Consider the following 72,089-nt stretch of genomic DNA (forward strand, 5'->3'; position numbering starts at 1 on the left):
CACAAATTCATGTAAACATATTTTATAATTTGTTTCATCGACATAATATTTTAACCTTGGTTTTTTTCATGACAAAAATATACTTTTTAAACACCGACACATATCTATAGGTATCTGAGCCAGCATAGTGACAAAACACTGACGTCACATTGTTACTCTGCTTCCACAGACCATCTGACAAAATTTATAAATGCACTTGAATTTTGTGACATACAATTTTTTCAAATCTCGAAGAATGTTTGATCGACCAATTGAAGCCTGTTTTTTCTGCAGTCTACAACACCAATTTACAACACCCAGCACACTGTAATGACCATTAACAATATGTCTATATTGGACAAGTATATGATGCATGGTTGAAAATGATCCAAATATTTATGAGAAAAACATGAGAAACCAATTGTTAACGATAACTTAATATTTAGCTCATTCACCCCTGAAATTGCATAATGAACTATTCCAATCTCTGAATTGGAAGAGTTCAAATGCGTCTTCAGGGGTAAATGAGTTAACTATGCATTATATACACAACACAACCCCACCCCAGCCCGAAGTGTAGGGCAAGATCTCCCAACGATCACAAATTGTTAATAAGACAAAATTCCTGTAAGATCTGGAGTTGACAAGAAGACACAGCTCGATAGATTTAGATCTTATTACATTATACAGACAAGTGGACAATTAGTTATAAAAGGGCTACAATCATTTAAAATCTATGTCTGCCTAGACTTCTATCAACCCAGTGGTTCAGGTATACAACAAAGGACTCTGGGCATTAAGGAGCATTTCAGGCCTGATAAGGGATTTAGAATTAGTTCTTATATTTGTATTCTTGAAAAAATGACGTACACACAAAAACGAATTTTGAGGTATAAATCTGCATTTTTTATAGTGAAATGCATGAATATTGTTTGTTATGCACTATTTACGTTGAAAATTGGCCAAGATGAAAGCAAATTAATCACACCGAATAAATAAATATTAAAACATGCTTAAACATGATCATACCAGTGTTCATTAGTAGAAAGGAAATTCTGTTTGTAACATGCAGAGGCTTTCATTTCTGATAGCTAACTGCCAAAAAAAAAAGACTAATTTGTGTAGTTCTGCATAGCAACACAATTTTGTTGCTATGGAAGGGCATCTAGGCTTGCCATTGAAGAAAATCTGCACCAAAGAAACATAGCCCCAATTAATCAATATGATGTTTATAACAGAAACTTGTACATAAACTCAAAGTGATTATCTGTTTTTAATTTTATGAGGCCCAAAATTACCAATAATGCCCCAAAAGACCTTTGATGTAGCAAGGCTATTCAGTTGCACTAATTAATAGCTTAGCTTTTGCCCCTTACAGTAAAGTATCATGCTAGAAAATGTAGAACAGTATGTAGACATACAGAAGGGATTTCGCTGAATAATTCAACAGAGACATAGCCTGTTATGGAATAAATTAATTAGTCATGGACTAATTTACTAACGAGACAACTCCACAAAACTTATTGACTTTAAAATAGAAGCACGTAAGGTGTCTTGGATTTATAAACTCATTCTTACAATTCTAGAGCCAGAACAAATACACACTCTCACAACAACAATATATATATTTAACCCATTCACCCCTAAGGTCACATTTGAACCTTACCAAATCAAAGACTGGGTAAGTCCAGTTTATAAATGTAAGGGGGGGGGGGGGGGGGGGGGGATGAGTTAAATTAATGAAAGACTGGAACATTGATTAACCTTGATAACAATTCTGTATATGTTTTTTTCCTTTCCTGTCATTCTCAGCCTGCCTATATTTGTCTTCGCGTATTGCAGAGTTATCTTCTCTTGTGAGCAGGTATTGATTGTTACATCATTTGTTTGTGAGAGTAACGTCATCAATTTAAAAAAAAAAAAAATGTAATTTTCTCACACAAACCAATGACGTAACAATCAATACCTGCTCACAAGAGAAGATAACTCTGCAATACACAAAGTTGGAATACCAATCAACTGAACAAATGAACTTTGAGAAAAACTTGGACGAATTCTGGATACAGCGCCTTATATATAGGCTTATTTTATGTTTACCACAATGTATTTCAAACTATATTGATGTGGGCATCGAGGCAGCTATGCCTGCGTCCACTAATATCCAGTTAAATCCTATCAAATGAAAATTATACTTCAAATTTTAAAATTGGTACCCTTATGAAATTTGGATTGCGAGAGTAGGATGGATGTTATAATGGAATAGCCTTCATGGTTTGTTTTTTTACTTGGTATACATATGAGGAATACCAGTCATATAATGGTTACCTGAAACAACAGTTTTAGAGAAATGTTTTGGCAGCGTAAAAAACAATGAACACAATTAGTAGTAGTATTTTGATAGATCCTCTGCAGATATCTAAGCATAACAAAGCACCTGGTTCTTAGCCCTTTCACCCTTATGTAACTTTAGTAGACTCTACCATACATTGATCTGGGTGAGTCCATTATGGTCTACAGTGGTGAAATGGTTAATAAACTTCTTAGACAAAAAGTGTCAATGCTGAAACCAACAGCTAGACTAGAAATAACATTATGAGCACCTGGACTATATTTGATCAAGACATTACTCCAACAATCTAACTGAGCGTAGCAACAAGTAAATCAGTATATTTTCTTGTGGAGTACCAACAGGTAAATCAGTATATTTTGTTGTGAAGTGTTTTGGCATTAAAGTGAGACTATCCCTAATAGTATTTTTTGCGTGAATTACATTTTGATTTTAATATAAAAATTCCAGACTACAATGTACAATTAGTACTCAGTGTTCTTCCTTCAAATTATTCAATTTTTGTTTCAACAAATCAATTTCGAAAATGAATATCCATTAAATATAAGAAGCACTGTTCAAATCAAGCACCATAATATTTTTTGGCAAGATTGACTCAAGATGAAAGAAAAACATCTATACAAAGACCAGACAAATTAGATTATAAATAATGCTGAATAAAAAAAATAAAAAAAATATTAAACAAACACTATGAAGAAGGGACAATTAAAAATAGATTTACACTCTTTGTTTTAAAGAACAGTTATATTATAGGTGTATCCCGTCCCGGGACACTCCAAACTCTAGGTGGACAGTCTGAATGTATATACTCCCAGTCCAGTTTCGCTACAGAAGTAATTCTTAGACATCTTATAAGGTTTTGTCATGCAATTTCTCCCGAACAATAAATCTGAAGGTTCGCAGGCCTAGATTCTCATACAGAATGTCACACTTAAGGGAAACTGATTTTTGCACTTTTTTTTACTGCATTGAATTGGATAGTAAAATAACTCACCGAGTCAATCAAAACAAGATATAGAATGTGAGATTCTATTGAAAAATCACTGAGTATTCTGTTGAATATCCACGAAGAACAGGAGATACAACTTAGGCCTAAATCTACTACAATTGTAACGGGAACAAATTATATTATAAAATTTCTCAATGAAGTCTTCTACACTATTAATCTTACTGACATTTTTTAAACAAGCACCTTTATGTTAACAGTTTGAAAGCAGATAAATTATGTGATTTATCCCACACAATAATATGGCACCAAGCTGACTAGAACCATCTCATAAATATGTTATTTAAACTAGTACTGTAAACAATTCTCATCTCAATAGTAATATCAATTTAGTTCAATTCTACAATTTGTATAAAGCCACATTGTCCGACAGGCTGAATAAACACCGCCCCGATAATAACAGGACTGTGATCACGAGGGAGACCCCAGAAATAAACTACAGTCAATGGTGACATTGCGAACTTGTTGCTGATCGACTACCAACACCGCCACAGACACCAATCATGGGCAACCCTATGCTGATCAAGTCCAAACATTGGGAACCCGTTGATAATGCGATCCAAACACTCTGCCCACCCTGTGCTGACGACTCCTAACACCATCATGCACTTCCAAGCACCACCAACCCACTGTTGATGGTGTCGTCCAAACACGGCCAACCCACTGTTGATGGTGTCGTCCAAACACGGCCAACCAAATGTTGATGGTGTCATCCAAACACCACCAACCCACTGTTGATGGTGTCGTCCAAACACGGCCAACCAAATCTTCATTGGTTCCAAACACAGCCAACCTGTTAATTGTTTCCAAACATCTCCAACCTATTAATTGGTTCCAAACATAGCCAACCCAATGTTGATAGGTTCCAAACATTGTCTACATCTGTGAATTACAGGAACCCAGCTATGTCGAAACATGGAAGAGGACCTATGAACAACCCTCACACGTGTAACATCACTAGAATTTATCTTCAAACGATAACCAACATGTTATTTGTCTTATAAGTAAATACGTTAGTGACGATGCCAAAGAATATACTGTGAAATCAAATATATTTTTGGGTCCCAAATTTTGTTGGTTTCCCTAAAAATCACCACTTCGTTGGTACGTGAATTTGTGGGTTACGAGTACCCACTCAAACGGGGAATATCTGCCAGTCAACCTTGTAATTACTTCGTGGACCTATGAATTCCTGAATGAAGAGTTCCAATGAAATCAACGAAATTGAAAAAAAAAAACCCACAAAATTGAGTGATTTCACAGTAAATAATAAACGAAATTTCCTATATTTTCTTTGTAAATTTTACATTAGAAACAAAGATAATGGAAGATGCTTATAATATAACCAAAGAACATCCGATAAATTACGAACAATTCAAAATGTGATTGTACTGTAACATGAGAGGGTTTAACAGATTTAAACAGCAGTAATTATTAGCGTTAACAATTTACCTGTGAATAGATCAGTTTTGGCAAGATAATATCAGAATGTAAACTGCTACTCAATTCTACAAAACTCTAAAAACATCAGCGTAGTTAGTCTAGTGATATGACTTGGGTTGATAGTCTTGTATAAATACACATTCATTGCTCAGATCGTAAACTTGATATATTTTGATAATATTTAAATGTATCATAAATCAACAAATCAATAAATATTTTAATTTTAAACTTGATATGCAGACATAAGTTAGGGGAAAAACTCATTCACCCCTGAAGACACATTTGAACTATTTCAATTCAAAGGTTGGAATAGTTCATAATACAATTTCAGGGGGAATGAGTTAAAATTTGTTTTCATCTTATTAATATTTTGTTGTAAATCTCAGCAAAACTAAATAGAATATCGCCATCATTTCCTTTTTCATAAAATAATGATGTGCTGACACCTCCCTTCTAACGGCATGTTACATGCCAAAGGTACGAATGATTAGACAACATCTCAAATGAAGATCTCAATATGACAATTTCAGCTTTTTATGTAAAGAATGAGGCAGAAAGTGCTGCAAAATATTCCAATTAACTCATTCTTCCCCGAAGACAAATTTGAACTTTTCCAACTCAAAGGCTGGAATAGTTCATTATGACATTTCAGGGTTGAATGAGTTCAATCAGATTTGCCAGAAAACAATCAATGATTTGATATCCCAATGAAAAGTCACATGCAAAAATTATTATATCTGTTTCACGACTGTAAGTAATCATCCGTACATAGAACAAATCGCATATGAAACATTAATCATTTATATATATATACATCATCTCAATTCAAATAAACTCAAATATCACAATTTGTTTTCCTGTTAAGTACGATCATGTTATAAACTGACTTATATAGCTCAATATCGGTGTGGCAATATTATTGAACACATTGTATAGGTTCACATGCACAAAATTTCTCATGTGGCAAAAACACCATATAAATTAACATATTTACACACGCTAATTCTCCCACATGCAAGACGATGCCATATTTATAAACTTATACTTATATACACAACACTTGCAACAAAAAAACATCCAATTTCCACAACAAATATTTACATATATTTTTAAGAGCACAGTTAGTGTAGATACACTTCACTCTGGACACGTCACTCAACAAAACACACTCTGCAGGAAACTTTCCATCAATTACAATCATACAGTTGACTCAAATGGCCTGGTTAATGTGAAGCTTGACTCTGGCGCATCCGAGTCACTGTCGCTATAGTGATTGTGGTCGTGTGTGTAGACATTGCTACAGTGGTCCACTGTGACCTGTGTGTGTGTAGGCAGGCCGTTCTCACAGCGACTGGACGTTTGACTATGAGTACGGCGGTGCCCACCCCGATGGATGTTGTCATGACTACTCCTCTTCAGGCTGGAAGTCCGACGGTGGTCGTTGTCATTACTACTTTGACTGGACGTTCGGCGGTGTTTTGATCTCTGGTCGTAATCCATATCCATCTTGTTTATGGAGTTTACAGAACTCATCATTTCACCAACCTGAAAAATAGATTAAAATTGTCATTTTTTTTTTTTGCACTGTAACTTAATATAAAACAGCTGCTACCCAGGCCAAATGCTTGAGGACGACAGTAAACATTGAAATACATTTCCTAGTTTGTGTGAAAAATAACAAAATGATAATCTAAATGAGTAACATCGATATAAGACATCGATAAAGGATCTTGGGTGCCCACCAATGTCAGACCTTCATTAGTTCTATGCAAGTTTGATATTTTCTTTTTTCTTGATAAGTCTTGTTAAAAGTAAATGAATTGTGTGGTAACTTTTGATTAACACTTCATATAGATTGCTGATACTGTCCTTTCAAAGGTAGGCTGTCATTTACTTCTTCAGAAATATTGTATCAAAATTAAACTATCAAAATCCAAGACGGCTGCCAGACAATCACAATTTTTTTTCATTTTTTTTTCAATCAGTCTCAAAACAAGAGGTCTATGAGCCTTAACAGTCACCTGAGTTAAAAAATAATTGTTACTTGTTTTTGCAATGTTACATAGAATAAAAGTACATATAATAAAAAATGTTTTTATGCCTGTACATGTGGCTTTTACAAAATGATATTAGGAAGAAAAATGATAAAATAATACTGCAATGAAGTAAAATTTATCCCCTAATGGGAGAAAAGATAAACTGCAATTATATGATAGGAATTCCATATAATCAAGTTTGAATAATTTCCCACTGAAACAACAAATACACCAAAAAATGTGAAATTCCTTTATAGTTAACATTACCCCCTACCAAGGGCTGGGACTGGGATAACTCCAAAGTATAGGAAAGAGAGAGCAATCTGCTCAAGCGGCAGATAAAGGAAGCCATCTGGATACGCTACAGTGGGCCAGTTCTAAATCGAGATGAGGGGGCTCAAAGACTCTCGCACATCTATGACCAAGTATTAAAGAAAGCGTAGCTGAATCAATTCACTTCGGTACATATATAACAACTATTGTACATAGGCTTACAGCATAGCCAAATCGACATCGACTTTATGAACAACTCGTTTACACATTTTACACCTTTGTTTGCATACTCATCACTAGTCATTTGTCGGACGAAAGTGACAGTGTACATACCGTACTAGTCATCGAAACGTCGCATAAGAAATATCATTGGTTGTGTAAAAAGAACTTTTCATTACCCCTTACCAAGGCAGAAATAGTGGGGAATAGGTGATCAAGCAACTATTAAATGATAGTATTTAGTAGCAATGTATTGATATTATAAAAACAACTTGTACTTACCGAGAGAGTATTTTGCAAATCCTGTTCATTTCGCTTCTTTATCAAAAACCACACAATTAAAAACAAGGTAGCACCCAGCAGTTTCAGCCCAGCTGATATGCCTGTAATGAAAAACAAATATGACAAGGAAACCGGTAACATAATAGAATCTCCTCACTCCCTTGGAAGTTAAATAGCGGAATCTTATCCCGAGGGGGAAGATTCTTAAGTTGTCAAACAGGAGGCTTTGCCGAGAAATCTCATCCCGAGGGTTGAGATTCCCAATTTCACCTTAAGGGTAAATTATTCTTTTTCTCTTTTACACCCATTGTGTATCATATACCGGGTTGACGCGACGTTGATGGATTGTTGACATGATGTCATTGTATTGTTGATGTGATGTCATACTATTGTTATTAAAAGGGGAATCCCTTGTCTCAATCATATATGCTGAATTTAAAACAACCAATACTGAATATAACTGGCCATCCGTAATTTTAGCCGTCCCTCCTGAATTTAACTTAACAACAGACAATATAAAGTAAATTACAATAAAAATATTACCATAATACAAGGAAATTCAGAATTTTGTAGTCACCAGTGCTAGGGTGAAGTGTGGATACACCTGTCCTGGGTGAGAGAATGTTATTTCTGGACCAATTCTTGATTATCTCTTGTATGTCCTTAGCATATCCTTTCCATAAGCATGGATGAAACAATTTGATCATCATTCTGTACTTTAATTACTCATACACTTAGGTATAGCATAGCAGAATCAAGTTGTAGATTTTAACCTTAAATTCACCACTGTAGACCATAATAGACTCATCAAGGTCAATGCATGGTAGAGTCTACTAAAGTTACATAGAGGTGAAAGGGTCAATTGCCATCTTGTAATTAACACCTCAGTTCACATACACTTAACTAAACTCATTATTTGTCTGATTAAGAAAGTGACAGAGAACATTTTGTACTAGTCATCTAAACATCAGACATAAACACTTCACTGGTTGTGCTATATGATCCTGTATGTAATACGTCTTTTAATGTCAATTCACCTTGAGTACTGTATACCAGGAAATTTTTGCTACAGTTTATTTCCTTTTTTTTTTTTTCAGGGCAGATTTATCTACTGGCGTAGGATAAAGTTCATCAGTTTTGGGATGAGACAATTTTTACTTTATTTTTAAATCAAAATCGTGACCTTGCTGTTGGAGATATATAACACTTACCGACATATTTGTATCTAAACTGGACGATGTCGTAAACGAGACAGGAGCCATGGTGCCCGCACCTTTCCTTCCACAGCAAGCACGCTGTGTCTATTGTATTACCAAACATGATGGGCGAGGGGATATAGGCTGTAACATAAGTAAAACATGACTGGAAATGTATAGATAGTAAATTAAAATACCCACGAATGTTTCTTGTTATAGAGTATTAATATCTAAACATAATTCTCTGAGCCAGTTACATGAAATCCTCTACACCCCATGAGTTACGCTCACTAACACTCTCAGCATCCCTGCCAGTTACTTAACATCCTGGATACCCCATGGGTTAAGCTCACTAACACTCTCTGCACCCCTGCCAGTTACTTAACATCCTGGATACCCCATGGGTTAAGCTCACTAACACTCTCTGCACCCCTGCCAGTTACTTAACATCCTGGATACCCCATGGGTTAAGCTCACTAACACTCTCTGCACCCCTGCCAGTTACTTAACATCCTGGATACCCCATGGGTTAAGCTCACTAACACTCTCTGCACCCCTGCCAGTTACATAACATCCTGGATACCCCATGGGTTACGCTCACTAACACTCTCATATACAGCTGAGTAGACTGGAACAAGCAGGGTAAGTATCTCGCGCAATGATACAACACAGTGCTGTGCTGTGTCTCAAACCCGCAACCCTTCGGTCATGAGCCCGGTGTCCTACCACTAGACTACTGTGCCTCCATCAAAAATGGCAAAGTGTGATTATAAATAAAAACTTATTTTATTTTACAACAATTATGAAACAAGTTATTACAACTTATATTAATCACTCTTTGTTGACCTGGATGTTAGCGTGTGGGGGGTCTTAGTGTGGGAGGAAATTGGAGAAAACCCAGAAAGTGTGATATTTGACCCTCTTATCATCTACTATACTGTGGTGTAAATACAAACTATATGTGTTCAGAAGTTCGTGAGATATTGTGCATGCAATCTTTTCAAGACGGATACATACAAGGACGGACACAATGTGATTACTATATTATATAACCCCTTCAATAGGTGGATTTTGTTTTTTTGGGGCGAGGGGTTATAAATGCACATATGTTGAGAATCTGGAACCTAGTTTAGGATGTATCAATAAGCCTTGTAGCTCCAAATATGCAACATATAACAATTATACACTAGATACGAACAGTGCTTACCAAACAATCTCAAGATTACAAACTGCATGCCCAGTGCAAAACATCTCTCCTCTTCGTGGACCGACCTGAGAGTAACCATGAGGAGAGGCATCTGTGTACCAGCCACTGTGAAGGTGACGCCTACCAGGAGGATGAGGAAGGGGAAGAGGTTCTGGCAGGTAGATTTACAGGGGCCCTTAGTGGCGACAGGCGACATGATCACCTCTGGAGATATGCTGATGTTATCCATTATACAGGAACAGCCACTAAAATTCTGAAAAACAAAAATAACAGTATTAAAGACACATCATATTTGCACTCATCTGACCCAAATTTCAAAAACTTCATAAATTCAAGAAGTCCTCATTTTCAATTCAGTGCAATTTCAGATATAAATGTACAATATCTTCAATAAGATTCATCAGTTTGGAAACATGTTATATCAAAGTTTTACTTTACACAAACAATGTATGTATTAAATGTGTAGCAATGTACATTGTTTGTGTGTAAAGCAAAACTCTGATATTATATTATATAGATTTAATAATGTAAAGAATCAAGGTTTGGCTACATACAAAGAATAAATTGTAGAAACAATTACACTAACTAACTCTTTCACCCCTATGTAACTCTAGATGAGTCCATTATGGTCTACAGTGGCTGAAGGGTTTAAACACTAGAGAGAAATACTGAAACTTCATCACGTTCAGGTTTAGCACACTGCTGAAGTTAACCCTTTCACCACTGTAGACCATAATGGACTCATCCAGATCAATGCATGGTAGAGTCTACTAAAGGTTAATAAACTTTCTTATTCTTAACCTGATCTAATGAAAACATATTTCAGAAATTAATTTCAGAATAAGACACAAACACATCTTGTGAGATTCTGTAAAAAGTAGAAGAAATGTTTGTAAAAACCGATGTACACTTCCACTCTCATTTCAAGGGAAATGAAGTTAAATGTGAAATCTAATCAAAGTCAAGCCCAGTGAAGCGGATATATATAGGTCACAGTGACCTACATGTTACACTATGGTGTAGTACTCCTCGAGAAGTAACAAACTGTATACAAAGACTGATGACTCTGGGATGAGCTTGTAGTACATTGTTTGGAAGAGAAATGCAGCTTATTGCAAAGTCTCACCAAATTGTCATATTCAAAAATAATAAGTGACCTTTCACACCTGAAAAAAACCCACCTAGGTCAAGGAGTCCTCACACTACAAATATAGTTTTAGTTTGGTTTGTTTGTGAATTACATCCTATTAACAGCTATGGTCATTTAAGGACGTGCCAGGTTTTGGAGGTGGAGGAAAGTCGGAGTTCCCAGAGAAAAACCACCTAACCTACAGCCAGTACCTGGCGATTGTCCCATGTAGGTCTCGAACCCGAGACACAGTGGTGGAGGGCTAGTGGTAGCAGAACACATTAACCCCTTGGCCACAGCGGCCCTTTATATAGGCCAAAATATAGGAAGTTCGAAGAAAATCTGTAAGAAAAATAAGTTCCACTGAAATGACAAAGACTGAATTTGTGCACAAAAAAAATCCCCTCATAAACCTCCTCTATGAGGGAAAATAAGTAAACAAACTGTGGCATTTGTAGAAATTTACAAGACAAGAAATGTCAGAGATTACAGAAGTGAATATGTGCGAGTTTGATTTTAATATTGTCAAAAATGTGGAGTTTGATGTTGTTATTGTCAGGAAAATTGTCAAAAATTTATCAACGCATGCACAGGATAACTCGAACTGGCAACAAAATAGCTTATGAATTAAAAGCCTGATGCTCTAAACTAAACTAAAAAAATGAAAGGTCTTGGTCGGTTTCAGAGTTTTTACTTCTGCATGAACCACAGCATATGATTGAGCCTATATCACTGTTGGAATGAAGTACTAACCATAAGTTTTTCCTCCGGAGTGATGTAGCTGTAAAATCGTGTACAGCCCGCGTGACACGGGGAGAAGTATGTGATGCCGTTGATCCCACAGATCGGCTCTAGGTCGTTATTAGAACAGGCACAGTCCATGTTACACGACGACGTCAGGTTAGTCTCTACGTTTATCTGCTCCATCTCCGAGCTACAACACACATGTATTTCATGTAACACATATATTTTCACGTAACACACATTTGTTTCACATAACACACATTTGCTTCACATAACATACATTTGTTTCACATAACATACATTTGCTTCACATAACATACATTTGTTTCACATAACATACATTTGTTTCACATAACATACATCTGCTTCACATAACATACATCTGCTTCACATAACATACATTTGGTTCACGTAACATACATTTGTTTCACGTAACACAGATCTATTAAGTGACATATATTTATTTCATGTAACACACATTTATTTCACGTAACACACATACGTAACATATATTTATTACAAATAACACACATATGTTACATATATTTATTACACGTCGTGTTAACACATTTATATATGTGTAAACTTCTTACAATATGATAGTTATTTTTTATGGAGTACATTGTACCATAATTATCGTCTCCTTAGAAAACAAACCTTGTAACATTGATATAGCTTTCATGGTCTACAATAAAGGCAGTTTCCAAAGAAGACATTCTCAACCTGACCGTTTTCTAACATCATTTTTTCTAAGGTATAAATGCTAATTTAACCCCCACAACATAAATCACTACAAGGAAACAAGTTAAAAGTTATCAAAGATATTTTTCTTTAAAGAAAATAGTTAAGGTTCAGAATCTTATATTGAAACACATTCATAGTAAGAGTTCTATGAAAATTATCTGAAGTGGGAAAGACTTCATTTAATAAGCTATTGCCATTTTATTTCAAGATTAATTTTTTTAACTACTAGTACTTCCTAGATAGTTAGAGCAAGGACAAACGTTTCTAGATTATACCAAACGAGGACACACTTTACCAGACAGAGTTTGGGAACTTACCTATTGTAGTAAGCACTGTAGGGATAGGTGGTGCTGGGAACTTACCTATTGTAGTAAGCACTGTAGGGATTGGTGGTGCTGGGAACTTACCTATTGTAGTAAGCACTGTAGAGATAGGTGGCACTGGGAACTTACCTATTGTAGTAAGTACTGTAGGGATAGGTGGCGCTGGGAACTTACCTATTGTAGTAAGCACTGTAGGGATAGGTGGCGCCAGCAATCTTCAGGTTTTCACAGCCAAGGACGAAGAATGATATGAACCCTATAAAGGCCAAGATATCCAACACAAGGGCAAGCTGGACTGCACCTGTAAAAATATCAGATATCAACAAGCCATTCGGATAATGATATGTCTCGCCTATGCCCCGCTTTGACCATCAATACACACATCAGAGACCAACTTAAACACAAAAACTTAATGCTGATGGAGATGATGACAAAGTCAACGGACCATGAAAGGTAGGCCGCATCCAGCATTTGATGCATGGGTTGAGATGTACTACCTACCATGCATCTATGGTCCAAGTTTGATTGGAGTAGCATTTACACTTTTAGAGAAACTAACTTCAACGCAAAAACTTAATGTTGATGGAGATGCTGCAGGCCGCATCCAGCATTTGATGCATGGATTGGGACATACTACCTAAGATGCATATATGGTCCAAGTTTGATTGGAGTAACATTTATACTTTCAGAGACACTAACTTAAACACAAAAACTTAATGTTGACGCCGTCGCCGGAAAAGCAAGTCTCACATTTCGTTGTGGCGAGACAAAAATTAACAAAATTTATATTTCATTCATGTTGAAGTGCTGTAGACTGCCCACCTACAATCACACCTCACGATGCGTGCGATCACCCAGGAACATTTTATATACCGATACAGAGTAAAATAATTTGTTGATTAAGAGTAAATTGACTTATATTAATCATTTCAATTTTAAAGCAAGAAGTCACAGTCGTACTAAATTCACATTGAGATATATTTTTTTTTTATATCTCAAAATTGATTTCTATGCTTAAACCACCTGTGGGCTACAGAGAAATCCTTCTTTCATGAGGTAAGACCTTCCTTGAAATTTGGTTGCAACTGAAAATGTTCGAGTATAAAGTCGTTTATTAACTTATACAATGCAGTTTGAGACCTACTGATAGGAAACATCTGAATACATAAATGTCCAGTTACATAACCAATCGGTCACTTACACTTGTACGAGTTGTGACCTATCTTTTGGTCGTAACTGGAAACGTTTGAGTATACTGTTCACTTTTCGTATTGCAGAGTTATCTGCTCTTGTGAGCAGGAATTGATTGTTACGTCATTTGCCCGTGAGAGTAACGTCATAACTTTTTGAGAAAACGACGTAATTTTCTCGCACAAACTAATGACGTAACAATCAATACCTGCTCGCAAGAGCAGATAACTCTGCAATACGAAAAGACGGAATTGTCTACTTACTTACACTGTTCGAGTTGTGACTTACCTTTTGGTCGTAACTGGAACCGTTTGAGTATACTATTGTCTACTTACACTGTTTGAGTTGTGACTTACCTTTTGGTCGTAACTGGAACCGTTTGAGTAAACTATTGTCTACTTACACTGTTTGAGTTGTGACTTACCTTTTGGTCGTAACTGGAACCGTTTGAGGATGAAGCCGCCTACTAGAATGCCTACCACGGCTCCAGGTATACCGATACCTCCTACAAAATAACAACATACTTAATTACCATTACAACACACTCAACAGTACAACATATATATACCATCACAATAAATAACTTGATTCATGGCAATAACTAATTCTGCATGGTATCATCATTAATTTGGTATGTCTGATCAGTTTTCTTAACCCTTTCACCCCTTTGTTACTTTAGTAGACTCTACCATGCAGTGATATGGATGAGTCCATAATGGTCTACGGTGGTGAAAGGGTTAAAATACCATTCATCAGAAAACAGTCTCAAACTGTGTCTCTGTTATGAATAGATTAATAAAAAATACATAGGAATTATATATATCATATAGAAAGAATGGGAGGCCTGCATCCCCCACCCCATTCTTTCTCATGGGAATAACACCACAAACCCATCAAAACGTCAAATTTAAGGTACCGTATGGTTCTTTCGAGATATTTTTGTTAAATTTAGGGGCTTATGGGGCCTTTTCCACAATTTTAGGTCTTTTTAAAACCCCATTTTTATTAGAACGCTTTTCAAGGCCTGTAGGAAACTTTTTACAAAAAAAAAATGAAAAAAAATGACTGCACTAACTTTATAAGCCAAAAATTTGGATGTTCCTTACTTGTTTACCGAGTTTTATGTATACTTACCTGTAAATAAATTAGCGACAGATTTAGATGTCCCGAACTGAGTCTCCAGGTATTTGGGAAGGAATACAACAAACCCGCTGACAATAGATATCTCACAGCAGATCCCCAGGCACGTTATAAGGTAGATCTTGTTGGTCAGTAGGTTAAGGATGGAGCGTGGAATGTCTGTCAAATAAAACAAAAATGTAACAATACATGGATTATCTCCCCTTATCAAAATGCTACTAAGATTTCCAATAGATATTAGCTAAAGAAAGTGTTATCAAGTCATAAAGGTAGATCTTGTTGGTCAGCAAGTTAAGGACAGAGCGTGGAATGTCTGCCAAACACAATAAATTACATAACGATACATAGACAGAATTTGGTGGATTATCTCCCCTTATCAAAATGCTACCCACAGATTTCCAATAGATAATGGTAAAGAAAGAAAGTGTTATCAAGTCAAAAAGTTTATTATATCAACTTATACTACTAAATACTAAATGTCTTTTCCTTAAAAAACATTTATTCAACATATTAAGTAGAATATTACATGATTTAAATATAAGCCCACAGGTGAATTGTGAGGGAGTGTGCCCTAGGCCTGTGCACCACAATCCAGCTGAGTGATTTCATTGGTTGAAAGCGTGCACAAATAATTATTTCCATGTACCTGCTTGCCAATTGCAAATACTTTCAACTTCCAGATTAGCATGTCGCTCATCAATTAAATCTATACGTAGTTTCGCAACTTTAAATATGAATATGACGTCATTAAGAAAAGATGTTTATTGGAAACATCACAACAGAAATGGTTTTAAGCATGGTATATCATGCATTGGGATCAATGTAGAGGTCACAAGGTCAATAATGAGGTCACTATGTCAATGCAGAGGTCACTAGGTCAATGTAGAGGTCACAATGTCAATGTGGAGGTCACAAGGTCAATGTGGAGGTCACCAGGTCAATGTTGAGGTCACTAGGTCAATGTAGATGTCACAAGGTCAATGCAGATGACATTGAATCTAACTGACTCAATATCAGAACAGGAAATGCTTATCAAAACTTCCTTCTGCAAGAAACATCTCTTAAATTTAGAAATATTGCATTATTCACAAACTTTACCAAATGGTGTATGATACATGATTACATACATGTATACATGAATTTAGTTCAATTAATAGCATGTATTGTTATTTGCTTGATTTAACTTTCCATCCACATATGCTACACCTCTCCCTATAATATCTACATACAAATTTCGTTATACATGGTGTACATTGGTATATGTCAAATGTATACATAGATAAAAAACAGTATAAGGTATTCATCAACGCTCACGATACTCCAGGGGTAAAGCTCACTTTCTCTTTAAATTTCTGCACCCCTTGAATATGTCATAGCAAAATTGAAGGCTCAGTGTGTGTCAACTTGTGCTTGAGACAAGAAGACTAGTTTGGTCTTTTCTTGTACATCTTTTGAACATCATGGTCGCATAATATTAAAATTTACTGGCTTTGAGGTCGGGTGTAGCTCCGTTGTAATCTTCAAAGGATAGGTATCCGCCTGCGATTTGTCCTGTTTTTTCACCAGAGACATATCAAATAGCTAGCTGTGTGCCTTCAATCTTGCTATGAGGTATTCCAGGAGTACAGAGAGCGGAAGTGAGTGTTACCCCTGGAGTACCGAGGATGAGCTCCCTTTTACAATACCAAATATATAGTGAGACATATAAGATTATATATATATAATGTACATGTATACAAATGTATCACCTCTCCACGCCATTACAGTACATGATATCAGTTTTTAGTACGTGATAAATATTTATATATAGATTATCAATATGTTAAGACCTGGTCCATGGGACGTCCCAAGGGGAGATAACTATTGTAAGCAAGCATCCCAATATACAATGTATACACCAGTAAAATGTCAATTATAGTATATTTGGTATTAAATGTATGACTAAAATGTCTTATGACCATTACCACTGCTGATATGCTGTGTGAATTTTACATGTGTGGGAAATTTACAAGGAAGGATATATATATGCCTAATGCTGTAATCATATACTTCCTGAGCACATATTGATTATCCTATTTTTAAACATTTTCTTCAGGTCGGTAAGTATATGGATTAGGAAAAGTTCTTTTTTTACACAACCAATACAATTTCATTTGTTATGTAAAAAAGAACTTTTCATAATATTGATTATCCAAATACCTTAATTACCCTCACACATACATGTTCTACTAACGATAACAAAATTATCTAAACAAATGAATGATTACATGTGTAAATTTCTGTATATGTAACCCACACATTTACACCGCTCTTTTATCTTTGGAATTTTATATCACGTCTTTTTTATCAGTCTTTTGATATGTATGTATACTAGAAAGTCTCGGGTTTAAATTAGAGCTTGGCTTCATGCTTATACCCACTGCCGTTTTGTTATCATTAAATATGAACTTGTATAATTGTGCATAGCACCATTTTTTTGGGGGGATATTGTTCGACTAACAATACCTACAGGACAACTTCATGAAATTATGAAACCGACAAAAAACACAAACCTAGAGTTTATTAAATCAAATAATAACACAGATTGTAATTAATAATTCGAGGTTCTTATATACCGCTTTATCTCAACCTAGTTGGTAGGTCGTCTCAAAGAAGTTCACAAATTATTATCCGTGGTTATAGGGCCTTTGCAACCAGCCAATATCTTTCTCAAATCCCTGGGGAGCATACAGCCAGTGCTGCAATTTCGGCGCTCACAGCTAGCACTCTACAATTCTAGCACTGCCCAATTCAACCACATACTCATTTACAGCTGAGTAGACTGGAACAAACAGAGTAAAGTATCTTGCTCAAAGATACAACACAGTGCCGTGCCGTGACTCGAACCCACAACCCTTCGGTCACGAGACCGGCGTATTACCACTAGACTACCGTGCCTCCTGCTGCAAGGTGGCAAGATAAATTATTTACATTATATTTTCAAATCCCTGAGACACCCTTATTGCAGCAGACAGCTTTGTAAGATGAGATATGGTAATTATTTTAACCTTATGTTACCAAGCTATGATTGTTGATTGCATAATCATTTGAGCTTGTATATGATTCACATCAATGTCCACATGTGAGTGCTCTTTGGTCGTTGTGTGACATATGCATGACTCTCAGCGTGCAGTGTTACAAGATTTGTCTCCCCTTGACCCAATGATAGCCAGCTGTGTACACTAAGGGCCTGTTCGTTTATGCGGAACAACCGGTTTGACCGTTTATAAATGTAACAATTTTGGATATAAAACCTGGCGGACCTGCAAATGTGTATGCAGGCCTTGTAAGGCTTTCTCAAGGCTCGCCTGAAAGCAGCATCAGATTACTAGGTCCGACCTTATTTAATAAACGAACAACAGTGGTCCGACCGGTTTGACCGTTTAAACGAAAACGGCCCATCTGTTTTGGGGAATGCACTTATGTTTTTCCATAGTAAGTAAGTGTGCATTTACACATATTGACTGTTTTGACTTATTCACCCCTGAAGACACAAATGAACTGTTCCAATTCAAAAGGTTGGTATAGTCCCTCATGAAATTTCAGGGGTAAACGAGTTAAAATAACAGTATAAATGGATCATGTTGCTACACACAATTTCTAGGTTCTAACAATGGAAGTTAAAACTTCCAAATATGTCAACTTATCAAATCTTCTATTTTGCATGATGATATTGACTACTCAATTTTTCACCCTGATTTTTTTATACTTTAGAAACTATTGAGATAATGAAGATGAACTACCCCACCAAAACGCGTGCACCAGACATTCAACCAGTGAGAAATGCATATTAGTGAAGAAATATCGTCCTTACGTTTTACCTCATACGCGGCCCCTTTACCAATATACTCATACTGGTGATTATTACTTTCTGAAAATCAAGACAATTTACAAAATGTTACCTTATCATTAGATGCAAGAGTTACTTCCCTTAGATTTGAAAAATTAGACAGTGCCATCATGGTAAGTAAGTCCCTTACTTGAAGAAATTATTATTTGTTTAAGTTAAAATCAACAATTTTCTTGCTATTTGTTAAAAGCATGTAAATTTAGAAAAACATCTAAAATATAGTAGAATTGTTCAGACATTAGCACTAAAACATAATGTCTGAGGTCTTTAAATATTTCATTTAATATTGATTTTTTTCTAATTAACATTAACATTTTCCACTATCAATGGATTTATCGACCCGAGAAAAGATATATTGGCAGAGGACGCAATAGGTGAGACTTTTTATTGCTACGCTTTTTTTTTATCTTTGATAAAATTCCATAGTGTAAAGATCAATTAAGAATTTCAATTTGAGTACTTGGCATTTCATTCAGTTATTTTTCCTCAAATGGTGTAAACTGAATGAATAAATAATGGTCCAATTATTTCTTACATAGTAACCTGAATAAACCTTCAATGATTTACTACCGTACAGCAGGTGTATATGTTTACCTTTGATGGTTTTGCCGTAGTCATCACTGTGTCGAGACTGCAGATCATCTTGGCTCAGCAGATCCTCTTTGGCTTTGAGTTCCAGTAATTTACGCTTCTCCTTCACCAGGACCTTGGGAAAGGCCATGAACGGAATTGACAAGGTAAAGAATATCCCCCCACAGATAATGAACCCTCCCCACCATGCGCCGATCCACTGCGGGTCGCCAGGCAAAATGTCAACCTCGTAGATAAACATGTCGACGTAGTACTGTAACAGCAGCGCCCCGAGGGCGTACCCTAGGACAGGCCCCAACACTCCTGACGCATAGATGAAGGCTGAAACAGGGAAAGACAAATCTTTCATCAAACTACTAGTTGCAATGTATTATATGTTTTTAGTTCCTAATATAAAACAATAAGTAACATAGTTAATGACTGGTATATATCCTTCACAGAATAAAAATTCCACGTTTTTTATTGTTTTTCACACACACAAATTAACACTTCACAAATGTCTCTAATTTAGAGTTGCAATGTATACATATCTAATTCCTTTATACAAACTACAAGTAAACAAGTTTAAGCCTAGTTCCTATATATAGACTCATAGTTACAATGTTACTATAGTTCCGGTTCACATGATAACTACAAGTAACAAAATTTAATACCTCTAGTTCCTCAAGAAACGATGTTACTTGGAGTTTGTTTGTATTATGCAACTTATAAAAAAAGAGATATATTTACGAGTTGTGACGTGTTAATTTGTAGTGTGACAAACAGAGACAATGGAACTTGTAGTCTGTGTAGCTTGTTGGCACATTATATTATCATATTATATTACCATGTTATATTATCATATTATATTACCATGTTATATTATCATATTATATTACCAACTTTTTATCAAAAAAGTTGCAGTTACAAAAAGAGTGACTTACAAATTCATTAACTTTTAATTAGTTTCTCAGACTAGTTTTTATGTTACAATATATCTCTAGTTCCTTATACAAAGACTACGATATAACATCCGATATTTAAACAGCATCTGTTTTTAATGAATTATATTCTTGTTTTTGCTATTCCTAAATTGATATTAACTCATTCACCCCTGAAATTTCATAATGAACTATTCCAACCTTTGAACTGGAAGAGTTCAAATGTGTCTTCAGGGGTGAATGAGCTAATCATATAGAAAATGTGTACTTATGTTCATCAAGCCCTTGGCGGATTCATGCAAACTGCAAACAGCTTTTTAGCATTTTCAGTATAACTCGCAAAATAATTTGGAATATTCTTCAATTATACTCGAAATAATTTGGAATATTCCTCAATCATACACGTACCTAAGTAGACAGGTGCTTTATCCTTTGATACGTGGTCGTCTACGTATGTTGTGCCGAGCGTGAGGATAGGCGTGCCACCAGTCCCGATCAGCACCTGTGCGAAGATGAGGATAAGTACACTGCCCACGTTACCGGATCCCTCACTGATACATTTGTCCCCGAACGCACCACTCTTGTCGTCCACTTTACAGATGTTCTCGTCCGTTTCGTTAGACATGATGCCTTGGTTGACGGTGTATTTCTCCGCCAGAATATGGGGCAACACGATCAACAATGCACCAAACCCCATGAATATAACCCCGTAACCGATCCACCGCGGAATATGACGACGTCCACCCAGATAGCTGATAAAGATGACCGTCACTAGAGACCCGAACTCGTAAGAGGCTGCTATAAGACCGGAGACAGAACTCCCGATTTCGAATCGTTTTTCTATTGTCGTGATGACGCTGTTGAAGTAACCCGTGGACATGGTGCCGGAGGTAGCCAATAGTAGGCTCATACACACTACAAACGACTTGATGTTGGTAAAGTACTGAAGACAGGACGGCCGACACCGTCCGAGTCCGCACTCCTGGTCTTCAGGGTCTCCGCGTTCTTTGTCCTCCCTCATGGTCTGTTCCTTTGCCTCTACATACGCGTCTTTCTCCGTCTTGCCCTTAAGGAACTGACAGCGACTGCTCACAGAGTACCCGCTCACAGACGACTGCTGCCCGATACTCTGACTTCCAGGCGTCTCAACATTCTCGCTGATCACATGTATATTGGACCAATCAGCAAGCTCCGTCAATTTAGGTCGTTCTGCAGCCATTTTGATCTCAAGTGATTTGGACGTTACAAGATGTTTACCAAATCACTGTCCTTGGCTATTATGATGAAGGGGAGTAATTATATATATAATTAGTCAATGTTTTGTTTGTACTCGTTAACCTTAGAGACATGGCTAGGGCCTCATTTCTTGACCTCCACAAGCTACTTCATTAGGACCCATTCAGACTGTTGCGGAGGAGTGTCCCAAGCGACGTTTCGTAACCTACAAAATGTAAACAAATTAATCCAGTTAATGTATATATGTCATTAACAAAAATCTATTCAAAGGCCATATCTATTAAATGTGACTTCATTATGATGCATTATCCGAAGTCAAGCCATGTCTATTGTAAACAAGAGGCCCATGGGCGTTAACGGTCACCTGAGTCCTACAGTATTTATTTTTGTTGTTGAAGTATGTACCAATTTGAGTAAAAAATAGTTAAGTATAACGTGAACGTTAACTTAAGTTTGTCAGGACTTTGAGCTGATTATTCCTAGATTGAGTTTCAGTTAAATCGGCCTATTAGAACTTGGTTTAAGTTTGAAATAGTTATTTTCAAAATGGCGGCCGTGGCAGTTAAATTGGATTTCTGATCGACCCGAAAAATAACAACTCTTCGTCAGGACCATGAGTCGATCATTCCAACAAAGTTTCAATTTAATCAGCCCATTATAACTTGACTTTAAGTTTGAAATTGCCTTTTTCAAAATGGCGGCTGTAGCTTTGTCAGGACCATGAGTCAATCATTCCTACCAAGTTTCAGTTTAATTGGCCAAGTAGAACTTCACTTTAAGTTTGAAATAGTTTTTCAAAACGGCGGCCTTGTCAGCCATATTGGAATTCTGATCGACCCAAAAAATAAGAACACTTTGTCAGGACCATGAGTCGATCATTCCAGTGAATAAAACCCCCTTTGTGTGTCTCCCATCACAAGTCTGTAAATAAACCCAGCAATTAAATGCCCCCTTTGTGTCCTTCCATCAGAAGTCTGTATATAAACAAAGCAGTTAAATGCCCCCTTTGTGTCCCTCCATCAGAAGTCTGTATATAAACAAAGCAGTTAAATGCCCCCTGCGTGTCCCTCCATCAGAAGTCTTTATATAAACAAAGCAGTTAAATGCTCCCTTTGTGTCCCTCCATCAGAAGTCTGTATATATAAACCTAGCAGTTAAATGCCCCCTTTGTGTCCCTCCATCAGAAGTCTCTATATATATATAAACCTAGCAGTTAAATGCCCCCTTTGTGTGTCTCCCATCACAAGTCTGTATATAAACCCAGCAGTTAAATGCCCCCCTTAGTGTCCCTTCATCAGAAGTCTGTATATTTATATATAAACCTAGCAGTTAAATACCCCCTTTGTGTCCCTCCATCAGAAGTCTGTATATTAACCAAGCAGTGAAATGTACCCTTTTAATGCCCCAATCTGTAGTCTGTATATATATATATATATATATATATAAAACCCAGCAGTTAAATACCCCCATTGTGTGCCCCCTTCAGAAGTTTGTAAATAAACCCATCAGTTAAATGCCCCCTGTGTGTGCCCCAATCAGAAGTCAGCAGCCTTGTATGTATATAAACCCAATGTACCTATGTAGATGGCAGAGGGCCAGTACAGCTTTAATACACTAGACCAGGTCTGGTTAGTTCAGCAACTTCAGCAAAACGACAGCTTCAACTAGGTTTATGTAAGCGAACTCAACCCCTTTGGAATACAATGATAAATGATGAAGATATTTGGTAAAAATGTGATGTTAATTATGAACAAAATGTTTCATTTTAAGTAGAACGTAACTTTGAGTTGTAGAAAAGCTAACCCCAGATATTGTGCTTGCATGAATTCAAAGAACCCGACATCCTATAGCTTAGCACTACAACAATGAAAACATCAATATGCTTGTATAAGCTCCTGTGGTACATGCCAGTTCCCCTCCCCCTCCCACTTAACCCCTATCACCCCTATGTAACTTTTGTAGACTCTACGAAGCATTGATATGGATGAGTCCATTATGGTCTACAGTGATGAAATAGTTAATTGGCCTGTCTCACTGGTCCTCCACAAATTTCAGTGAAGTTGTCTCCCTTATGTCTATGTGTTAATATGTTCTCCCTGGTGTCCTGGCTTTATCACAAGGTAACTCTGAGATGCTACATGTCATACATTGTTTAGTAGTTGGGTATATTATGGGAATTTATAGGCCATCTTTTGAGATATTTTTGGGGTTAAAAAAATTCTACAATATCAACATTTTGTGTGAATGATTCTACATCATAGAAAGATGGTATTCATTTAAGTCACAGGTAAAATGTGTTCTATAATTAGCATGGATTCTTAAGGGAGATAACTCTAGAAAGAATTGATTCTTTTAGGGAGATAACTCTAGTCAGACTACAAGTTCAGTATAGTGTCAAGTAGCATAAAATCCTTAAGTGAGATACATTTGGTAGAGACTACAGGTATAGTGTGTCAGGTAGCATGAACAATTAAGGGAGATAACTCTAGTGCAGACTATATAGGTATAGTGTGTCAGGTAGCATGTACACTTAAGAGAGATAACCCTGGTACAGACTACATGTATATGGTGTCAGGTAGCATGAACACTTCAGGGATATAACTCTTGTACAGACTATATAGGTATAGTGTGTCAGGTAGCATGAATACTTAAGGGAGATAACTCTGGTACAGACTACAGGTATAGTGTGTCATGTAGCATGAACCCTTAAGGGAGATAACTCTGGTACAGACTACAGGAATGGTGTGTCAGGTAGCATGAACAATAAAGGGAGATAACTCTGGTACAGACTACAGGTAAAGTGTGTCAAGAACCATGAATCCTGAAAGGAGATAACTCTGGTACAGACTACAGCTAAAGTGTGTCAAGTACCATGAATTCTGAAGGGAGATAACTCTAATACACTGCAGGTACAGTATGAAGGTATGTGTACCGAGGATCGTCATGGGAGACAACTGTCAATACCACCAGCTAGCATGGACCCTTAATAGTCAAACACATCAGCATTCATCATTGATTGTAAAATAGTTCCACCATGGATGATATAGTACAGGAATATATAAGCTATAATGAACGGGTTGGCAATAGAGCAAGAAGTTGAATGACTAATAGGTTACTCAAACAGTGTCCCAGAATCAGTTCAACACTATCACTGTTCACAGCCAAAGCTTTGTAACAAATCTTAATGATGCGCAATGGAGTCTCAATATAACCTATATAATATATATAACCAGAAGAAAATGTTTCCTGTGTGTAAAGTAGGAAGTTATTATTTTAGGAGATAAAATCTAGCATCAAATCAAGGCTTTGTTATTGGTAGTTTATTGTCAGGAAGTGTACAGAAATACAAAATCTCAATATTGCAAATTTTAAATAGGTGAGAATCACATGTACACAGCTACATTTGATGTCTTTTTTCAACTTGTCCTAAATTTTGAATATTATAACCTCCGACACAGGAAATCATCTGATGATCAGTGGTCTCATTCCTCAATAGTGAAGGAGGAGTGACGGTAGCCGAGACCGACAGGCTGCCTCTTCATCGTTATTATGACAAGTACGATAACCAAGCAATGCCTCCAGTTCAGAAAGGTTACAGCATCCTAACAACAACTGCTCTTTCACATACCGGTGGCGGGCCGACTACACGGATACAAATCCCTATTACACCTCAACATCGCCCACGCTCTTCACAAAAACAAACACAGTTATGAGTACAGTATAATAAGGTGCAGTGAATGGAATTTTGCAGATCAAACAGGAGATAATAATACAATGTATACAACATAAAGAACTTCAGTAGCCATGGACGGCTAGCTTTATATATAGCTAGCATATACAGTTTTAGCTACAATTCTGCTATGCCACAGACATTTAGCTATATATAGTTTAATATTTAGCATACAATGTATTAGCTACAGTACAGTGATACAGCTAAGCCATAGACGGCTAGCATATATACAAGGTATCAGCTACAATACAGTACTTCAGTAGCCATAGACGGCTAGCATATATACAATATATCAGCTACAATACAGTATTTCAGTAGCCATAGACGGCTAGCATATATACAATATATCAGCTACAATACAGTATTTCAGTAGCCATAGACGGCTAGCATATATACAATGCATCAGCTACAATACAGTACTTCAGTAGCCATTATAAGACGGCTAGCATATAAACAACGTATTAGCTACAATATAGTACTTCCCTAGCCAAAAACAGCCAGATGCATATATATACAATGTATTAGATATTATACAGTACTTCAGTAGCCATAGACGGCTAGCATACTATGTAAATTAGCTACAATAAAGTACTTTGATCTGGCCATAGACAGCTAGCTAGCATACAATGTAGTAAATTAGCCACAATAAAGTACTTCAATCTGGACATAGACAGCTAGCAAACAATGTAAATTAGCTACAATAAAGTACATCGATCTGGCCATTATAGACAGCTAGCATAATGTAAATTAGCTATAGCTACAATAAAGTACTTTGATCGCGATCTGGCCATAGACAGCTAGCACACAGGGGCATGGATCGCTTTACTTGTAATATAAAAAAATAGGGGTCTCCTATGCTAATATATATTAGTATAGGAGACCCCTATTTTTCCTATTTTTTTATATTACAAGTAAAGCGATCCATGCCCCTGTGTTAGTACCCTTTAATTTCTCAAACACATCATTTAATTACTGTATACTGGGACTTTTTCGCACCAGTTGAATTTTGCTTTTTTTACCCTCCGTAATGAGGTTGAACATTAGTAAACAACATAATATAAGTAGTAATTAAATGTGAGGGTGAAATTGATATTGGTCGAAAATGGATTTTACCGTCAACTTAGGGCAAAAATTTGACTTGGCAAAAAATGTCCTGGTGCATAACATTTGTATGTATAACAGTAGAAGTTCTCTATAACTCTTAAGTATACATGTATATAGTATAAATTGCTTTGCACAGTGACAGTGCAATAGTCAAAGAGGATTTTCCGAGATGTGGTTGCTAGTTGAAACAATATATATATATTTATGACCACTCACAGTACACCTATATATAGCCAGTTTGTTGAAACATGTCAACATCGCAATAAAAATTGCAGATTATCTTCAAGTGGCTGTTGTCCAGTCATCTCTACATTGAATTCTGATTACTTTTTTGTGCTGGTCTGCAGAATTCTATTAGAAGTCCATCCATCGAAGGCTACCAAGCCTTGGGAACTATAACAGAACACAGACGTTGGAGCTTATATATTTGCTTTGTATTATAGATAATATATACGGCCGATATCAATGATCTGTAATTCGGTTTCCGACATGCTAATGTCTATGTTGATTCAAACAGCTTCATACATATTCTTACATTCAGGAGGCGACGGAGATACAACTCCTTAGAATGTGTAGGTAGTCTTTTCCAAGTATTATCCTCATGAACAGTTCAGTACAAGACAATTACATTGTGCATCAACTCGTCAGAAAGCCTAACACTGTCCAATCCAACAAACCAATCTAAAAATTGTTAGTTCCGAGGAGAAATTCATTGCACATGTACAAAGTCTGTTAAAAAGTGTTGTAATTCCCTTCCATAAACCTGACAACGTTATTCTGTTGTTAAAGTTGTTTTAATTCCTGCCTATAAACATGTCGAGATTATTTGAAGACCTCAAAATTCACTGTCAAAATCATTTCTTCCAAGGCCATGCGTTACAGAGTGGAAATAAAACTGAAATAAGCCCAATTATAACCATGTACAGCTTGTACAGAGAGCATACCACCATAGTTTGTAAGGCCAAACAAAATTTGAGCATGTTTCCTGTTCACCTATAGCTATACTGACCCTAGATTTTTGTGTCTACCCTAAAAGTTTTTATTAGCATTTAGTGATATTAATTAGCACTGCTAAAGCCAGAACTCCTGCACTATATTTAAGGATTAACTTGAATATATTTTTCATGTTATGGAGATATAACACAAAAAAACCCGGAGTGTACTTTCATCATATTCGCGGTGTATTTAGAGTACACTCCGGTTTTTTGTGCTATAGCTCCATATTAACATGAAAAATATATTCAAGTTTATCCTTATAATTTAATCTACTATACGCAATCCATGTGGAAATCCACTTTTATTGATGGACTCTTTTCTCTTAGAAATTATTGTGCTGCTGTATCAGCCAATCAAAAGCGATGTTACAAACGGTGACGTCATTTTTTTTACGTTATCGGCTGATAACATAAATTTTTAAGCCAATGAAAATGCTTGTTACAAGCAAGATTAAATTATATAAGAATAACTTATTTGGAAAAAAAAAAAAGTTGCCTACATATGTATCTATAGCTATACCGACCTTAGTTTTTTTCAAGCAGAAATCTTAACAGGAATTCACACACATATTTTGTTGGCCTAATAGGACCAAGCTAGGGGCAAAGCAGTTTTTAGAATTCTTCCAAAATTTCACCCTTTTATGCAGTGAAAGTTCACTCTGGCATATATTGGTTGGGTGGCGCAGTTCAATAAGTTGATAACGCACTTGCCCTTTAATTAACCAACAGGGTTCAACTCCTAAATATTTATTAATGAAGTAAAAAGGTATAAGCATTGGGTCATCTGCCTGACCACATGTGTTTTCTCCAGGTTTTCTCGTTTCCTCCCACATGAAGACCCTCTTGGCTCTTCCTGATTCTTTCCAGGCCAAAAAGAATTATTTATATATTTTACATCTGTTTCATAATTGTTGTAAAATAGACAAAGTTTAACAATTATTTTAACAGTTCAATGCTTGCAATATTATTTTTTTCCATTAAACTTTTTAAAATTACAAATTGCTATCTGGACATATAAGTTTAACTTTTAATTTCACAAATGGATAGAAAGATGCTCAGCCTTTTATCATAATGCAATAAGGAGCGATACCCCTGAAGACACATTTGAACTCTTCCAATATAATTCAACCCGGCCATATAATTTCATTTCGGAGAGTATTTAAGAAAATAGCACATATCTATGTATATATCTAAAGACTCAATCCACATTCAAATCCCTTTAACACACTCACCCCTGAAATTTCATAATGAACTATTCCAACCTTTGAATTGGAAGTGTTCAAATGAGTTAACAAGAGGGTAGGCTTGTTGAGCATGCTTCTGTAACAGCCCAAGTAAACTAATGTTATCCCTTTCACCACTGTAGACGATAATGAATGCATCCAGATCAATGCATGGTAAAGTCTACTAAAGTTACATAGGGTTGAAAGGGTTAAGTCAGGAGGAGGACCAGCCTCTCTAGGAACAATTCCAGTCTTGACACTGATTACTACCAGTCACTCGGCAGTTCTATACATATAGTGGTTACAGAGACAACAACAACACAATAAAACTAGGCACATATATACAGTGTTAGCAACATTCTATATTCATAAACTAGACGACACCTCACTGTCATTGGATCAAACCGGGAAACCGCAATAAGATTTCATTACCATGGAAATCGTGTACATTTGTTTTACCTATATATTTCTTCTAGATTCTTGATGAAAGCCTTTTAAATAGTCTAAGTAACAACTAATATCTGGAAAGTTTTGCCCAGTCAAATTTTCCCCTTCGACTGTAAAATCCATTTTTATCCAATTTCAAATTCGCCCTTCGCTGTAATTATGAATTCGCCCATTACGAAGGGCAAAAAAGGCGGAAAATTAAACTGCAGCGAAAAAAATTCACAGTAACAGTTTATCTGTTAGTTATTTTAGTCTATTTATGTACGGAGGGACTCTTAACCTAAAATCCCCCGATATCTATAGCTGTGAACAGTTGGGAGAGTAACAAAGTGTATCATCAGATTTAATGCACTGCATCATCGACCGAGTTTGATTTCACAGTGACAATACTCATCAATTGCTGGATTACGACCAATAAAACAGTAGGGTTTCTCAAGATCTGTCCTCATGATCACCGCTCTGAAGTGAGATTAATCATTTATATGGACACTTGGTGATTGAAGGGAGAGAATTATGCCAAATAACAAACATATATATCCTGTGACGTACACTGTGTCAGTATGCACACATATATATACATATATATAGCCCTCTAATGGTGATACAGAAAACACCATGCTATATATATTAACTGCATTGTTCTCTATATATATGACAATCAGCTTTAATCTCCTGTACATTACCATTGTTTCAAACTTATCCACCAACTCCATCCCATCATCAGTTGGTTTGTGATTTTAAAACACATCCACCACTTTCTTCTCGAAATAGATCACCCACCTGTGATCCGACAGTCGGCCATTAAACACAGCTGGTCTAGATATTACTCACAAAAGATACTTGTCTGTGCAGATACGGAGTAATCTCCCCTGGAATTGTCCAAGGTTTAAAAGAATTGCCCAAGGTGTAATAGAATTGCCCAAAATTTAATATAATTGCCTAAGGTTTAATAGAATTGCCCAAGGTTTAATAAAATTGCCCAGGGTTTAATAGAATTGCCTAAGGTTTAATAGAATTGCCCAAGGTTTAATAGAATTGCCCAAGGTTTGAAAGAATTGCCAAAGGTTTAATAGAATTGCCCAGGGTTTAATAGAATTGCCCAAGGTTTGTCAAACTACTTTTGATAGAATATTATCCCTTCATCAAATCAGACAGTTCATAGCTCATAGCAAAGTATTGTACCAGTTGGATATTCATAGCATCGGCTCAGTCTGACAATATATGGTTAGCAGTGGAGTAATCTCCCTTGGATGGTCCCATATATCTGTCTGATGATATTGTGTTAGGTTGCAATGGAACATTCTCCCCTTGATGGCCGAGAAGTGGCATGGCGTAACCTGTGACAGAGTGCACATATTCTCTCTTGAATGGCCTCATTTTTGTGGGACAATTTTGTAGCAGAGTATTTATCCCTACTCAGTCTACCCCCACCAAGTCCGACAGATCATAGTTCTACATGTAGCAGCAGAGTACTCTCCCTTGAATGGCATAGGACTTGTCAGATGTCAGATATGGTGTAAATTTGCGAATGAGTATTCTCCCCTTCGTGGCAAAGATGTGGCGAAAAACCTGTAACGGATTGCTAGTGCATATATATAATCTCCCTTGAATGGCACCTAGTGTGTCAGATTGTTTGTATCAGAGTATTCTCCCTTCACTAAATGGATGGCCCCATTTGAAGAGTATTTGCCCTTGGATGGCCTTAGATTTGTAATGGAGTATTCCCTCATGGATGGCCCGATTTGAAGAGTATCTGTCCTTGGATGGCCCAAGATTTGTAATAGAGTATTTCCCAATGGATGGCCCCATTTGAAGAGTATTTGCCCTTGGAAGGCCCCAGATTTGTAATGAATTATTCCCTCATAGATGGCCCGATTTGAAGAGTATCTGTCCTTGGATGGCCTTAGATTTGTAATGGAGTATCCGTATTCATCCTTGGATGGCCCCAGATTTGTAATGAATTATTCCCTCATGGATGGCCCAAGATTTGTAATGGAGTATTCACCCTTGGATGGCCCCGTATTTGTAATGGAGTATTCACCCTTGGATGGCCCTGTATTTGTAATGGAGTATACACCCTTGGATTGCACTAGATTTGTAATGGAGTATTCCCCAATGGATGGCCCCAACTGAAGAGTATTTGCCCCTTGGATGGCCCCAGATTTAATTACAGCAGACTCATGACCCTGATCTCATTAGTGAATTATATTCTCTTCACAGGCTGCAAGATGTCAAAGGATTTTAGGTAAAATCAAGACCTGTAGAAATCGGGTCAGTGACATTCAGATGTACAAGCTTAAGTACACCAGACACATGGCGGGGTAAAGGTCACATGGTTACAGAGCTGGAGGTTTAAAACAATATGGTGTCGGAGTCATGTGTCTACAGACCTTGAGATTAAAAATAATATCGTGTAGGAATACAACACTTACACATATTCCCTTCCCCCAATATTTCATCGAGTCCTGTACAATTTAACTGAGAGAATACGTTTTCATATAGAACACAACAAAAATATGTTCAGGAAATTTATTAACTGTTTTGATACTTAAATATCACAGACATTAATGGAAATTGCGATGATCTTACCACAGAAAGATAGCATGTGTTTCATAATTTAACAGAAACGTACAAAATATTACCTGTTCCCACTACTGGTACATCGTTATCAGTAATCTCATGCCTACATTATTTTCAGATAATCAATGATTCAACCGATATATATTATTTGTTGTTGATAATAGTAAGTAAATACAAAGTCACATCAATTACAAATATCCACATGTTAAAATGTTAACATATTGGTATATTATCCATGATTTATAGATGTGTACATTATTTTTATGTAAAATTCGTACCTAATTATATATATTGGACACATCCCAGAAGTGTGTACTTGTATTTTTGTATTACTATTGTGTGTACATCTTTAGGTATATTTCTCTACCTGTTTATATAAGACATATAAATATAAAACACCTTCAGAAAATAGATTTATGTCAGTAATATACCAGGTGTTTATGTCACAGCTGCTTTATTTAAAATATAATCAATTATTAGCCCAGAACTGATCATACATGCTACATTTTACCTATTTATGTACAGGCCATAGGGTAATACCAGGTATGACATTTTTTGTACCTGCTATTTACATGAGAATTATATTACTGAAAATTGGTCCAGTTTTTCAAATCCATAAAATGATCCCTAGCTCCCATGGGCAGATTGGTTGAGTGTTTAACACTCCGGCCTTCCACGCAGGAGGCCGGGGTTCAATCCCCGATGTTGTCGTATGCATGGATATTCAGAGAAAGTGTTTTTCTCCTGCCCACTACTCTAACAACCCAGGTGCAGTATAAATTGGTCTTGGGTGGATGTTGCAGTATCTGTGCTGTAGCATTCAAGTGAGGTGGCACTATAAATGATACCGTTGGAAACATGGTCCCACTACAAACAGAACACATTACATCTCCAGCACACACACAGGCATACATACACACAAAGGGAGATATTAGCCAGGTGGCATAGGACTAGTAGCTAGTTAGCGCCTGATAAGGCAACTCCTGTGAATTCCTAAAAATTGTATTGATTAATGTATATGCTAAGTGTATTAATTGTTTATCTATGTACTGTAAAGTGCTTTAGAGTGGCTTATATGTTAGCTAGATATATAGGGCACTATATCAAATTGCTGTATATTATTATCCACTATTATCTCAATGGATTTTTCCCAGATCATTTTTCCATTGATGACGATATTGACATTTCTCTTCCTTTAATGTAATTTCATATATATATACAAAACGTACAGTTTCCTTCAGAATACATTCTTCAATAAAAACCTTGTTCCATAAGTTTCAAGGTGATTACTCTTATCTATTTTAGTATGGAGCTGACAAAGTCTGATATTTTTTTTATCTTTCCCTTTCATCATGATCAATTATAGATTTAACCTTTCACTGAAGTTTCATGTTGGAACGCTGCGTGTCAGGCTTACCCTTGCATTGGAACCTCCAGAAAAAGAAAACCCGACAGGTAGAAATGCAGTGCGTTAAGTATATTAAAATTCTCCGGTCATGAATCGAAATGGACATGACTTTGATCACTGCGACAAAGTCTGCAATAACAGAAAGTTGGGTTGCTTGCACTAACGTACCTGGACACCATCTAATCAGCTGTCAAGTCATGAATTTATAAAGCTACATCACGTTACTTTGAGGTAACTGTCTGACGTACACCAGGCGTTAAAGAGAAACTAGGGCCTCGATTATATAAATCATACATCATTACGTACCAGCTCAATACAAAAAACAAAACAAAAACGCTTATATTAGCATGCAGTAATCAAAATCGGCTGCCGATTGGGTGTATTAATTGTAGGATATCGGTATATATGTAGCAGAGCTGGACTAAGTTGATCGCGGCCAACCAGCTTGTAGCTTAGGGATCCCTATCCCACTGCACTGCGGTTTTTCTTAATGCAGTAACCACCCTTTAACTCATTCGCCCCTGAAATTTCAAAATGAACTATTCCATCGTTAGAATTGGAAGAGTTTAAATGTGTCTTCAGGGGTGAATGAGTTAACTTCCATTTGGATAATTCTGTGCACAGTATCAATTCGGCTAGAACACTTCCAATGGCCAGGTAGCTCAATAGAGCAAGAGTATGTGTAGGGCTTGAATCCCGATCTAGCCCAGCAGTTTTTTTTCTAGTCAGAACACTGTTGTTGATAATATTTTGTTTGTTTCATCTTTAATACTTCTTATCAAAGTCCGGCAAGGTATTGTTTTCTTTTTAGAGATGATTTATCAAAGATATCAATTTAGAAATATGTAAATCGCTAACACAGTCATAGCTTGACAAAGGGACCAGTCGGTCTGGAAAGGTTGCGACACGTTAAAAATGTTCATGTGTTTGTGCATAAGGGAAAACATTGATAACAAAAATGGAATGAGTAAACAGTGAGGTGGAAATAAACAATTAAGCCCTGCGGATTGATATGTCTCGCCCGTGCCCCGCTTTGACCATCAATGCACATATCAGAGACCAACTTAAACGCAAAAACTTAATGCTGATGGAGATGCTGACAAAGTCAATGGACCATGAAAGGTAGGCCGCATCCAGCATTTGATGCACGGGTTGAGATGTACTACCTAAGATGCATTTATGGTCCAAGTTTGGTTGGTCTAGCTTTTATACTTTCAGTGAAACTAACTTAAACGCAAACACTTAATGTTGATGCCGTCGTCGGTAAAGCAACACCTTAGTCTCGCTTTCACTTCGTGGCGGCATGACGAAAAGAAGGATGGAAGAGGACGAACAACATCAAACACTTAATTTTGTTCGTTGTGACTCATCATTATTTGATGATAAAATCATTAAATCACTGTATCTCAGATTTAGTGATGTGGATGGACAACACAGTGCTTCGCTCCGATCCTATCGGTTGTTATTTCATCATTTACACATATGATGCAGTAGAAACAGCCACACGTTTGATTATGATCGATACTCATTGCCGATAAAAGCCAGGTAAAGCTTGAATTGTTAATTAACAAAATATCCAAGGCATATATTGAAAAGGTTTCCCTGAGTTCCCTCACAAACAACTAGAGAAAACTCACTGAAAAAAGAACAAATATATTTCCTATTTATGGCTTATATTTTCAAATTTTGTTTTTTATTACTGATAGGTGAAAAGTGAAAAGTGACAAAATCAACTTAATTTCACTAAATATACTGTGAATATCGGGAAATTTTAGCTGCAGTTTAATTATAACATTTGTTGCCCTCCGTAAGAGGGTATTCATCGTAACAAGGGATATAATTAGTAAACAACATTATATATATTAATATGCATAGTAGTTAAATGTTAGGGGCGAAATGAACACTTAACAAAAAATTGATTTCATGGGCGAAGGGTGTAAGATGGATTGGGTGAAAATTTCACGGTATACACTGTACACAATATATATATATATACAATTGTATCTGCACAGGTATAACCGGTGTATGAGAAATACTGTATGTGATATTCTGTAGTGTATGTCTTTACTACCTGTATACACGTACCTCACACAGTACTGTACACCAGTATCCCAGTGTACAAAGGCCGCGAGTGTACAATGTTAATAAACCCCATACACAAAATATATCTCCTGCTGACACGGACAGGAATGCTGCATGTTTGCACCAAATTATATGTGTACTTTGATTAAAATCTTCCTCATCAAACACATAAAAGGATATCCCCGAAGATAAACACTGCCAGAGATTGTTGGTGAATGAGAATTATTTATCAACTAGAAAATGTCTGTAAGATAAATGCCCCTGCTCATGGATTGGACGGGACGGGACGGGACGGGACGGGACGGGACGGGATGGGACGGGATGGGCATGGGCAACACTATATGCCCCCCTCCCCCCATTTTATGGCGGGGGTATAATTAAATAGAGAATCTAAAAGAAAGTTGGTGACCCCCAGAATGCATCCTACACTTGATAATTCTGTGTATTGTGGTTCATGGTGTTTCTACCAATTGTTTTTGTCAGTGACCTGGGCATTAGGAGATTAAACTAATCCTCCTGTGTTTTATTTATTTATTGCAATCTCTTCCTGTTTTCATTATCAGTGACCCCAGGACTGTCTATTTACACATATAGGATTATTATTATAATCTTTCACTGTGCTTATTATTAACTCATGCACCCCTGAAATGTCATAATGGACTATTCCAACCTTTGAATTGGAAGTGTTCAAATGTGTCTTCAGGGGTGAATGAGTTGATAGTGCTGGGTATCTCTACCCATTCTCATCATAACACATGTACATATACAGTACCACCTAACTCCCTGTAGTTATATAGACAAACCAGAGATTGAGGCACAGAAATACTGTGGCCTTGACCTTCATATACAGAAATGTTGTGAAAGTCCTTTTGCTTGAGAAACAGAAATGATGTGATGTTGACCTTGAGAAGCAGAAATGATGTGATGTTGACCTTGAGATACAGAAAGGATGCAACTTTGACCTTGAGATACAGAAATACTGTGGCCTTGAGCATGACCTTGAGATACAGAAATAATAGAAATACTGTGGCCTTGACCTTGAGATACAGAAATGCTGTGAACCTGACTTTAAGATAAAGAAAACCTGTTACCTTGACCTAGAAATATTTATACATTTTATATGAGTGGTACCCAACTCACCATACAGCTATAATATATTCAACACACGGTCAGAGAAGTTTCTTTGAGAACAAATTCAACCTTTTGGAAGTTATGGACCAGAAAAGAACTGAAATGATGTGAACTTTGACCCCCTTGGTGACCTTGAACTTAGAGATCTTGACATGAGCCATGTATGCGACATATTATACCATCAATATCAGTGCAGTGTATATCTATCTACATATGTTCTGTATAACACGGAATGTTCGTGAATACTTTCCTTCGTGGTTTGAAGCCATTTAGATCTTTCTGTGGTACAAACTTTCGTGGTTATAATCCTTTATTAACAAACAGTAGACATGTATATCATTCAAATTCGTTGTATTTATTTTCATGGTTCAATAGCAACCATGAAAAGCTCTTATGTTTATACACAACGAACATTTCATGTTATACAGTATATGAAGATTTATTCCAATATACATGTACAAGCTTTTCAGAAGTTTCTGGTCAGAAGCCTTGACCTTTGACCTCTTATTGAGGACTGAATAACATTTTAGATATATATATACAAGCCTGAATATTAAGCTCAGTGAGACAATAATAGTATACATTAAAATCTAAAACAAAATTTACTCCCTCATAGGTCAAAAGTAACTACAAATTGATGGAGGGTGGCCTAATGGTGTTTACTTTGACAGCTATAATTATCATTTCTCCCTACCTCCCGTCTCCGGAAGTCTAGTTCCCAACATCTGACAGGATACGTGTGTTTTCTATAGACATCCTCATGATCATCAGTTGATAAGATAACCCACTTCTCCACACTAAACACCTATACACAACACCTATAGCTAGTATATATACCAGAATCATAACAACACACCCACAGGCCTATACTATATAGCGCAGATATTAACTTATCCACCCCTGAAGACACATTTGAACTCGTCCGATCAAAGGTTGGAATAGTTAATTATAAAATTTCAGGGGTAAATGAGTTAAGACTCTAGGTCTCAGTTTGCTGACTTAACTCATTCACCCCTGAAATTTCATAATGAACTATTCCAACCTTTGAACTGGAAGAGTTCAAATGTGTCTTATTGGGTGAATGAGTTAACTAGTTGTCCCAGTTTTGAAAACAGATCCGAGCTCTGTAATCTCAAAAGTGGGTTAAGGTCATTCAGGTCAACAAGATTGTGAGTATTTCAATCCGCAGAACAAATGTCATGATCTAAATGCCAGAATTTTATAAGTCTCTTGGTTGACTTAACAAGTTGTCAAGTGTTTTCCAAAAAAACATCTGACCACTGTGTTCTCAACCGTTTCATCCCTAAGTAACTTTAGTAGACTCTACCATGCATAGACATGGATGAGTTCATTATGGTCTACAGCAGTGAAAGGGATATATAAAGGTGGGTTAAGGTCATACACTTAATTCAATCCGCGCAAATTACAGAACAAATATCATGATCGAAACACTCAGTAGAAGATGAGCCGAGATTCTGCCAGAATGTTATTACATCTTAAAAAGACGATAAGACAAATGCAAGTTACAGATTATATATATATATACAAATGTACTTGGATTTTCTGACAACTTATCGCATATATATATCTTGGAGATGAGTACAAACACAAAATATGTCATACAGGTGTGCTTGCTAAACAACACAGACATTATGTGATAAATACATATATACATTGACCTGTACGGATGAATACATATATACATTGACCTGTACGGATGAATACTTATATACATTGACCTGTACGGATGAATACTTACAATGTATATACATTGGCTGCATGATAAATGGCTATCTGCATATCTTAGACTTGCTCTGCAGCTAACAACAGTATACCCACAAGGGACCTAATGATAACATGATGGATATGGTGGAAGACTGATATATTGTGCGTTGTATATATTTGCCTGTAGCTGATCATGACCGATCCTTTTCAAGCTTATGTTACCGTAACATTGAGTCTTCATTAGCTAATTCTCACCCTATATCCTAGAACTTATGGGGAATCATTTTTAAACCTATCTAGGACAGGCACATTCTGTTTTCAGTTGTAACAGGGAGGGAGTTAAAGTAATACTACGAGTAATAAGTATCAATACATTCTCCAGGGAGATAGCATTAATTATATTGTACAGGGAGATAGTATTAACTATATTGTACATGGAGTTGGCATTAAATATATTGTACAGGGAGATAGTATTAATTATATTGTACAGGGAGATAGTATTAATTATAGTGTACAGGGAGATAGTATTAATAATATCATAAAGAATTTTATGATAAAAGTGCTAAATTTGAACTTTAATTTAATATATCATTATATTCGTTATTTGGCATATTACAAACTTTCATTTAATCTATACCATTGTGTGACATAAATATAATTAATATCCTGGAACTATTTGTGTTAATTGTTTCTCCTGAACTTGTGTCAATTTAAATAAGTTCTATTTATGAAGCTTTTCCTTTAAAGTCGACATGTGTCATTGTTGTCAGATTAACTCATGCATTTACTTTGTCCATCGTATACCATATATCTTTCAACTTAATTAAGTTACGTAACAGGATTAACTGCATGGTCATACCAGATCGGATACTGCATTCAGTCTCAGACAAAGGACAGCTAAATTGGCCTACCTGGTCGGTATGGCCGGGGTCTGAAAGGCCAATTGCTATGAATGACAGATGTCACTCAAACTAAGTACTTAATTGCTATTGTGTAAATGTACTTAGGACATGATTATGATTTGTAACTTCAGCTAGGAGCTAGGCATCAGACTGTAATCACCCACCAACCTAGAGAAAGTTATTCTAATAAAATTATATTTGGACCATACCACATCTCCAGAACTTTTACTTTTCAAATTGTATAACAATACCCTTCATAAGTGTTGTTATAGTTATATTGTACAGGGAGTTAGTATTCATTACATTGTACAGGGAGATAGTATTAATTATAGTGTACAGGGAGATAGTAAGGGAGATAGTATTATAAGTATAGTGTACAGGGAGATAGTATTAATTATAGTGTACAGGGAGATAGTATTATAATTATAGTGTACAGGGAGTTAGTATTCATTATATTGTACAGGGAGATAGTATTAATTATAGTGTACAGGGAGTTAGTATTACTAAATACCCTCAACTGGAAGTAATTACTTATATTCTGCAGGAAGTTAGCATAAATTTACTATAGTACTTTCAAATCATATAGGGAGTTAATATTGCTAACATAAAAAAGGGAGTTCTGATTAAATACATTCTTCAAGAAATTATAGTTATTTACATTCTTCAAGGAATAATGATCATACTAATATTCTTCAAGAAATAAAAATTACTGGCTTTCAGCAAGAAGTAATAACTGCTTACATTCTACAAGAAGTTCGAGTTGATAACATTCTACAGGAAGTAATTAAGAATTACTTACAATCTACAGTAAGATGTAATCCTGTGACCTGTTACAGTGGTTGATCATGATCACCTGCTGCAGTTTGCTGTGCGTCTTCCTATGTAAATGTGTGGTATACATGTTTGTTTGTCAGAAACCTGTTTTCTATCAGCACTAAACATGTGACCTGTGCACCTCTGTTTGTTGTACTGTCACTAGTACTGGCAGACTTCCCTACATGTATATTATAGAGTAACACTGCCAGATCATCAACACACACTTCACAAAACGATTGTCACGGGGAGCCAAGTATAGTCAACTTTACAAAATTATTGTCTCTATGATCCACGTAAAGTCAACTTCACAAAACGATTGTCACGGGGAGCCAAGTATAGTCAACTTTACAAAATGATTATCTCATTTTGCCAAGAATAGTCAAATTCACAAAACAAGTGTCTCTTGGTGCCAAGTATAGTCAACTTCACAAAAGGATTGTTTCACGTTACCAAGTATAGTCAACTTCACAAAAGGATTGTTTCACGTTACCAAGCATAGTCAATTTCACAAAATGATTGTCTCAAAGTGTCAAGTATAGTCAACTTCACAAAATGATTGTTTCATGGTACCAAGTATAGTCAACTTCACAAAGCAATGGTATTGTGCTGCAAAGTATAGTCAACTTGACAAAACAATTGTCTCACAGTGCCAAGTTTAGTAAACTTCACAAAACAATTGTCTCCTTTTGTCAAGTATAGTCAACTTATAACAAAGTGATTGTCTCATTGATCATAATGCATAAAGTCAACTTTACAAAACAATGGCTTCATGCAGTCAAGTACCGGTATTGACAAATTAAAAAAATAATGATGCCCTATACATATATATATATATATGTTGTCAGGCATAGCATTACAAATAATGATGTCACATTCTGTCATGATACAGTATCTTATCTATACAAAATGAAACTGGAGATATTTATTTACTTTATGATGTTGGCAAATACATGTAATTAGTATCATCACTGTATACTGTAATAAGATATCTTATTACATTTATCAGACAGTCATGCACATGTGTTTCTCGGAACATGTGTTTACCTTAACCAGGTCATTATTATAGGATCCTAGACTGTTCACTATAAGGTCTGTGTATTGCAAGCTTTAGGGTTGTGACATTGTGATAGGTATCACTTTGGTTTGATTGTGGTGTACGTCCTATTAACAGCTATGGTCATTTAACTCATTCACCCCTAAAGACACATTTGAACTTATCCAATTCAGTGGTTGGAATAGTTTGTTATGAAATTTCAGGGGTGAATCAATGAGTTAAGGATGTGCCAGGTTTTATTGGTGGAGGAAAGCCTGCATGAGTTCCCGGAGAAAAACCACCGACCTACGGCTAGTACCTGGCGACTGCCCCACGTAGGTCTCGAACCCGTGACCCAATGGTGGAGGGCTAGTGGTAGCAGAATGTCAGATGCCTTAACCACTTGGCCTCCACGGCCCCTGAGATAGGTAGCACAATCACAGTACATGAATCACGATACGATAGGTATTGTGATATTTGTCGCAACTTATTCCCAACTTATTTTGCAAACCTGTCACCATAGTTTTCCTTGATTTGATACAAACTGTGATATGAAACAGGCTGATTTAATTTGTTTTTTTAAGTGATCATGTTCTGTAATATCCTAAATTGTAAAGCTTTTTTTTATGAAATTTTGTTTTCATAAATGTTTATTTCATTCCACTGGTCCTATTACACGTCAAATATTCCTGTTATAATATTATCAATTAAAGTTTGTATACATGCACATTCAACACCCCACTGTATATATTACTTTAAATACAAAAAGTACATAATTTTATATCAACATTTAATTATTTTAATCTCCTATCTTTTAAAACATGAAAGAAAATTTACCTGTATTAATTGTTTTTTATCATATGAATACTGTGTTATGCAGTGTCATAAAGCCATCACATAAATTATGTTTATGCAACGTTTGTAATATTACTCCAGATATGACGTCACAATCAATGTGACGTCACGTCATTGTGAACCGGACACAGTTTTCATCGGTTCAGAGGCAGCCAAGTGCAAAATATTTGTTTCAGATCACAATTATAAAGTTTACTTTAAATTATATGATAAAAAGAATCTGTCATTCGATTCCCTTCATATTAGATTCATGATACTCGCCAGAGGCTCGCAAACATGCAAAAAATCCAAAACTTGTATCGTAAATCTAATATGAAGGTAAACTGATGACAGATCCTCTATATATATATAGCATACCTCCAGGGTCATATAATTTGTAATAGCAACAATTAATACAGAGGTTGATTCATCTACCTTCAGCACTATTCGGTCCAGGCCAATATTTTTTCATGTGGACCAGATCATTTTACAAGGAAGACTTCAAATAAAAGCCAATGAATTTCCCTTTTTTCATGAACATTCAAATTTTGATAAAACACACCATCCTGAATACTGATATTGAAGTAATAGAAAAAACATAAACAGTCAACACTTTTTTTTTTGATTGGTTGAGGACAAAATGTGATTTTTGGTTTGTTTATTGTTTTAACAGCTATGGTCATTTAAGGACATGCCATTTTTAAATAATATGGTAAGGGCTGTTCCTGTTTGGGCCAGTTAATTAGCACATCATAACCCCTGTAATATATATTTATATTATCATATGTCCAGATCTACCACAAAAGGAAGTGCCACTGCTCCAGGTGAGCGATACATACCTGGGTATACAGGTGATTTACAGGTGATAAAAGTGCAGGTGAGAGTAAAGTATATACCTGTACCTAAAATGATCATTGATACCTAACCAGGAAGTGAGCACCTGCTCTAAATAACAAAGTAATGAACACACACTGTGCATGCCTGGGCTGTACTCCAGAACAACACTTATAATCATTGTACCCCAGCAATCAATCAAGCCACAGGCAAGTCTATCAAGCTCCCAAGCTCAGAGCCACACCACTATCTACTGGTGTATAATTCCTAACCATATATCTCAGATCAGGTTCTTGATGCTATTGCCTTATAATTCAATTTTTCCCAGCAGATCGATGTATTGTTCAGTTTTTGATTAAATGAGCTACAATCTCGAACACAAGTTAATTATGAATAACACCTAATTATGGCAAGTAATATTTTAACCCTTTCACCCCTACGCAACTTTAGTAGACTCTATATAGATCTACCATGCATTGATCTGGATGAGTCCATTATGGTCTACAGTGGTGAAAGGGTTAAAGCTTGATTATGATCAGTCAACTAATGTTGATAATAAAATATTAAATCTAATGTTATTTTATTTTTTATTTCTATTAATTTCAAAACAAACTTATAGGCATGCAAATAAAGTAGAAATAACAAAATTAAAGAAATTTTGAGATCATATTAATATTGAAAATATAAATTCAGTATGGACCACAAAGTTCTGGGGAGTACAATTTCATATTAATTGATTATTAGTTAAATTCGACTATCTAATATAGTTTTTGAAAGTAATATATTGAACTTTTTCACTATAGCCCTGACAAGCAAAACATATCTTCTAGCTCCTGGGGATTAAGTTAAGGGACTTCAACAAGTTTAATTTTAATAGCATCGCTAAGTTGGGTATTTTTGGAAAATAATGTCATCTTTGAATTAAATGCCACTTAATTATTCTGCCAATGAAAAGACACATTTGAACATTGCCAACAAAAACATTGGGGTTATATATATATATAATAAATGCCTTTTTATGGTCATTCAAGCACTGATCATGAGAGACAAACAATATGTTTCAACATGTGGCCCAAACACGTTATTATATAATGTCCAGCTTGATTTTATTGCTGCACATGTGTTAACAGCCTTCTCTCCTGGTCCCCACACATCACAACAAGAAACCACATACCTACACTACACTGTCTACAGTACCAGTACATACAGTTATATTACTGCAGAACACAAGTTTTGCCTGAAGATCAGAAATTTTTCATCCGTTTCCTTTTCCTCGAGTCTGGCCAAAGCCGCAAAGATAAATGACTTCTATTAGTGGAAGCTCTGGCCAATCTCCAGGTCCAAAGGGATGGTGGGAAATTTTGGACTGGTCTCCCAGAATTCTATTACATTTTTACATCAAAACAGGACCACTATGTCATACCCACGGGGTCTACAGGCTCATAGACCCCATCTGGCTTGTATAGACCCCGAGCCAAAGGTAATATAGACCCCGGCAAGGTATCCAATCAGAAAGAGTGTTACAAATTAGAAGGGTGACAAATTAATTTGTACATAGGGTGGATTAATACATTAACATACACGATAGGACGTACATACTGTGATCGTGTGTTTACCTAAGGATCGGGCAACGGTGACAAAGTGGTTAAGGCGCCTGCATGATCATGACCGCCTAAGATCAGTCAGCGATACGCCAATGGGTCACCAGTTGGAGGCCTACATATATGTGTGGGGCAGTCCCCAGGTACTGGGTGCATGCATGTCAATGGTTTTGCTCCAGGCACTCTGGTTTTCCACGCTCAACCACCAAAACCTGGCTTGTCCTTAAATGACTATATATATATATCCGGGGTCGACATTAACACTAGTCCAGGACCGGCAAATTTCATCCAGGACTAGTGAATCACCTAACCTAACTCACACACAGGTCCTCCTATAATATAATTGGTAGAATTAGTAAAAAATCTATTCAAATAGTCCTGTGGACTACCAAGCAAAAAAAAGTTAGTGTCTAACCCTGTATATATAGCTGTTAACTGGCCTGGTCCAGTACACTCTAGATCTGCCGATTGAGCTATGAATATAGCTACACCTATATATACTTATTGTAGCTACAGTATATTCACCTATAAATTATAGCTGTTTTAAGCTATATTTTCTCAGATTTCAATTTTCATAAAATTAAAGCAAAGTCGCATAAAACAATAAGGTTTATGGTAATGTTACAAAAAGCATGTCATTATTTTTTAAAAAGAATACTTATATTTAATGTCTTTTGTTATCAACCTATTGATACAATCTTCTTTTAAAGTGTCTTTGTTTCGTTCTCCATAAAAAAGAAAATCACATGAAAATGGCCAAAAGACCTTTTTCAGATAGGTCAACTAAGAGCTATATATTATAGGTCTTTACAGCTATATAGCTCAATCGGCAGAGTATACTGGACCTTGTTAATAAGATGTAAAACACAAGCAAAGCAAAGTCTACCTAATTAAAAGGGCAGAAATAAACCAACCGCATAGTGCAAATCTGTCTTCATGTGTAGAATATTGAGCCTCCCTGCACATCATTGTTTTGATGGCTAGATAGCCTGGACCATGAAAATTGTGAGCTGATCACGATCGTGACCAGGTTGTTTATATTTAACAACCAATCAGAATTCTCACCAGAAATGCTCAATATAATAAAATCTTAAAGCCTTAGTTCAATGTTTAGAGTTTTCAAACAAATTATTATACACACCTGTCTCCCTGTGGTGAACTTCCTTCAACAAAAGCTGAACTCATTCACCCCTTACTTAGACACATTTGAACTCTTCCAATTCATAGGTTGGAATAGTTCATACCGAAATTTCAGGGGTGAATGAGTTCAGGCCATAATTGTTATATATTCTCATGCATTGCTACCACATGTTCGAGCTAATTCCAGGAACACACACGTACAACGTACAATGTAAGACTCCGTATCGAATGAAAATATCAGGAACAAAGTTCAGTAGCACACACACACATCACAAAAATTCTTGTAACAATACTGTTGTCCCTGGCAAAATTGTGTCTGATTATTGACACTGATCCCATATAACTAGCCAATTGCCATATACCAAACTGTTACATAACAGTCAAACCCCCGAGGAAATGTGCAGCGATTGTGTCAACACTTAGGGTATATTAAGGTCATAATCTTTATATCTTAAGGACAATTTGTAATAAATGAACAAATAAGGTCAAGGCAAAATAGCCTTTGGCTATATGAATGTGGATCGCAATCACTATATACTGGAGACATCGCTTTGCTAGAGGCAACATTCCTTTTGTAGACTATAGAAGGTCCTGGATAATTCTGACAACTTCATTTCCTGAGCAAAGGTAGCGGGATTTTGACAGACGGGGGCTAGAAAAAGCAAGAGCCATATAGGCCATATATCTATATTGTTGTATAATCAAAACCGAAGATGGCAATAATATGACATGACCATTATTTCAGCATGGATTTACAGGAAACACCCCCCTGTGAAATACTGTTGAAGAAAACTAGAAAATGACCAATGCGTGGCCTTATGCTTATAATTACTGACAATTTAAATAAGCATTTCAGAGAAAGGTATGATACGCAAATTCCTATTTTCAAGGTTTCTGCGAATTCTTTCCTCTTTGTTCAAGACATATATATGTTCATATAATATGCATGGTATACACCACCGATTGTGACAAAATAAAGGAATTTGTACATCATATACTTGTTAACCCTTTCACCATTGTAGACCGATACGGACTCATCCAGATCAATGCATGGTAGAGTCTACTCAAGTTACATAGGGGTGAAAGGGTTAAGATGTACCATTTTTCCAATATTCCCTACCAAAACAAATAAGTTTTAATTGGTTTTGAGGAAACTACTGTTAGTTCTTCTACTGTCACTTAAAACAAGTGAACTGCTTAAAAATGTAGAAACTACAGGTACTGGTAAAATTCCAATTGTAAAACAACCTTAACTCATTCACCTCGAACACACATTTGAACTCATCCAATTCAAAAGTTGGAATAGTTCATTATGAAATTTCAGGGGTGAATGTGTTAAACCTCTGTTTACATACAATGCAATGGAAGTGATGAAATGTGTTTATATTTAGAAACCAAAAGTACATTTTATCCCTTAGTGTGGTTATCAGTTTACCTACTGCCACTAACGCCAGATTGTAAATGTGATCAAATCAGCACAGGCAATTAATGTACAATGTATTTACACCACCAGCAGCTGGCAAACAATTAAATTTGATCACGGTAAGAAAATGTGTGTCAGAATCTAAATATGTCTAAAAGTACTTACATTCACCCTTATTTGACAGAATAATCACAAACGACGACATAGTTCAATCTATTTTATCTAATGAATTGAACTTGAGGAAAAAACTTAACTGTAGGGAATTCTGCCGATTTCAAAAATCGTGGATGAGGGCAAAAGATTAACACTCTCACTTGGGATTCCAGATACTTAAAAACAGGGAAACTAAATCTGAACAGCTAAGTATACAAATAGGACCCATGTAATATGTTATATGGTCAGGCCAAATTCAAAAAGCTTGTTTATACTAATCCAACCGACCCAGTAAAATATATACTGCCCCCTATATTTTTGCATCATTTCTTTAGCCTGTTTCTTCATTAATACTGCTTTTCAACCTGGTCACTCAGATGCTTTATGGCATGCAAGAATATACAAAGCGTCTAAATGACCGGGACTCTAGATCTCGACCCTGCCACTTTCTTTGTTCAGCGCTGGAGTTTCACTCTATATCTGCCATTATGCCATGTCCAGTCCTGGTGTTACTCTCTGCCACTATCTTGTGTCTAGTCCTAGTGCCCCTTCAACTCCTTCAGCTATAAATGTCCAGTACTGGTGTTCCTCCCTGCCAATATAGCTACCTTGTGTCTAGTCCTAATGCCCCCTTCAACTCCTTCAGCTATAACTGTCCAGTCCTGGTGTTCCTCCTTGCCACTACCTTGTGTCAAGTCCTAGTGTTCCTTCAATTCCTTCAGCTATAAATGTCTAGTCCTAGTGTTCCTTCAACTCCTTCAGCTATAAATGTCCAGTACTGGTGTTCCTCCCTGCCACTACCTTGTGTCAAGTCCTAGTGTTCCTTCAATTCCTTCAGCTATAGATGTCTAGTCCTAGTGTTCCTTCACCTCCTTTAGCTATAAATGTCCAGTACTGGTGTTCCTCCCTGCCACTATAGCTATCTTGTGTCTAGTCCTAGGGCCCCTTCAACTCCTGCAGCTATAAATGTCTAGTACTGATTTTCCTCCCTGCCAATATAGCTACCTTGAGTCTAGTCCTAATGCCCCCTTCAATTCCTGCAGCTATAAATGTCTAGTACTGATTTTCCTCCCTGCCAATATAGCTACCTTTTGTCTAGTCCTAATGGCCCCTTCAACTCCTGCAGCTATAAATGTCTTGTCCTGGTGTTCCTCCCTGCCAATATAGCTACCTTTTGTCTAGTCCTAATGCCCCCTTCAACTCCTGCAGCTATAAATGTCCAGTATGGGTGTTCCTCCCTGCCACTATCTTGTGTCAAGTCCTAGTGTTCCTTCAATTCCTTCAGCTATAGATGTCTAGTCCTAGTGTTCCTTCAACGCCTTCAGCTATAAATGTCCAATACTGGTGTTCCTCCCTGCCACTATAGCTATCTTGTGTCTAGTCCTAGTGCCCCTTCAACTCCTGCAGCTATAAATGTCTTGTCCTGGTGTTCTTCTCTGCCATCATCAGCTTCAGCTATATATCTGATGTCCAGTGTTGGTGTTCCTTCCTGCAATTATTAGGGTTCCGTCCAAGTGTTCCTTCCTGGATCTATATCCGTGTCCAGTCTTTTTGTTCCTATCTGCTGTTGAGTCCAGTCCTGGGGAAACTGTCTCTAAGAGGATCCTGTGTCTATTTATAAGTACAATAATAAAATCTTTCTGTCATGCAGAATTTTCAGTCTGCCTCTGGTTTCCATTAGATGAAAGAGCAGATAATTTGAACCGAACTGGCCCAGGTCATTCTCTGGCCTTTTAAGATTCCAATTACAGCCTTCTGTAGGAATTGGCTGATTGTGGGAGGCAAAATGTAACCACACTCTCATCCTGATCCACTTTCCGTAGAAAATGTAATTAAACCATAGCACTTCTGTCTAGATTTATATCAATTTCCTCTAAATACAATTCAGTACTGCTGCATGTGGGTTTACTATTGAAGGATACAGGTTCACAATGTGGACAATACAGGTTCACAATGGGAATACATGTGTTTACTATGGGACAATACAGGTTCACAATGGGTAAAATCATGTGTTTACTATGGGACAATACAGGTTCACAATGGGAATACATTGGTTTACTATGGGACAATACAGGTTCACAATGGAAATACATGGGTTTACTATGGGACAATACAGGTTCACAATGGGAATACATGGGTTTACTACGGGATGATACAGGTTCACAATGGGAATACATGGGTTTACTATGGGACAATACAGGTTCACAATGGGAAAACATGGGTTTACTATGGGACAATACAGGTTCACAATGGGTAAAATCATGTGTTTACTATGGGACAATACAGGTTCACAATGGGAACACATGGGTTTACATTGGGTCAATATGTGTGACAGTGTAACATGGTCATGGGTCATTACTATTAATGCCTCCGCTAGTACTGGGGATTATAAACCTGGGTCTCCAACTTCTAATTGAAAGTTTAATACTAAATTAGTTCAACAGTAAATCACACATGCAACTCATTTATATATAAATAGCCAACTGACTTGGCAGGAGGCAACTATTTTCTTATGTAGCTTGATGAAATAAAATAAGAAATGACATTTCAGGATTTAAAAAAAAAAAAAAAAAAAATAAAAAGATATTATTTTATATTGATTTTTTATGTTACCATTGCCATCTACATTATGTTACACATGATGCCACAGCTGTAGGAAAGGATAACAAAGACAATTGTTCTCACAGGTACAGACAGAAGCATAAACTGTGTAGAAATAGGGAAGAATGGAAAACAGCAAGGTCACGGCTGTAGTGTATTGGAGCAGAAGATCTGTGTTTACCCACTCATCCCTAAACGGCTAAAGTCACATTTGAACCCTTCCAAATCAAAGACTGGGCAAGTCCAGCTTAAATATGTAGGGGTAAATTAATTAATTTCTCCAATATGCCCTCTTATTCAATACAAGCTATGACATCAGTGATGGGCTGACGATCAATTATAATCGAAAATCAATCGGTTTGCCTTTTCCGATTCTGATTATCCATAACAAGTTCCATATTATCATTATAATTATTGAGATCAAACTCTGTCAAATGTTATGTACGCATTTAAAAGTCATTAACTCATTCACCCCTGAAGTTTCATAATGAACTATTCCAACCTTTGAACTGGAAGAGGCCAAATGTGTCTTCAGGGGTGAATGAGTTAAGTCCAATAATTTTTACTATAAATGATTGACAAAACTGCATAAAAGTTGCTTGCCATCCATTCATAATATAAGAACGAAGCTTATAGCTAATTAATGTTTGGTTAACAATTCTGTCTATTGATGTACAATGTAATGGTAGTGTTCTTACTTTATTGGGGTATTCTGTCCAATAAAGTTATAAACCAAATTTGCAAGCATGCATCATCCTCTATATCCAGGTGCTCGCTTTCGCTCTCTACACCCGTATATGGAATATGTCACAGCAAAATTGAAGGCTCTGTGTGTGTGGCGCCACCTTGATGATAAGAAAAGAAGACAAGTTTGATCCTTTGATATATATACATCAAATGAATCTCGCGGTCACGCCATGGTCAAAATAGAGGGTGGTATTTACATGACGTCTTTGCAGAGACCCTAAAATGCAGACATGAAAAGGCGAGTTTTGAATCAAACAGCTAACTTTGTGCCTTCAATTTTGCTATGACATATGTATATTCCAGGGGTGAAGAGAGCGATAGTGAGTGTAACCCCAGGATATCGAGGGTGATTATATGCATATATTATACATAGATCATCAATTGGTTTACTACTACTGATTAGAAACTGTTTCTCTGATTAACTGAGGTTGTACTATGATCTATATGGAAACCATTGCTTTGAGAAGGTTTCTGCGACGTTGTGGAATAACTTACAATCTGCTATATATTAGAAAGTCAATTACCCTGGCCAAATTCAAGAAGGATATAAAGACCCACCTCCTTACGTCTGCATTTTAGGCTTGCACAGAGGTCATGTACATATCACCCTTTATTTATTCCTTAATATGCACATAGAGATGATTATCTTCTTGCCTAATGTATAATGGTGATTGCATGGCTTTTTTGTTATCAATTATAACTACATGTAATACTATTATTCATACATGCATACATGTTTTAAAGCGCTTCAGATTAATTTTACAAATTATACCGGCCGCTAGATATCATAATATTTATTATCGATTGTATGTGATTTTAATGAAAACCGATAGCAAATCACTACACTTAAGACATGTGAACACCCCCCNAAGCAAAGACACATCAATATGTACATTTACTACCAGACCTGTACATCAGCACTAATTACCACTGGTTATTTCAACTTATTTGTTTTTCTCTTCAGTAATAGATTAGATGAGTAACAGGCCTATCCCTAATATTTGTCTATAATGCAGCAAATCCTGTTAGCCCTGGACACGGTGTGCTTCCCATTCCGAATCCCAGCAGCCAATGGTTTGTCCGGTGCCTATAATTTCCCTGGTGTCCTCAATTCAATGACTACATAAAGTTGGTTTTGATGACCTCATGATGAGTGCAAGGCTATTTTCAGGATGATCATAATAGATCACAGTAAGATTTATTCATCAATTTTACAAGAACCATTAATGTACCTGATACCTCTTAAGGGTTATATAATTAGACACTAACATAGTTTGCTTGGTCAGTCCACAGGACTAGTTGAATAGATTATTTACTAATCCTTCGTCAATGTAACTAGTCCAAGATTTATTTCTTTATATTTATGATTTTTTTTATAACTAGTCCAAGTTTTCATTTCCTGATAAGGAAACATCGCGATTTACAGCACAAAACATCCAAAGTAATCGACTGTAGGGGACTTAAAATAAATACTGCCACAAAAATATGGTAAAGTTTTAAGAAAATTTTGACAATTATCATGCAATATATCTTATTTTAGCAGTTTTCTAAATTTAAAAAAAGAAATATTCTTACTTATTTTATTTTTCTTAAGTCCAAAGGACCAGTAATTAGGTTAGGTGATTCACTATAGCTAGTCCTTGCTGAAATCTGCTAGTCCAGGACTAGCTGACTAGTGTTAGTGTCGACCCCTTCTTTAGACCAGGATGTCACACTATCTTGAAACAGTATATATATTTCTCATTTGATAAATGAACTTAATTACTATATTGGCTAGAACACCACCACTTGAAACTGACACTGTAAACCACTGTATATATATGTGATATTGTATGTTATACCATATATATGCATTGTATTTATATAGCCTGTAAACAATACATTGCCATTACATGTATACTATATACTGTCTTTTGTCTATCTGCAGTCTTAATGATTATATTTTAATTATAAATCACACCTAGAAAATTTGATTCCTCAAAAAAATATTCAAGATTTTCGAAGGACAAAACAGATCTGTCCCAAATTTCATACGAAGGTTTGTCGAGATCCATATTATACAGTTGTGCATGTTTCATTTTGACTTATCAGAAAAACAATATGGCTGCAAGTTAAGGCATCCATCTTTGATTTTGGCAGTTCACAATTGCAAGGTTTTCATCACTATTTCTCAACATATATGTTGGACAAATCTTTTTCAAATTTCACTTTTCAGTTTCTCCTTGATCCATAATTGTGCAATGTTCATTTAAAAACTGATCTAAAAAACAATATGGTCACTTGAGGCAGTCATCATGAATTTTGACGGTTCAGGTTCAAGTTGGACACGGGGTACTTTTATATTGGAAATTTACCATATGGATTTTTGAATTTTTGATATTTTTTTCATGTTAAATATTGACCATCAGATTTTCTGAAATATGTTACAAGCAGAACCCAGTCTCTGTTACTAGATAACAGCGTATATCTTGCTTAATCCTCAAAATTAAAGCTTTGATATTTCGTAATATATACAAGCTATCTACATTTGTACATCTACAGAAGCAATCAACAGATAAGCTTCACATGTACAAGTGACATCACTCACACGATCAGGATTACATTTGCAATTTTATCACAATCGTGGTTAATCATCAATCCGATGAGTAGGAGGAATGAGCCATAAAATTCATGATACAACTGATCATCATGTTCATATTAACATATATGTAAAACGACATTTGGTTTGGTTTAGTTAATATTGTTATCAACAGCTATGGTCATTTAAGGACGGCCTCCCCTGTGTGCAAGATGCATGCGTGTAGTATCTGCATGTGTGTTTTGGGAGGCTGCGATATGTTCGTGTTTGTCGACTTGTGATAGCGCGGAACTGATGCCGACTTTATAGTGCTACCTAACTGGCTATTGTGATAGTTCAATTTTTGTGGTATCTACTATCACGAAAGTACATATTTCAATAATACTGTATTTGATACTCCACTTATACTACTAAGCTTCTTTCTGTCAATTCTCTGTTGGTTGGTTGGTATAAGGTCATTTTTTGTCTTAAATATGCAAGATATCGTTGCCATGCTATGCTGTCTGCTGGCATGATTATCAAACATTCCCACAACATTGAGTATATAAAGTATGTACAGTAACATCTACATGGTATGCAATTACAGTGATTTTTTAACTTCTTTTTCTAAAGGGCTGGTGCCTTTTTTTATTGGAAATTTTACTGCGCGGACACAATGAATTAGGAATTTTACGACATTTTACGGATGTATGATATTAGGGAAATTTTGTTTGATCGCAAGCAAACGACATCATGTGTAAACAAAACTTGAAGCTTGAAGTCAATGCCCCAAGATAAAAATGTATTTGTAAAAAAAGTTAAAAACATTGTACAACAGTTTATGAGAAGGCATATGCTTTAATTTTTTTACAAGCAATTGAGAAAATATTGGGTCAGAATTGGGAAAACTTCACTTGGGGAAAGTACCTAAAGTCGACACTAAAAAAGGGGTAAAAAATCGCTGAATTAAAATGTACATATGAATGAGAGCAATACCCAGGATAAGAGATTACAGCTTGAATCCTTGTATTAGTGCGGCCAAGTGCGTCTTAATGATAACCACTAAATTATCAGTACTCGTAATCACTTGGTATGATAATGAAAACCGTAAGTGTTAGTAGTTTGAAACTATTGATTGTTTAGCATACTATTACCGATTCTTATATATATATATCAAGTTTATGAAATTTGCCATCAATTAATCAAATCGAGAGATACTGTACAATCGCCATCTATTAATAGCAAAATATATCGTTACACCACTAGTTTTAAGAAATAGTATCTTTCATACATGCATGAACTGTGAACCTGTCGCGATGCGATGGACGTTCAAGTTCTTTATAAAGTTACGGACAGGAAGTCGATCGACCTTCAATATAAACTGGTCGGTCCTGTTGTTACATGTGACACATGCAATCATATTGATGAAACTATCCCTCTGCTGTACAAACAGAACTTGATTATCTCGGAGGTGAGGCTGTCACGATTCTATCTCATTATTAGTGCACTATTTATTACATGGCTGTCTGATGAAATATTGACTTCAGCTAAATAACGAAATTAATTATTTAGGATCCTATTAAATACATCTGGGTTTAGTTTAACTTTTTTATGCAGTATGTACAAATTAAGCATGGGGACACACTAAGACACGTATAATAAATATTCTCTTTTAAAGTACAATGTCTGAATCCCGTGCACATCTATTCTGATTTATTGATTTCTTATAAATACACAAATTACACAGGTAAATAATTAACTTTATGCATCTCTTAATCAATCACCTTTAACTGGCAAAGATACGGACTATTACCAGGTGGCAAAATAACAGTGGCCAACGTCGGCAGAACCATCAGATTTTAAGGGGTCCTTTTTACTTCAAATGGGATCCTTCCCATATTATATTTAAACAATATCAAGACATGTTTAAGCATGAACATGCATTAATATTGTGATTTCATAGATGCAGCTTAATGAGTTTTATTCCCCTTATTTAATTAAACGCAAATGAGTTAATTTTACATAATAAACAAATTATTATCTTAAAATATTTAATTACAAAGTGAATTACAAGTCGTCGGTAAGTGTTGATCAATTAAGGGGCACCTGTACATGTTACATTGTAAAATCATTTAAAGGCCAAACCTCAACAACACACAAACCTTATCTATATATAGATCTAGCTGTTAAATTATATTCCTGAATATATATCAATATTACACAACAATAACTTTTTGTCTATGAATTTAAATGTATAGATATATACCAAACTTTGAACCAAGTTGTTTGTAAATGTGAAAATCATGTATATGCATGACACTAGATAAATATCCAGAATGCTTTTGATTTTTCAAAATTTATGTGAAAGGTTACCACTTTATGGGGTTTGCAATGTATATATATTATATACCTTACAATATTACTAAATGTATATACCTTACAATATTACTAAATGTATATATTATCTATGTACAATCAGTAATTTTTCTACTTCCTTTCCACAGGGGCCTGTGCTTGTTGATTTAGGAAAATATATAATCACCCACAAAAAATCATGATTTTGGAAAAAACAGCAATAATTATCTCTGAAATTGAAAATACCCTGTTTTCAAGATCGATATTTCCTGAACAATAATCGAATGATTTAGTGATCACATGATACGAAAGAACAGTTATAGTTCTGGCGAGAAAGTATATAAGCAGAAATTTAAGGATCCCTGTACCACTGCCCAAAACTGTGACAAAGTTTTGGAAACTTTTTTTTATTGCAGCATGACTATAGCTTTCAAAATTCATTTCTAAACAGAAAACCGTACCGTGTGGGACCTTTTTATAAGTATAGTAAAGATGAAATAAACTAAATATTATTAACCCTTTCACCCCTAGGTATTTTTGGTAGACTCTACCATAGATTGATCTGGACGAGTCCATTATGGTCTACAGTACTAGTGGTGAAAGGGTTAACCATCTTGTTATGGGTTTTAGAAAATAATTCAGTAGGGCTAGACAGGGATTCGAACCCTGGACTTTAAGACTGTTATAGTATCCCTCTAACTTTCAAGGCTACCTGCAGCTGGTCAACAGAAGTGTCATATGGCCCAACTAGTATTGTCTCGGTGATCGATTATAATCAATATGATTATTATCTAATCGGAAAGGCAACCGATTCCCGACAATCGATTATGAGATGTCAACATCGATGATTGTTTTCAAAACCAGAAGTGCGAGCTCCACTTTCATTTTCACTAAGAGAGAACAGGAGTTCTATGTCATTTTACTCTTAACTATAACTTCTTACCAATCATGCTATTCAAACATAATTAATTGCAAAAAATATAAATGACAACTGTTCATCAATAAGATTGTTACGTTGAAATGGTATGATAAAAAATAATGATACAAAACTATGCGGAAAAGTTGAAATTTCATTAATAGTATTAGTAAAAGGAAAAGCTGTGCCATTGTTAGAAAAAAGGAATATTTTTTTAAGGATTATAGTAACTGTAGACTAACCGATTAATAACCGAAAATCGATCGGTTGACACTAACCGATTATATCCAATCATCGATGTTGAAATCTCAACCGATTCCCAACACTACCTTTATTAAACCATCATAAAACACTACAATCTTACAATGATATACCGTTCCAAACAATATATGAACATCTTGGATCTGATTTCATCACTTGTTGCTCATAACAAAGACATTTATATGAGTGTAACAGCAGTTATATTTTTTCCAATGCCTCTGCTAGTAGTCAAACCCAGGACCTCCTCTGGTTTACATTAATTAGTCCAATTAATGCTCTCCCGAAGGAGCTAAAGAATTTTTTTTTTTTTTTACCAAACTGACAGGAATAGAACTCATCCCGAGTTTCCTGGGGGTCATAGCGATTTTTGTGAAAGTATAATGAAAGAGTTGTCAATATTTCCTGGGTCCCTATATGGGCGCCAATGTAACAGCGGTCATATTTTTGTGAACGTCACTGCTAGGAGTCAAACCTGGGACCTCTGGTCTTACATACGCTGTCCTGAATGAGCTAAAGAGAAATTCTCCCTGGCCAAGTCCGTAGGAAGCGGCTAGTATTTTACCAGGGTGACATAAGTGTCTAGACGCCTCTAAAGACTTTTCATTATTAAGCATCACAAAATTTCACTCAGGTTACTAACTAAACTAACCTAAGTATGTACATCTGGTGAGATCCGGAGGCTTATGACCCATTCTTTGTATTAACCACGATTGAAAATCCCATCAATCTCGATCACATGATTCATTGATGTTAGCTCTATGTATTCAGTAATGTGATACAGCTATACATCAACCACTACAAGTAGGTTGATAAGCCTCATTTAATACACCATTCACCAACACGACACCACACAACACGTGCCAAGTTCTTTATCCATGTCTGTGCTAGTCAATCTCACATAACATACAATGATAACGTGTTACCCTCAATGAAAAATAATGCAAACAGGTTGTGACGTTATCGCCTTTTCATAATTTCCTAGAAAAAAAACAGGTGGTTTAAGACAACGTGTCAGAATACCTACTCAAGATCATCCATAAAAATATGGACAGAACTCCGAGCGGTCAAATATTTCACGAATATCGTAAACAAATACCAAGAATTGTTGCTGTGGTTTCTAAAACCTCAGGTTACCATTTATCGTGACGTATATTGGACATTAGTGCAATGTTTACATTCAACGAATCAAAGACGTGATGAACATATTGCGAGTTAGTAATGATGGAACGTCAGCTGATTTCTGTCAAAACTGTAAAACGTTCATTTTCACAATACTTACTGTTTGAAAAGTCTTTCTGTTCACCAGCAGTGCTGCGTATTTAGTTATCCAGGTCAGCAGTATTTCTATATAAACATCCTCGATTTATCCTTCCACATCGCGAAGCATCCTTTTAGCATGCTGTTATTTGTGTTACCCATCTGCGAGGCAAACTGTTTTGCAGCGTACTGATTGGTAGAAACTCTATTTCATTGATGGGGAAATTGCGGGAATTCGTGTGAGGCCCCAAAGAGGGGATCGCCAAATTATCTCACGCGTGCACTACGTCATGAATAAATACTGTCTACATCACTGGACAGTGCGATAACTCATTAATTATGATGTCACGTTCAAACCTATCTCAGTTTCTGAAGAGTTTTGTCCGAAATAGCTCTACCGAGCCGAGCTAATGTGTGTATGCTTATATATGGTATCCGACGTTAAATTATCTTGTAGTCTATCTTGTATTTTATCTGTTTCAAGCACGGAATTAGACTATATAAGTCCGTGGTTTCAAGCATTCAAAATTCGTAGATTTTTCCATTTTAGTTACAAAATAGGCCGTAAACCACCCAGGAATAGTGAGCTCCAACACAAAAAATAAAATGAGTAAAAATCGTTTTTAACAAATGATAAAAATCAAGCAATTTAATAAGTGTATTTGATTTTTACCTTTTTATGGGAGTGGGGTGTTGTTTGGGTTCCGTTGACTGAGAAATTAACGAAATGAAATTAATAACTAAGTTTGAATGTAGTTTAATAACTCTTCTGTTTATATGAAATGTATGAGTGTTTTAGCAACAAACCAGTTCGGTATGGTCAAATAGGTCGTTTATAAGGTCTTCCATATCCTAAATGGTAGTATATGTGGTACGATACCTAAATTGGTCCACTACACATCCCTGTACACAGTCAGAAAATGGTTCGAATAGTACTTTTAAGTTAAAATACATTTTCAGCGACATTTTAATAGTACACGGTCACATCAAATTAAACGGGTAAGAAATCTACGTCGACAAATTTTTTGATGATTTTGAAGGGATTAATTATAGCAGAGACGTATAATACATTATACGTCTCTGATTATAGGCATGTTTAAATATTGATTTCTGGTCCTTTAATTTTAACCGGATATAATATACACTTGCACCATTGTAGCTCACTTTGGTGTTCATAATAGCAATATGATTGTTGCAATCGGGATATAACTACACACGTGTAGTAGAAATAAAAGCAACTTTCATAGCCTGTGATATGGAGTAGCCTAGTAATTTGGGTACATATCATGGTCGAAAAACTGACGAAATTTCAATCCGATTTTAGTTAGCGTTCTTTTTTTTAATTACGGATTATTAAGAATCAAAACTTTTCCTGAACATGAACCACCATCGGTGTTAAGAATCAAGAAACATTCCAGATACAAAACCTAGATTTTTGTATATCACTAAAAAAATGTCAAACTAAATATGGTAGTATGACGTCTGCGTTACAACCACAGGAATCCGATATTCTGTCAAAAGTTAATAATAACAGTATTAAAAAAATAGCATTAAAAAATTAAGCATATTGTAGATGGTGTTTTTTCTGTAACACTGTTACCAGAGACGTATAATACAGAGATACGTCACTGCTGTTACTATTAGTTTTGACAGAATTTCAGATTCCTGTGGTTAAAACTAACTAACTTAATGGAGCATAACCAAAAATAGAATACAAATATTACGCTGTTTTGTCTAACTACTTGATGATTCCATTATAGGATAGAAATGCATTAGTTTGTGTAAAGGCACGCGTTGACGTAAAATCACACAACCCAACTTCATTTTTCCCAAGGCATTTTCGACTCGCATTACGACAACAAGAGTTGTCTCCCTTCCAACGTCATGATCTAGCCCAAGTCTGTGAGAGTTGAAGCACGGAATTAGATTATTTAAGTCCGTGGTTGAAGGTAGAAGTAATACCTGGAAATATACCACTACAATAATACAATCAATGGTTCATATGCTCTTACAATTTTGATATTACATGTAAGATTTTACCAATTTTAACCTTTTAGTTACTTTTGGTGTCTTTCGAGTTTCTATTTGAAACTTTAATGGGTCCAAAATGACCTGCTTGCGTCGTAGGGCCGTTTTAAGACTAATCAAACTAGAACCAGAGACGTATATATTACAATTAATATAAACGTCTCTGCTAGAACGACTAAAGAAACATTTTACACAACGTAGGGATTTCCTTCACAAGTATTTCATTGCCAAAATTTAGAGCAAATGTAAACGTTCTCCCAAGACAGACAGACAGACAGACAGACAGACACACTGGTAGGTTCTACTTCTTAGTCACAAGTTAATCATCGAAGTGAATACAGCTTTTTTGTGGTACATGCATTAAGACATGTGTATTTTATGTGTCTGGTGTAGTAGTATATATTGATATTGAATCTGCCTATAAAAGTATTATTTTTCATTGAAAAGTGTATAATCAGAGACGTATATAGTATATATACGTCTCTGGTATAATTAACACGTGGATGTGTATGCCTAACACTCACAAATGTTCATCATCTCATACCAGATATGTGACTAGTTAATTATTTTATTTGCAATACACTTAACCGATTGACTGGTCATTATGCAAACAGCGAGACCGTATTTATAAATACTACACGTACGCAGTGTTGGTCATTTTAAAAATACACCCTACTCATCTACCGATCGTACCTCAGACAGATTATTTACCTTCTTCTACCTGCAGACAACATTTACGTGTAATTCACGCGTAAATTACTCGTTAAGATTTATTGTTGTGATCAGAGGCGTATAATACGTCTCTGTTGTGATGTGATAAGCAACATCGAACTTTTATTGATTGATTGAATGTCCCGTCGCCCGGGACGACCGGTAAACAGTACACACGTACAGTTGTTAGTCGTGCTCATTCACCTGTGACGGTGCTAAAGAAAGCACGAGTAGATATAAGTTTAAGGCAAACATGTCGAATTTGTACATGTGCATTCATGTCCCCGGCTAGCACTGGACACGACGTCACTACATAGTTATATCATGGTCAGAGCTGAGTCTGTACATTACTGAGAACCTGTGTCTGACTGTCTCCTTCAATGATCAGGTATGTATACATATATACCACGTTATTTACACCGGTGTGGGTACCTATATAATCAACATCTTACCTGTACCGGTACTTACTACATGCACATATACCGTTATTGGGTAGCAGTTATACCGGGATGGGGATCATAAATAGCACGTACAACATGCAGGGAGAAGTACATGTGTGTTGGGGGAGGGGGGGACCGGGGTAATTGTGTTCGTTCAAACACGGACTTGGTAGTACTTATATAAATACCCGACCTCCTCTGCCCCGTCTCGTCGGCAGAAGCTACGTTATCGCAGCTAGCACGGACTTAGACAGTCTAAATCCGTGGTTTCTTTATTTCCTTGTGCATTAAGATACATGGTAGATAAGACATTACAGAATGATACCATGTTATACATTACAATTGTATTTAGCAATTATGCAATGTATACAACATAAACATATATACAATATAGCACGATACATCTATATAGAGCAGTACATTTAATACAATAAACTTATAATGTTAGATACACATCAATGTTCGTCATAGGTTATAGGATATCAAATTATAATATCAAAATGAAATGCACTGTATAAAGTACTCAATGAAATAGGTTGTTGAAGCACAGTGAAGTTCAATGAATTAATTAGCTATAAAAAACAATTACAATACAAAAATATTCACTATGATAATAACGTATTGTCATACACGGTGCTACTTCGTTGTATGGAGGCCATTTTTGTCTACATTCCCCGTGTATTCTATATAACACATCGGAAGTTAAGGTAAAAATACTGTAACAGGAGAGGAAAATGCACGACCAGACTGGGGTTCGAACCCGGGACCCTCCGAACTCTAGACGGACGCTCTGCCAATTGAGCTATACCTGGTTACCGACGATCGCCACAGCCCAGTTCTGCTACACCGATATAGTTTTTATTCTTTTCAGTACACAATAAACTGAATATAATATCATACCATACTCATTGTTAGTACCTGCATGTACAACACATTGAAAATAAGCGAATACCAACACAAACCGTTTAAATATACTGAAATGTATTATCTTTCAAGAAATATGGGTTAAACGGGTTAAACGATTATAAAGCATTATTTCGACATTTCTAACTTGAAAAAAGAACTTTTCTAACGTGTTCGATTCTCCAGTATTTTGAGTATCTATAAAAGCTTAATCAATCTGAAAACACCTGGTCGTTTGTTATAACAAGGCTAAAATTTAACACGAGATTTCAACACCAACACTTTGCTGCGAGTGTTGAGGAAGTGAGTGTAAAGCGGTTACAGGGCCATCTTTAGTTCATATTTATATTCAGATACATTGCTAGTTTAACCCTTTCGCCCCTATTTAACTTTAATAGACTCCACTGTGCATTGATATGGACGAGTCCATTATGGTCTACAGTGGTGAAAGGATGAAGTGTAACTGTTGATGGTATTTAAATTGATTATCTCATTTCCTGCTGACGCACGTTAAATGCTCCTCTCTTGGTCAACGTCTTTCTGTTTTCATTTGGGGCTGATATTATCGAATATCCTATCAAAGACATTGCCAATTCATTTATCACTTTTGGATACATCAAAAATGTATTGTCCTTAAATAACAAAAAAAATATTAGTACTATACAACATTTTATAGAGCTAGTTAACATAAGCCACTCTCAAGCGTTTTACAGAACATAGATATACAATTAATACAATTAGCATATACATAAATCAATACAATGTTTTGAGGAATTCGCAGGAGCTGCCTTAAATGGCGCTTACTACTAGTCCTATGTCACCTGGATAATATCTCCCTATGTGTGTGTGCTGGAGATATAATGCGACCTCCTTGGCTTGAAATCCAAGACTCTCTTCATTCTTGTTTGATAGGGCTGACGATTTCGATTTCCCATTGTCAGCTTTCCCTTTCTTGATAGTAACAATTAGGCTGCTGGCCGTGGTAGCCGAAATAGCACGAATGGTCTCTACCAAAAAATGGTCTCTACCAAAAAATGGTCTATAATTTTATAAAAATAATTAAAAATAATTGTCATTTTCTGATATGATTGAATTCGTGTTTCGAGATTTGATATCGTGAAATTAATTTAGTTTTTGACGTTTCAGGTCTGCTATGGCAGGGGAGGTTGCGGTAGACATCGGGGACCAAGATAGTCCCCCGTCTCTAATGGAACAGTTACGTATACACTACAAGTACAAAGGCAAAAGAACTGACAAACGTCACAAACGAAACGTTAAGAACGCGGTACGGTGGCTGGTTGCATTCCAGGCTCCCTCACAGCTCTACATGCTTCATGCTTACCTCATAGCCTATCTGTTAGAGGACTACGACGAATGGACACATTATTATCTCAAAGTCCTGGTCACTTACGGCGCCATACAGATAGTCGCAAATTACTTGTGTACAATCCTTTACGATACAAGACTCGTCAAAACTAGGGATAGGCCCGACCTACCGGGAGTGTCCGACCGCTGGGACAATCCACCCGATCAGTTTGTGTCGCTACATACGGACAATCAGAACGGATCTGCTGTTCCGATTCAGCCAGACGATGCCGACGATTCTGGATTTGAATGGAAATACTGTGAAAGATGTGAAATGCACCAGCCACCTCGCACTCACCATTGCGATATATGTGAAGCATGCATTCTGAAGCGCGACCATCATTGCTTCGTTGTGGGAACTTGTGTTGGTTTTAAAAACCAGAGATATTTTGTGGTGTTGACATTTTACGCTGTGATATATGGCATTTTCGGAGGGTTTCTTCAATTCAAATATCTACAGCAGATGTACTATCCCGTTAGCTATGCGTGGACAGACTTTATACCTCCAGTCGCGTTCTACCGCTGGTTGTTCGGGCGCGTGGACGCCATGTCCCTACATGTATGTATCATGATATTTCATGTTTACCTGGAGTTCCTTTACGGGATTATCGGCTTTATATATTTCACCTCACAAATGATGATGATTCCGCGGGGGAAAACGTTACACGAACTGAAGAAATTCATTCCAATTCGAAACTTAAATAGTATTAATCGTAACTTTCGCTCCGTATTTGGCGATTTCTGGGTTTTGAATTTCTTTTTCCCAATGCAGGTGATATTTCCTCAGACAGACGACGGTAAAACATGGGAAGGTGTCAAACTTGATCATAATGCAAATCTTCAGCCGAAAACTAACTAATTACAACGATAATATAAAATATAATTTCTTTTGATGTCACAACAATTAACTTATACAGTACTGTTGATTTTATTAAATTTCAAACAGATTATCAAAAAAGCATAGTGGATTTTATTTATTTAACCTCACTCAGAGTTATAATGGGAGTACAGTAAATACAGATTGATGGCAGGTACCGCCGATTAAGCAGAAGACGCTTTCCCTTCAGGAACATCTGGTCTGATTCTTTGTTATGCCATATGCTGTGTTAAAGTGTACCCTGAGCGTTTTGCTATATTAAGCTTTGAAAATACTCTCATATAATACAATATAGGGCTAAGAAAGTGAGAACGTCGTAGTTGACTCCGTTTCCGTTATTCCGTCTTTGCATATTGCAGAGTTATCTTCTCTTGGGAGCAGGTATTGATTTGTTACGTCACTTGTTTGTGAGAGTAACGTCATCAATTTTTGAAAAAACGACACAAAACAATGACGTAACAATCAATACCTGCTCCCAAGAGAAGATAACTCTGCAATACGCAAAGACGGAATATTGTTATTTATCTGAAAAAACACACATTTGGCTCAGCGGCGATCGCCTCAATATGGGTAGCCTACATCTGTGACGTCAAAACAGCCCTTTAGGAATATACCCGGAAGCTTTTTATCTATTTATATGCACAGGGACTTGACACGTTCCTATGACCCAAAATGGAAAAAAATGCCCCATGGTTCGACCCCCAGATCAATTATTATTGACAATAATAAGTGATCGGGGGTCGGACCATGGGGTATTTTTTTTTCATTCTGGGTCATAGGAACGTGTCAAATCCCTGTGTGTATATGATATGTTCCGTCGTCTCTTACTTGTGTAGGTAATGTTTAAAGTACTACATGACAGTACATATAAATATTTTGTTTTACAATTTTAATGATGAAATAATAAGTTCCTACTGAGGAGGCAAACGCTGTGCTGTATGCGGGTGTCCGAACACACATGCGGATGCTATCTAAATGAATTCGGTTTTTTTTAACATAATTCGTTAATCTAGTGACTGTAAATATTATACTTTTTATTATTAAATTGATCTCTAAATCAATTTGATGAACACCTATATACAACACAAAGTAATTTATTAAGAATTGAATTAAATTAACATAGGCGCACCCCGCCCCTTTCTTTACAATATGTATGTAGATATACGATTGGTATTGACAAAAAAATGCACCGGTACAATAATTTATACTCAAAATGAGCCGTAGCCCGTTTATTTATACCCCTAGTTATAAAAACTTGAAACATTTGTTTTATTCTTAATGCAAGCCAAGGAATTTGCGCATAATAAATATACACACCAATTTTAAGAATCTTGCAGAGGAAGAACTTGTCCGTTCAAGTATCACAAAGATTAGTATTTTATCAATGAACCACCAGATCAGATATATAGCATGGCCCAGCATTATTTTCCTTGTTCCTGACTTTCATCTGTCGGGTGATGCAGTTGTACTGAGTGTGGTTGCATAATATGTGACTCTTTGACAGTACTTACGCATTTTATTTATTCCATTTTTTTTTTTAAATTGATCCTTATACCAGAGACGTAATATATACGTCTCTGCTTATACATTTCCCCATTATCTAGCCTGAGAACGGTCAACATTGTTGTTAAATGGAAAATTGGAAGACACATATTATACACCAATTTACATACTCACTTTAGGTACCCCTTGCCCACCTGCTGACATCCCTTTGATGTCATACCTGGACACAGGTGTGTCTTGGACCTCCTGCTGTCAGCACTGGACACGGGTGTTTTTTTTAGTGTTATTTACACTTTCACATCTAAGTAGGCTAAGGGAGTGGATTCATTATTGAACCAAGATGTTAAATTATAACTTGTGTATATTACATGTATATGGAGAGAGAAAAAATGTTTGAATCTCATAATTCAATTATATTTTCGTACTTTCGAGATAAACATAATTATGGAATTAGATTATCTATCTAGAGACGTATAATACGTATTATACGTCTCTGATCTATCCAAGTCCGTGATATGATTTAGCATTGCAAACATTAGTGCTGTATTGTATTAAATAAAATGGGTAACTGTCGGTATTTTACTGTTTATTTGAAATGTCGACCTAACATAAGGAACACAAAATGTCGTCAATTTGTCATTAAACGATAATACTGAAAAAATGCCATACATTTTATTGACATTCAAAAACGTTGAAGTTATTTTGTAAATATTTTTCACTGATACATTTCCGTAATTGTGGACCGTAGCGGTACCACAGTATATAGTTTAAACATATTTTATTACTTCTAAATTCAAGCAAGAGGATTGGACACAAGTTATGACAACTTATAAAAGCCCTCTCATCAACAATTATACTACAACAATGTGATAGCGACAATAGACATATATGCACATTTTTATACCATAAAACGAATTTGGAAATCGGAAAAAAGGAAAGAAAAAACAGGTTGAAAGTGAAGGGAAATCACAAGAATATCATAAAGCATTTCTTATCATATACAACAATATAATATGTCAATTACAATATTTCTGCCTTGCACATACTAGCTACACACTACGGCTACTTCCTCTGTTCAAATTGTCCATGTAAATGCTCATTCCTAATAACCTTGCTCTGTTGTACATTCAAGCTCATTCTAGGTATCGTTTCATTGAGTTAGGCAGAAAAGAAATAGACATTTATTTTTAATAGTTCATATTACAAAAATCACTTATGACATGTTGGTTCAGAAAATGTAGTGATATGATTGGGTAGGTTATATAGAAAGTATATAGCTTTGCAATATAAATAATCCAGCACAGGATATGGTCACGAAGTATTGCTGTTCAACGACGACATGATGGAATAAGTTCTCACTAGTACTGTAGAGCAGAATAAAGTATATACGTCTCTGTGTGGAGTAAAGAAAATAATTGCAAACTGACTTTAAAGCTTAAATAAAGAAACATTTTTGATCGACAACATTGAGTATTCCTGTTTAATTTACCTCAAACTCGTTTATTCGACAAATGTATCATCAGTGCTCAGAATCAGGACATGCAATGCTACCAGTCTGTGTTGCCCTATTCAGAGTCGTCAGCTTGGTTTCTGGCAAATTTTATATGGCTGGATAACATATATACACAATGTTATCTTCAGCATAATCTGATTCCTCAAAACTTCATTTTTTTTTTATTAATTTGCAATCTGACGCTGTATGGCCATGGCTGTTCTCGATCTCGCTTATTCCTTCCATGATGACTGCTACAGGCGTTGAACTTGTGACGTCACGGCCTGTAGGGTCCTCTTCACCGCGAGTTACGATTATGCTAATTAGTAGAAGGACAGGTGAAAGTCGTACACTTTGACCGATTTTTATGCGGTTTTCGACATTTTTGTTTTATGATCATATAGAATTATAATTAATTCATTTCTATTTTCGTTCAGGGTACACTTTAATTTTACCTTTGTTCATATTTTTGTCATAGTTCCACTGATTTTGAGTTCTAATTCCGGGCCCCGTTCTCATTCTCAAGCATGAAATCTGTGCTCAAGTCGACTTTCTTCCTACTCGCTAAAATCGCTTAACAAGGTCAAAAAGTCAAGTGTAAACATTGAAAACAGTATTGGGCTTAAAATCTCTCAAAAATCCTTATATCATTGACATAATGTGATGATTTTATCACTGGCACAAGAAATTGGACTCGACCACAGAATCTGGGTTTGAGCATGAGAACAGGTTCATGGAAACGGGCCAAGATCTTTTTTCACACACTTCTGTATTCTTTAATGGGTTCTAATACCATCATCAATACTTCAAGGCGTTACGAGAGAGCGAAAGTGGGCGTAACCCCTGGAGTAGCGAGGATGTTCTCATACATGATGGTTTGAATACCTTTACTTTTTACTATCAAGGAAAATATCTTGAAGCGTCAATTATTTAAATAGTAATTGAACATATTAGCAACCATTAACGAAAGGACAGTGACAAGTGCAAAATCGATTATATTATCCTACCAAAACATTAACTCGTTACATCTATTTTTCATTTGGAACCGGACCTATGTGAGACCCTGTTGACAATGAGTTCCTAACGTCAATTTAGAAACAAGTTTGGAATTGCATTCCCCGTTTTTATGAAATTTTACCCTTATTGTTCTCCAAACTGGATGGGTTTTTTTGTGAGTTCGTGATGGATTTCCTGTTGTTTTATTAACCCCCTCTGTTCCAGTTGTCGTTTGATTTTAACTATCGCGACTTTCAACGATGTCCTTGTGTATTGAAGATATAGAGGTTACCCAACGAGTGATAGTTGGTTATCATGTTTATCTCACTCCAGTTAGTTAACTTTTTAAATTGTATAAAGACACGAGGTTTACCGAGTGTCTTTTACATTTGAAAATTAATTAACGAGAGTCAGATACACATGATTATCAACCATCACGAGTTTAAGGGCCTGTTTCTCCCACAACCTTCAGATATCATATCTAGAAACCCTGATGTTTCTCTTGGCCTGTTGATGATTGGAATGTCATGAACTATGACGTCACAGTGGCAGATGACGTTGCAAAGCGTTGTTACATGACGTCATAATTAAAAGATTGACCGATTAAATCACGTCCAAAGTGTTACCCACTATAGGGGGTAAAACCGAAAATGTTTACCAACTCCAAGCAGGTTTATCCAATGAGTCAGGAGTGAGGAAACCTACAGTGGTGGTGGGAGTGAGGAAACCTACAGTTGTTGTGGGAGTGAGGAAACCTACAGAGGTTGTGGGAGAGAGGAAACCTACAGTGGTTGTGGGAGTGGGGAAACCTACAGTGGTTGTGGGACTGAGGAAACCTACAGTGGTTGTGGGGGTGAGGAAACCTACAGTGGCTGTGGGAGTGAGGAAACCTACAGCGGTTGTGGGAGTGAGGAATCATACAGTGGTTGTGAGAGTGAAAAAGCCTACAGTGGGTGTGGGAGTGAGGAAACCTACAGTTGTTGTGGGAGTGAGGAAACCTACATTGGTTGTGGGAGTGAGGAAACCTCCAGTGGTTGTGGGAGTGAGGAAACCTACAGTGGTTGTGGGAGTGAGGAAACCTACAGTGGTTGTTGGAGTGAACCATGAAGTCCATGTGTGAAATTGAGCCAGATTCTAATATGATGAAGCTTAGATGGTGCTATCTGAGTCCGTGGATGAAGTTAGTAGTGCCGAACATAGCGAGTCGGTCTTAAGTTATGTATTCCTCAACAATTTAGGTTAGTTTGATTGGTAATGTCATATTAATAGCTAAAATCATTTAAGCCGTGCCTATGTGTGCCTCTCTCACTGTGTTTGTGTGTGTGTGTGAGTGTGTTTGTATGCGGGGGGCATGCTGTGTTGGTGCATTTACCGCCTTTATGATAGCCTGTAATTGATGCCGAATTTAGAGTGCTACCTCGCTGGAACACCATGCTGAAAGGCACCCAGCACAGTTTGTCAAACACGATGAGATGCTTTAAAAACAAATGTTGACCCCGACCTGTTACAATAACAATGTTAATAATGTATATTACTTGTCTGTCTGTAGTTAAGCCGCGATAACGTATAGCTTCTGACGATGAGATAAATATAGCCAGCCGGGCCGGGCAGAGAAGGCTGGGTATTAATATAAGTACTATTAGTTAGGCGATTTGCATACACACATAGGGAGATATTAGCCAGGTGGCATAGGACGAGTAGCTAGCGCCTGATAAGGCAGCTCCTGCGAGTTCCTTTTATGCGGGAATTAACCATTTTCCCGAAGGTTGATTTTGGTAGACTTTTTAATACAAACTCAAATACAATCAATTAAAAGGAAACAGTCGTAAAATATTCGGTTGGAATTTTCTTGAAGTTAAATTACAGAATGACCAGACTATTTAACATTGTATTGCCTAATGTATATGCTAATTACTGTAAAGCGCTTTAGAGTGGGTTATTCTTGCTAGATAGGGCGCTATATCAAATGTTGTATATTATCATTATAAAAACGTGTAGATTAAAACTATTCTAAAGGGAATTAAATAGAATATTTCATGCAATTTCTCTCATTTTTTTTTATTTTTTTTTATTTTATTTTTTTTATTGATATTTTAACTTACTACATAAGGACGTTCTCTGGAGTATTGAAAACGTACGTGTGTCTGCATTGACCTACGATGCAGTTGGTCTGTTCATGGTCCATTGCACAGGGACCTGAGCATTTGTTTCAGCTATATTTGGACCTAAACTAATTTAAAACAAGTAAAAAATAAATTTTCTCAATATTCCTTTTGGACCAAATAGGACACTTTCTGTTTTCCCTAGATGTTAAAAATAAAAGTAGGCCTAGTATAACTTTTTTTTGACTGATTATTAAGTCGAACCCGACTTTTTATATGAATAATATTAGATTTTGTATTTCACTAAGAAATTTCAAGATTTTTTTTTTTTTTTACCTTTTTTATGATAAATCAAAATATATAATTAAAAAAAAATCTTGAAAATTATAGTGCATACATGGATGCTGTGCCACTGACAGACCTCGCGGTATGGCGAATGTATTTACATAATAATATATGTCTCTGTGTTTATTTTTATATCGGAACGTTTATAAAATATTATAATGTTGAAAAAAAATATACTACTGGCTTTATATGGCTCTGTTTTAAAAGGGAAACAGATTTACTCTCTAATGCAAATAATTTACCCATTAAAATACTAGTATATTACACATTTACAAATCTTTGGTTTAACTTGAGAAGATAATAGGTAACTCGCTTTTAATTGGACTTGGAATCGAGAGAGCCCATGGCCAGGGCAGTGTATTATGCGTTGCCCTGGACGACCAGTAAACAGTACCTGCGCACACCTACCCGTACAGATAAAACCGGCGTGAAGCGATCCGTGACGGTACGAAAGAAACCGTGGTCTGTACATGTGCTTTCACGTCTCCTCGTCTGACCTGGACAGGACGTCAACTGTAATGGTGAGACCTAGATGACAGTATAAACTATCTACCCCTAGAATACCTGTGTACGACTGTCTTCTCCATGATCAGGTATGTAAACCACGTGTATTTTGTTTACACATGTAATGACATATATCTTTACGATATTATGATAATATAACCAGCTATATCAGGTCCAGTACACTCTCCCACCCGATTGAGCTATATAGCTCTATTGACCTATCTGAAAAATGTCTTTTTGAGCTATTTGCATGTGATTTTCATTTTTAAGGAAAACGAAACAAAGTCGCTTTTAAAAGAAGATTTTATCATTTGGTTGATAACAAAAGACATGAAATATATAAGCATTCTTTATACAAAATAATGAAAAATGAAAATAAACATCTAAATGTATGCTTTTTGTAGTCAACATTACCATAAACCTTATTGTTTTACGCGACTTTGCTTTAATTTAATGAAAATTGAAATATAAGAAAAAATAGCTCAATACAGCTATAATTTATTGGTGAATATAGCTATAGCTAAATAGCTCAATAGGCAGAGTGTACTGGACCTGTATATATATATGCTGATATGGCCGTAGCCTGCCCCCACCCCTGTTCCTGGATATTTTCGAGATATTTTTTCAGCGGTTGACAGACTTTTCTGGCCCTGTCATGCTTTAAAATTCTACAGTCTCTGTGGGCCAGGGGGCGAAGGGGTTAGAATCAGTACTTGACTAAGCCGAGTTTCCTCTGGCCCTGACTACAGGTACTTGTGGACATGAGTGTGATTTTTTCCATTAAAATGTTACGTAACGGAGGAATAAATTATTGTATAACAATCGCATGCTTTATTTCAAAAGTGCAAACCACCTGATAGCCTTATAACCTTATAAATACGTATTTATTAAGGCTATTAGGTGGGTTACACTTTTGAAATTAAGCATGTGATTGCTATACAATAATCTGTGGCCCTGACACCAGTACTGGACATTTTGACAGACATGGAGGTAGACTTGCATGATGTGAATAATTACTGGTCTGTTTTATCTACTTGCATTTTACTTATTCAGAGACTAATATGGAAAACTCC

General features: G+C 36.2%; 3 protein-coding genes across 8 annotated transcripts in view; 2 read left to right on the forward strand and 1 right to left on the reverse strand.

Moving 5' to 3' along the window:
• Positions 1–1,929: 1,929 nt before the first annotated feature.
• LOC110454514 (solute carrier organic anion transporter family member 5A1-like) lies at positions 1,930–57,911 on the reverse strand. Of its 5 annotated transcripts, none has more exons than XM_021504049.1 (12): positions 57,773–57,911; positions 21,068–22,100; positions 19,743–20,060; positions 19,113–19,169; positions 15,254–15,418; positions 14,544–14,624; positions 13,103–13,229; positions 11,871–12,051; positions 9,989–10,241; positions 8,797–8,925; positions 7,586–7,686; positions 1,930–6,320 (listed from the first exon to the last, which is right to left on the reverse strand). In XM_021504049.1, the coding sequence occupies exons 2-12, from the start codon at positions 21,876–21,878 to the stop codon at positions 5,973–5,975; spliced, it is 2,571 nt and encodes an 856-aa protein (XP_021359724.1). In that variant the 5' UTR covers positions 21,879–22,100; positions 57,773–57,911; the 3' UTR covers positions 1,930–5,972. The 5 variants fall into 5 exon arrangements, with proteins under 5 accessions (XP_021359724.1, XP_021359726.1, XP_021359727.1 ...); XM_021504051.1 differs by lacking the exon at positions 57,773–57,911 and adding an exon at positions 45,482–45,558; XM_021504052.1 differs by lacking the exon at positions 57,773–57,911 and adding an exon at positions 40,022–40,101.
• A 2,768-nt stretch (positions 57,912–60,679) lies between these two features.
• LOC110454511 (palmitoyltransferase ZDHHC22-like) lies at positions 60,680–64,432 on the forward strand. The gene is made up of 2 exons (XM_021504044.1): positions 60,680–60,877; positions 62,979–64,432. The coding sequence occupies exons 1-2, from the start codon at positions 60,870–60,872 to the stop codon at positions 64,054–64,056; spliced, it is 1,086 nt and encodes a 361-aa protein (XP_021359719.1). The 5' UTR covers positions 60,680–60,869; the 3' UTR covers positions 64,057–64,432.
• A 6,502-nt stretch (positions 64,433–70,934) lies between these two features.
• Positions 70,935–72,089, forward strand: part of LOC110454516 (palmitoyltransferase ZDHHC22-like) — a 15,747-nt gene continuing 14,592 nt past the window's right edge. For both annotated transcript variants that reach the window (XM_021504056.1, XM_021504055.1), the window contains exon 1: positions 70,935–71,105. In XM_021504056.1, coding sequence (XP_021359731.1) covers positions 71,098–71,105 — 8 coding nt within the window. In that variant the 5' untranslated portion in view covers positions 70,935–71,097. The remainder of the gene's footprint in view (positions 71,106–72,089) is intronic.

This window comes from Mizuhopecten yessoensis, unplaced genomic scaffold (genome assembly GCF_002113885.1).
Source record: "Mizuhopecten yessoensis strain PY_sf001 unplaced genomic scaffold, ASM211388v2 scaffold7903, whole genome shotgun sequence".
NCBI lineage: Eukaryota > Metazoa > Mollusca > Bivalvia > Pectinida > Pectinidae > Mizuhopecten > Mizuhopecten yessoensis.

Bases quoted from the DNA above. Each gene is read 5' to 3' on its own strand.
- LOC110454514 (XM_021504049.1), bottom strand. From the start codon at position 21,878: ATGGCTGCAGAACGACCTAAATTGACGGAGCTTGCTGATTGGTCCAAT. The intron at 20,061-21,067 runs GTACGTGTATGA...TCCCTGTTTCAG, and splicing joins TAAAGCACCTGTCTACTTAG to CCTTCATCTATGCGTCAGGA. The intron at 10,242-11,870 runs GTTAGTACTTCA...TTTGTTTTTCAG, and splicing joins CTCCGGAGGAAAAACTTATG to AATTTTAGTGGCTGTTCCTG.